We start from the raw sequence: 72,089 nt of genomic DNA, 5'->3' as shown, positions 1-72,089 counted from the left end.
CAACTTCAAAATCACATGTTCTATCCAAATTTCAAAGACAGATATCTTAGCTTACTTGGAACTATAAAATGTCTCAATAGGAGTGAGGGTATGTGAGTTGCCCTGTCATAGGCAGATGACACATCCAGGGTTGGTTTCAGCAGCTGAAATACACTCTGGTTCCCAGTGACCCTGGAATGCATTAATGTAGTTCTATAATAGATAGATGAATGTTTGAGAAAGGTAAAGCATCGGCACTGTGTTATGTAAAGCATATGAGATGAAAGGCCAAAGGTTTCTATGCATTGTGGTATGACGACAATGGCATTTAGAATGTCCAGTTTTCCCAGTATCTTTCCACAGATTTAAATCATATGTTCCAGCGCAAATACCCCTTTAAAATAGCATTTATCCCTGTCAAAGGCAATAACTAAAGCAAGGCACCTCTCCCTAATAGTGAACTGTGTTACATTAGGGGTTATCAGGATGTTATATTGCAGTCTTTCACTTCCCAAGCACAAATCATTCCAGGCTAGAGGTAGAAAACGTATACCAGCCTGTCAATGATAACCTCTTGTATGGCTTGAATTGTCAAGTGCACTATTGTTTATTGGTACCTTCTCAGTAAATACTGGAAGCAAGACCAAATCTTCTTCCTACCAAGTATATCACCGGCTATGAGACATGAGAGGCCAACAGTAAACTAGAGAAGGGCCTTTTGCTGGCTCACCAAAAGTGAATAAAACAGATCAGGTACCAGTCTTCTAGCTGTTGTAAATTATGCTTTTTAGTCATTAAAATAACATATTTTGTTTGAGAGGAAATGCCATGTAACCTTTTATCAAAATCTGAAGTTGAGGTGTTTGGTGAAAAGGGAGAAAAGTTAAAGATATATTTGCTTTACAAATTATTTGGTATGAACTTAAGATGGCTGTGGTTCTGTTCCATGTTTCCTCTCTGAGACTTGAAGCTTGGAAAGATTCTTACTTTAAAGAAGATCCCATTACATTTCAGGTACCTGAAAGACCACCCAACCAGCAGCTGCCTTTCATTTGTAACACCTAAAGACCAAATTCCTGCGCACACAACTGAAAAGCTGGCATACTTCCAGTAGTGCTTCTCCAAGCACACTCTGGCCCCAGGAGTACAACATTATAGGCTGCAGCTGATACTATGGAAAATCCTGCTTGAATATCAAAAGTAGGAAAATGCACCAGGCAGGAATCTAACTTCTTCAGATTCTCAGCAGACAGCCATCCCTGCCATTGTCTTCTGCTTTCATTTGGATTCTATTTTTAAGGAGTTAAGTTGCTGAGAGCAGCAAAACTGAAGGCTGAGCCATTACATCCAATCATTGATGAACTTGGGGGTCATCACCCCAAAACTGTGTCATCTGCTCACTTCCATTTGCCACTTCATTGGAAACTGGGGATGTGAAAACCTAAAAGGAAAAAAAAAAGGTCAGTGAAAAAAAGGTGATTGTGCAGGGGTATACCAGTCTTTTATATTTCAAAACAGGACTTGACTTTCATAAATAATTTGTTTGACTAGAAATGGGTATGTCTGAACTCTGTTAAAACCATTACACAATGAAATGTGTATAAAGTGATACTTAATCTAAGGTTTTGTATTGGTATATTTTCCGGAGTTCATGCTTTAATACTGTAAGGGCAGACACACACTGAACAATTTTCTTGTGTGTTACAACATTAGCAGACTGGGTGCCTTCTCAGTCTTATGAATTATTTGTAAAAAAAGCTGGCATACACTAAGCAGTTTTTCAGACTCACAAAGGATGCTTCTTCAACAATCTTATACGATTGTGTAGGTATGAACATCAAGTGTGTTCAGTACTAGATTAATAGGATACTGTGAAGAAAGGAAGCAGAGGAGGTAGTGTTTTTATTATGACAATTCAATTTAAATTTGCTGCAAAAAAGAAACTAATTACTGTGCTTTTACCAGTCAATTTGTAACTGCTGGACAAAGTTCCTCAGTATGTCTTCTTTAAAGGCACCATTACATCATACAGAGAAAGGTTCTCCTGCCACTGAACCAGTCTATCCACTAACATTTCACAGCCACATTTGCAAAAGTATAAACACAGAGTCTCTTCTTGACTGGTCAGTGGGCAATGAAATGCAGAATTAGTTCAAAAGATCTCTCACACCTGATGAACTTAAGTCAGCTGGATCTGAGATTTGTTTTTGAAATGTTAAACAATTGGAGCCCATTTGCCATTTGGCTAGTGTCACAATGTATCTCGTATCTTGTGATTAGCAACTTTATACCCTTTATTAACTTTCCTGTGATTTTGAGCTGATTTCAAAAAGTCTGGCTAAAATCACTCAGTAATCACTCAGTCATATGAAAAAGTTTGGGAACGCTCTCAGGCTGCATAATAATGCAGTGGTATGTCTTTCATTTCCTAGGAACATCTGAGTACTGGGGTGTTTTCCGAACAAAGATTTTTAGTGAAGCAGTATTTAGATGTATAAAATTAAATCAAATGTAAAAAACTGGCTGTGCAAAAATGTGGGTCCCCTTGTAATTTTGCTGATTTGAATGCATGTAACTGCTCAATACTGATTACTGGCAGCACCAAATTGGTTGGATTAGCTCGTTAAGCCTTGAACTTCATAGACAGGTGTGTCCAATCATGAGAAAAGGTATTTAAGGTGGTCAATCGCAAGTTGTGCTTCCCTTTGACTCCCATCTGAAGAGTGACAGCATGGGATCCTCAAAGCAACTCTCAAAAGATCTGAAAACAAAGATTGATCAGTCTCATGGTTTAGGAGAAGGCTACAAAAAGCTATCTCAGAGGTTTAAACTGTCAGTTTCACCTGTAAGAAATGTAATCAGGAAATGGAAGGCCACAGAGACAGTTTCTGTTAAACCCAGGTCTGGCAGCCTAAGAAAAATACAGGAGCCGCATATGCGCAGGATTGTGAGAATGGTTACATACAACCCACAGATTACCTCCAAAGACCTGCAAGAACATCTTGCTGCAGATGGTGTATCTGTACATCGTTCTACAATTCGGCACAATTTGCACAAAGACCATTTGTATGGCAGGGTGATGAGAAAGAAGCCCTTTCTGCACTCACGCCACAAACAGAGTCGCTTGTTGTATGCAAATGCTCATTTAGACAAGCCAGATTCATTTTGGAACAAAGTGCTTTGGACTGATGAGACAAAAATTGAGTTATATGGTCATAACAAAAAGCGCTTTGCATGGTAGAAGAAAAATACTGCACTCCAAGATAAACACCTGCTACCTACTGTCAAATTTGGTGGAGGTTCCATCATGCTGTGGGGTTGTGTGGCTAGTTCAGGGACTGGGGCCCTTGTTAAAGTCGAGGGTTGGATGAATTCAACCCAATATCAACAAATTCTTCAGGATAATGTTCAAGCATCAGTCACAAAGTTGAAGTTACGCAGGGTTTGGATATTCCAACAAGACAATGACCCAAACACAGTTCAAAATCTACAAAGGCATTCATGCACAGGGAGAAGTACAATGTTCTGCAATGGCCGCCACAGTCCCCTGACTTTAATATCATTGAAAATCTATGGGATGATTTGAAGCAGGCTGTCCATGCTCAGCAGCCATCAAATTGAACTAAACTGGAGAGATTTTGTATGGAAGAATGGTCAAAAATACCTCCATCCATAATCCAGACACTCATCAAAGGCTATAGGAGGCGTCTAGAGGCTGTTAGATTTGCAAAAGGAGGCTCAACTGAGTATTGATGTAATACAGTCATATGAAAAAGTTTAATATCCAAAGAATCCCTCTTAATTGTTTGGATTTTTGTTTATCATTGGCTGTTGGAAGTACCAACTTCCTTTTAATATATGACATGCCTTATGGAAACAGTAGTATTTCAGCAGTGACATTAAATTTATTGGATTAACAGAAAATATGAAATATGCATCATAACAAAATTAGATAGGTGCGTAAATTTGGGCACCCCAACAGAGATATTACAACTTCAGGGTTGTGCAGTGCCACAGCCTACAGGCAACACTAGGTGCAAGGCAAGAAATAGCCATAAATAGGGCCCAGTGATGCAAACACCCACTTTTACTGAGCTGACCAATAATCTAACCTGCACATTTTTGCAGGGAAACTGGGAAACCAAGAGGAAAAACCTCATAGAGGCACAAGGTGAATGTGCAGACGCCACATGGACAATGGGGAAGAATGGTAGTTGAAAACAGGACATTTGTTCTAAGAGGCAGCAGGACTTAGTGCTCAGGAGTGTGACAAAACTGACTGAGGAGGTACCCATACTTTTGAAAATGTTACATTCACCCACACTTATGTATATGTATATTGTGTAAAATCAGAGACATTTGACTTGTATACTGTAATATAAAATGAAGCCAAATGTTATATTTGCAGTAGCTAACGTATATTAAATGCTTGCTAGGAGAAAATGTGTTGAATGTGACATAAGCAGCATAAGTAGCATAAATAGGATGGATGAGGGTAATGAAACAATAAGCCAGTAGCTCCCACTACTGCATTCAACACAAGCGCTTTGCTTTCACATGGTCACAGGCTGGTTTGATTAGCTAATAGCTACATTGTCCCAACAAATCATTCAGTTACCTTTTAAACGTTGTCCAGGTTTATCCTTCATGTATGAAACTTGCTTGTTTCAAATTCCAACAATTCCCTGTGTGAGGAAATGCTTCCTAACTTCAGACTTGTATGCATTTCTGACTTAGATGCAGGTCTGTATCTCTAAATTGTTCTGCTCTGTTTAATTAAACTGAAATGCAGAGGCATCCAGCCCAGGGTTGCTTCTTGTTTTGCACCCAGTGCTGTAGGGATAACATCCTTCTCCACATGACTATGTACAAGAATTACAGTAGATCAGCAAATTCAGATAATGGATGAATTGACAGAGTTTGAGGGCTATACCAAACAGAAAGAACATATTCATTTTGTGATATGAATACAGAATTAACATGTGTCAATTACGTCTGTCAGTTTTCAGTTTTCTAAAAAATTCTAACTCCACTCAATGCATTTTGTGCATTGTTCTAGAAGTCTGAGGAAACCTGCTATAAAATTGTTCCACTTGTGCGTGAACAGCTGGACCTTTATAGAGCTCTACTTCTTTGTTTTTGTTGTGATTAAATCTTTTATTGAAACAAGACATGTACCCAAGAAACATAAAGACAACCTGATAAAGAACTATGTAACTTAAAGGTGCTTCCTCCCATTAATACCCCAATTATAGCCTTGGAACAAAATTAACAAAAACAGACTGGTGTATGGATAAAAAGTGCCCCCCCAAAAAAACCAAAACAAACAACAATCGGGGAAATAGCAAATTTATTACACTGCCCAAACAGGAGAAGAATAAAAAGAACAACCTAAGTAGTAATTGACTGAATCAAGGCAAACCAAATACTCCTGATGGATTTAAATGAAGCATGGCTGATTTGGCATAAGGATGGTTCAGAGTAATGGTCAAAGAAAGAAATGAAGAAACACAGTGCCAGATTTTCCTCCAAATTTCACAGACTAATTATCTCTAATTATTTTGTTGATTTTATTTCATTGCTGCTTTCAACTAAGGTAGTTTGCTACTAAAATGCTGATCTGCAATGTCTGTATTTTGATTATTACAACATGAATTCATGCTTGAATGTTAGCTGTAGAGATTTCCTCCTTCGAAACAAATTCAATGTTCTTAGAAAGACATGTACTTGTCAATCATTTTCTTGCACTCGGCTGTAAACTATAACCGAGGCAGGTAATTTCATGTGTCATTTAGGTATGGAACAGTCGATGGAACGAATAGTTACAGTGACACACATTACAGTACTGTCAGGCACTTCTTTGTAATTCCAATATAATCATAAGAAGAATGATGACATTTTGTACGTTGTTTGGACTTGCAATCAAGAATTGCACTGTATTCTCTAACACTACTACTACTTTTGGTACAATGCACCTCAAAATGTGCATTTAAAAAAAACCAAACTGAACTTCTAAATATAATGAAATAACTGGCTGCATGTTATACACATTGTATTTTCTACCTGCACAATTTAGGAAATGAAAGAGATACTGTATTCTCACTATCAGAGGTGGCCATTGGACCACACACAGACTAGACACCCACAAAATACTTGTCTGAAACAAAGTAGCAGGAAGGCCTCCAGCATACATACTTGTACCCATGTAGGCTCTGGAAATTTGCATTCTACATGCATCTGCAAAGTATCTGTTGGCTGGGTAATAATTAAGGAAAATTAAGGCTTATTGGCCAATTACTCAGCACTGCTGCCTTGTAGCACTACAAATTCAAGTTCTGCTCCATCAGTCTGTGTGACCTTTGCTATTGTTTCACGTAGGATTTTACAAATGTTTCTGGTTTATAAGGACTTTAGCTTGACTGCTGTTAACTTTAGGGAGAACTCTTGAGCATTCCTCAAATTCAAGTAATATTAAAGATGCCAAAATGTTTTTGGAAAAATGTTGTATTTATTACAAAATAAATCACACCGCAAAGGGTGAAACACAAGGAGCAGACAGTATAAATAAACAAAGAGAAAAATAAATGGCCTGCTACTCTGGTACGCTTTACTATGCTGTGTTTGTAGGAGTAGTCAGCCATAAAATCTGGCATAATCCATTTGTATATACTTTATTGACTGAATTTTATTTATTTAACAAATCACCTTTTATCAGTCAAAATGCTGGTTAATGTCCTGCTGCTCAAATGGATTTGATAGCATGTATTCATTTCTAAAAAGATAATGGCGCAGCTGCTTTTTCACTCATGCTTCACACTACCAAATTTAAACATACATATGTACATTGTTAAGCCTGCTTAATCCAATGCAGAGTCATGGACCCAGCATTGACTGATCAACCAGGTTGCACTGCACATCTCTCTGAGCAATGTTCTTACAGGAGTTTGTTAATGTATTATAAACAGTTCACCCAGAAGCCAATACAAACATTACCTTCATGAATACAACATAAAGTCACATATCCTTTTACACATACAGATTTGCATGTTTTGTTATATGATGTGTTTTATGTTTAAATGTGTTCACAACTTTTCCGCCAGTTTCTGGCTTACCAGTAAAATGTTTTTTTTTTTCAAAATCCTTAAAAAACGCAGGATAAAACGGTTTATTGTCCACTCCTAAGTTCCTTCATTCTTGTCAACAGTCTTCTGCACTCTTTTACCAAAGTATACTAAAAGCTGTTCCTTTAACACAACTTTCTTACATTTCTTCATCTTCGCCTGCCTTCCTTCCTCTTGCCAGTTGAGCTCTTAATAAATGTCTTCTTCCTAACTCCAAGCTTAAAGGCCTTCTTGACAGAAGGGGTTTTTAAGCCCTGGACAGGAACTACTTCCAGGAACATCCTAAGGATATTTTCCAGAGTCAGAGCTAGCCAGTAGCGAGCTTGAGCTTCGTTCACAGTTTGTTCCTGCCTCGCGCTGTTTTCATGCTGTGGTTGGCGCGACACTGGAAGGATAGATGGATAGAATAATTAAACATTACGAAGATATTTAGATGTTCCTTAAACGTTTTGAAGAATCGGCGTTCTAAGCTTACAGATGGATTAACGTCTATTACAGAGCTGATTGTGTGGCGATTGGGTATTTGGAGAAAGAAAAGTAAGGACAGGAATTGGGGGTTAGTACGTTTGAAAAAGACAGTACTTCTGTAATAAAGCATTTCATTGAAGGTCGTGCATGGCGCAACAAGCATCTTGCTCTAAGACATGAACAATCACTGCGCCACCGTGTTCCCATGTTTAATAACATGCTTTAACTCATATCATCATGAAAATTATATCACGTATACTTCTCAGTATTTTAATTACTCAGAGTGCTGTAATATTACGAATGTAATGGATTCTGTGTTCTGTCAGAGGAAGAGCACGTAGTGATTCAGGCACATAGAGCACATATAAGATCAAATACAAAACAAAGCATTTAACGTGCTACTTTAGTTACGATGGGATTTGAGAAACTAGTAAATTAAACGATTTTAAGATGAAGTTTATGATGTTCTACTTTAATGACAAAATAAAGTATGTGATTAAAGTGGAAATTTCAAGATTAAAGTTGACATTTTGTGCTTTTTTCACACTGTGTGCCTTTTTTTTCACTGTACCCTAATAAGCTTTCATATGACACTCAGACGGTGGGCTACGACTCGCCTTTTCACGCCGACTTAGATATGTTACAACTTTTGTGAACTTGAGCTTTCGAGTTTCTCCGACACGTTATGTCACTCGATCAACTTCCTTTTGTTGCTTATATAACTGTTTAAACCAACAAATAGTATGTTTTTCTTTGCCTCCATTTGGTATTCGATGAAATTCTTCTATTTTTCCTCGTACTTTTGCCATTGCCTTTTCACAGAACACTGGGCTTAAGGGCTATTTATATTGATTTGCATATTCAAAGAGGTGTAATTCTGGGAGGAGTTGGGGCGGGACAGCAAGCGCGTGCACGTGCGTTTATTTCCATGCTGAGCGGGATTTATGTAATGGAAGAACGCGAAAGTTGGTGACTGCACAGATTCCTGCATCTGGATTTTTCTGTGCGTAAGCACATTTCGGCTTTTGTGCTTACGTCATGTTGTAGTGCGAATTCTACGCACAGCATTATGCATGAGGCCCAAGGTCACCTGTCCATTATAATGTGTAATTGAGTCATCTTTTATATAATAGTACTCCCCACTGCCACCTATTGGCCAAACTCACAGACTACTGTCCTTTGGGGTAACTAACTCTTAAACATTTTTCCAAGCTAGAAGCATGCTGCCTTCTATCTACGATATCTCAGTACTGCTTACATTATTGTGAAATGCCAGTTATTCTGAACCAAGGTACTTTATGACCCAACTCCCATCCCACACTGCACATAATTATCTCCCTCTGAGAAAGTGTTTACACCATCCGAGGTTGACTTCTGCCATGAATGCAGTGGTTCAGTGATGCATTCCAGGCCCTGTGAACCTGTAGTTCAAAAATTAGTTTTAGTAATAGATTACAGAATAGAATACAACAAACGAAAAAACACTACAAATAAACTGAAAACTGTTCAATATTTTACAGCAATGCCTCAGCAGCATTTTGCATATTTCTAACACAACATGGTTCAGTGTTGCTGTGAATCATAATATCCATCCATAGCTGAATATACACAACTGACTGTAGTGCAAGGTGTCAATCTACTAAACACTGACCATGAATGAGGTGATTCAACACAGAGAACACATACACAGGTACAAGTAGATCATAGTACAACAATGGAAAAATGAGCCAAGTGCACCCAAGAGGTTTTCCAGTCTAAAATGTAACTTGACATCAAAGCAATAGAAGATGCCAGGAAAGATCTAGTGACATGCAGAAATGCCAACAATGGCTTTCTGTTGCTGAGCTCTGGGCAAGCTTTGCACTCCACTTTGAAAGGTTATGAATTTTGCAATGCTCACAGTAGCACACAAAGGTCTGTGAGACAACAAAAGCTAGGAGTCAAAAACATGCATACGCGTCAAGCATTTGTTTCACTCAAGTCTTTATGAACAAACAACACGTTAACACAACAGTTTAGTCTGTGTTTTTCTTATTCGTTTTAATTAAATCCATTCACTCCAAAGTCATGCACAGAACCAACATTAAACACAAAATGTGCTGACACTTAACTTTAGTTTAAAAGAAAATAATAAATAATCAAGCCACCCATTTTTAAACTTGCCTCCTCCAAATTAGAATTGCCAAGGGAGGAAAGGGGCACTATTTCAGCAGCATTTGAGGAAAGACTGGAAGAAACACTACTAGACCTCTGGGCCTCCCCACGCAAAACAATGCTTACATGGGGGCATTTCAGACTTGTGAGTAAACCCAATCTGTCAGTCTTTATGATATGAGGTTCAGTGGAGCACCTGGAAAGAATCCCTTCTACATTTTGAGTTCATACTCAATATATTCTTAATTTATAAGTGGTTACAATCATAAAATTATTAAAAGGCATATTGTAGACTGATTAAAAATTGTTTTGTTTGTCTTTATTAGATTTTCATGTCCAATGACTTTACGCAAATACAGGCTTGCACACTCTCACTTTTGTGTGAAAAAGTAGCTTTTGTAATTTAAATGTCTGTATACTAAAAACCTTATGCTTTACAACTTTTGGAAAGCATTTTTCAACTTATTAAAGGAAAGTACACTGGTTTCCTCCAACATATCCTAACATGTATTGGCTAGGCTGATTAGCAACTGTAAAGTGGCCTAATGTTCGTCACTATCGACTGTGTGAGTGTGGATGTGCCGTACTTTGAACTGGCAGCCCATCCAGGTTTGGGTGTTTTGATACTTGTTCTCTCAAAAACTCTGTATTGAAATAAAAGGATTACAAAACGTAGTGGATGGAAATTGTTAATATTTAGGATGAATTTAACACATTTTAGAAAATATTTGCTGAGTGTGTCCACAGATCATAATTTAACACAATCAACATATGTTCGTCCTGAAAAATGAAGAGATGACTAATTAAAATAAGAGGTTTTGCATTTACATTTTGCTGTATTGTGCAAAACGTTGCACTGCAGACAGCACTAAGACAACATAGATCAAAAGACACCACATGCAGCCAATTCTTTTACATAAAATTTAACTGAGATGTTATTGATCAAAACGATTACATAAAACACCTCACCTCATCCACAAAGGGAGAAACTGAATCATGCATCTTAAAATAGTTTTTTATTTCTAAGCTTTCAACTCCTATTAGGAATCATCATTAGAAGAAAATGATTAGACGTACAGGAATCCATCCATCCAGAGAACTGGCTGAAACATGGCTATCCAATGAAAACGTCGTTAACAGACATTTGGACATGAATCCAGCATATGCAGACTTGAAACGAAAAATACGTACATAATGAATATGACTTTATGAGCTACACCCTCCAAACCCCACATCATCAATTCCCCACACATTCACCTACCCTCCTCTTCTTATTTGCTATACTGTATACAATATTGCCATGGATTCCTATGCGTCTAATCATTTTCCTCTGATGTCGATTCCTGATAGGAGTCAAAAGCTCAGGAACAAAGCTGTTTTAAGATACGTGATCCATTTTCTCCCTTTGTGGATTTCCAGCTACATACAAAAGTAGGAAAACAATAGTGTAGGAAAACACCAGCTACTACAGGCCACAAAGGCTTTACTTTTATCACATACTTGCAGCAGCACTGCCAATCATAAAATGATGCACACTGAATTGAAGCAGTAGGAACAGCGCTGGTGGAGCTGCAGAGGTAGCAGTCTCTTGGCAGTTTGCCATCCTGTACTGATGCTGCAACCAACAAAGGGCCACAAACTAGCAGTAAGAAATAAAAAAATATGTCGTACTCACAAGGTGCTGCTACTCTGTAGTGGGGGTTAAAGTACACACAGTAGACACACAGAGCATCCACTATAATGACCTGGGCATTTTTCTGACAGACATACGACCAAATGGCTGGCACCAAATGGAGCCATAAATCAATATGATACAAATATAATGTGTGTGAATTTATATATTGTGTGTTGTCACAATACCAAAATTTCAAACTTCAACATGATACTAAAATGTATTGAGATTCAATACCATTTTCAATACACAACAGAGTACATAATGTAACTCAATTAGGAATTTATTTAAATAAAGTGAAATTCTGTATGTATGTATCGATGAAAGCAAATACTTCAAGTATCGCAAGTTTCAAACTGGTTTGTAGTTTTTTTACATTGATGAAAACAAGCAATTGTTACTGACGTAGTACTGTACAATGAAGTATTACAAATGTCATAAAGTGTGATTTGAATAAGTATTCCAATGTTTTGTAAATAGTATCTATAAAAATATTAACACAAACAATAAATAAACATTCATGTAAAAAGCACATTAATGTGATCTTGTTCAAAAGAGAAATACACAGACAGTAACACACTTAAAGGCTTTATATAAATGCAAACAGTGCACTTTGCATTTTTGTGTTAAAAAAATAAAAACTACAATGTCTTTTTAACGTCATACTTTTTGCAAGATAGACTAGCATGCCAATGTGCTCTTGTTTAGCTGCAGATGAGCCCTGACTTACTAAACACATGCTCTGAAGCACAGCTTGAGTAATGACACTTTACACAGTTAAGCAAGAAAAATTATTGTGACCTACATTTTATAGCAAATTTGTAATTTTAAAATTGCAAGTAATAAAATAAAAAAAAAGTAACGCGCTGACAAGACACTTCATGACGAGGAAACTCTAGTGATAAAGAGTGTTGCCCATGAATGAACATCGCAGAATAAAAGTGACATGCAAGGAAAAATAATTGCAGACCCTTGCATTAAACATTTAACTCGCAAAAAAAATGTTTTAACCAGTAGAAAAAAAGAAATGTCACATGTCTATTCTTCAAATGCAACAGTTTACAGGTTTATACTTATTAAGGTTTCTGTAATTTAGAAGTAAGATTGTTTGTATTAACTCGTCTGCAGATCTTGCACACAGGCTAGCATGTATCTAAAGGTTTGCTGTCCCTATTTGGCAGAAAGCCAAAGTATTTCCAGATACCACTCTGACTGCCCTCTTTATCAGTTAAGCATTCTGGTGAAGGGTCCACTGCTGAAATTGCCATCTTACGAACTCCTGTGAGTGGATGGAAGCAGGGCTGTAACTCAAGCTATGGCAAACTGGAAGTGCATTCATAATGTAGGCTGCAGATTGGATACCAGGAAAAATTAGAACTGAAGTAATTTTAAAACGTTAAAATTGACACTTAGTGATATTTCAATACTTTTGATAACCGTGTGTGTACAATTTGTTGTTGTTCTTAGAAAATATTAAATTAACCTAACCAGCACAACTTTGGGAATTTAGGAGGGAAAACTATGCAGACACAGGAAGAATATGCAAACTCTACACTGTACTACTATTATGTCCGATAATGAGCACTGAAAAATATTTAAGGTTCATCATATTTCAAGAATGAACTACTAAAAACACAGCAAGACTAAAGAATTCTGAGCAGACATGTGTAAAGATCAAAGGGCCTTAGTGGGCTCTAGCAAATAAAACATAAAATCTCAGTCACTTGGAAAAGCTGAATCTGTGGCTTTCCTTGACAGTTCCAAGGGAAGTTACTTGTTTCATTTTCCACGTTAGAGAAGCTTGTTGGAAGCCCAGTGTTGTTTTCCTCCATATATGATTTTTATGCTTCATTAATTCCATATGATTATGGGACAGCAGAGGCAAAATGGAGTACACACCTGTATTTGAACTGAGTGGAAGAATGTGCATAAGACTTCTGGAAAACTGTATTTCCACAGCCAAACATATGAAAGCAATCAGAAAAGGGCGGCATTAGGCACTGCAAAGCCCTTTTGTTGGAATTTATATTTCATCCTAAAAAGTCTGCCAGGCAACCCCTGAAAATACAAACCACATGTTTCTTTAGCAGAGAGTAATAAAAAAGTGAAAACTCTGCTTTTCTACGGTATTTATTTCCATTTTTTTTCTAGTTGATTTTACAACTGCCCTTCTGGTTTCTAAAGAAAATAAATACAAGTTAAAATATTGAACAGCATAATATTTAAGACAAGAATATCCTGTCCAGGGACTCCTCCCTTACTCCCTGCGCTTCTAGGGTTAACTCTGGCCCTGAATTGTATAAACTGGCAGGAAACTCTCCTGGACAGAGAGCCAGTCCATAGTTGGATAGTTTGCAAACCCTCCCATCCATCCACTTATTTTCTAATTTATATTCTATCCCAGCAGCATTAGTTGTAAGGCAACAGCTAACTCTGTATAGGGCACTGGTACACTACAGGGCACATTCACACAAATGCCTATTCTCACTCACACCAAATAATTCAAAGTTGCCAGTTAACCTTGATATTTCTTGATGGAAACCATAACACAATGGAGGGAAAAAAACACATGGCCACTGAGGATGTGCAAACTGTGCACACACAGTTACTAGGCCAGGATTCTTATCTAGCCTCCAACTATGGGACTGCAGCACTAACTGAACTAAAAGACAATGTGTCCATGTTTTTTTTAAATTTTTTTACTTTTACTGACTAGCTATGTAAAAGTAGACAATTCTTATAATTTCATTTATTTCATACTAGAAGTTTAACTAGCTTTGAAATTGTGCCCCAAAACCAAAAGGGCATCAGTCATACCTGTGATCACATTGCCCATAAAGCCAAGGTCTAAGAATGTTTAACTTCCACATACAGCGTGATGCTTCTGTATAAATTTTATACAGTGGCATGTTGTGGAAGTAGCATTAGAACAGGAAATGCCATCAGACTTAAATTAATCAGGAAGGTCAGTTCTGTTGTGGTTATTAGCCTGAACTCTGAAGGCAATATTCAGAAGAAAGAAACTGTACAAGCTGCTGGCTATCAAGAACAATTTCTGATACTCACTGTGTGACAATTATTCTGGTCAACATCCTATACACCATCAGCACAAAGCCTATTCTGCTTTCTTTCATCTTCTTTTTTTCACCAGGTTTTACAACATATTACTGTATGTGCTTAGACTGTGCTTTTCAGTCATTTTAAAATGTTAATTTTAAATAGGATGTCAGCCTGTGAATAGCTCCTTAATATTTATCAATCTATCACTCCATCTAAAGATCATTTTCTTGCAGTATCTTTTATTGTTTTATTTTTATGTTATTTTATGTTTTATTTAAGAAGCCTACATTGTATCTCTGTGCTTGCATTTCTTTTTTAGGCTATATTTGTGTTACCAACATGGATATTCCATTCTTTATACAAAAACAGCGAAACTGAAAGACATGACCAAAAATGTGGCTGAAAAAAAACCAAGAGTGAAGTGCCAAAGTAAAAAGAGCCTAAATTATTTGGACTTCTTTATTAATCTTTACCACCAAGATGACCATATGCCATTTTCCATTAGTCTCGCATATCTTTATTTCTATGACTCTACCTTTTGGGTTTTCTTTCTATCAGGTCTAGCTTTTTGCCCCAATCAACAACACTGATCTCAGTTGCTTGGCAGTCTTTCTGGAGCTTCTGATCTCATAACCTGGACCGACTTTTGTCAGTCTTCAGATGGCTTAAAAGTCATAGGTATCTGACTGTTTCTTTTGGGATTCATTGCCATTTCAATAAGTCTTTACCACCCTCCACAATTTACTCAACGATCTTTGCTACTTGGCTCTCTCAGATGGTTTCCTTGTAACATAGATGGACCTTTGCTATGCTTCCAACAGGCTGAATGTCCTTAGGTCATAAACTATGCCCTCTGAGGTTCTTTCACTATTAAGTAGTCTCAAGGTTCATACTCACTTTTTAGTCCCACTGGACTCCCTTGCTCACTTAATGGCCTTTTGCTGATCATGCTCCATAGTCACTAGACTAGTGCCCCAGATCAGCGACCCACTGCCACCTTCCACTTTCTGCCACCTGGTTGAGCCATCTGATTTTTTTTTTCTTTGTCATTCCCAGTGTACACATTGCAACATAAAGGTGTCAGAGAGGTTCTTCAGAGTAGTGCCTTCAGCATAAAGGTTTCAGAATGGTCCTTTATTTATTTAGATCAGTAACAGGCTCCATAAATAACCATGAAGAGATTATTACAGATTTGTAAAATACCAGTGGATTCCTGATTTTAAAAGGATTCTTGCTGCGTATAATAACATGCAAGTTTAGGTTTTCATAATCTGTCAGTACCCATTGGTAGGCTACTATACATTAAAGATTTCTTACTTGTCTTTGTATTATGAACCTTTACAAATCTCAAAGAGCCAATTTCATATATAAAGAACCCTTCATAGCATGAAATGGTTCTTTATCAAGCAGTAGTTCTATAATGGGGTGTCCAATTCCAACCCTGGAGGGCCTCAAATTTTCCTTCCTGCCACTTTCTTAATCAGCAACCAATTTCTGCTGTTAATTGACATCTTTTCTCTTCATTTTAACTGCCTCTTTTTAAAATCCTCTGAATTGCTGCTTTTTTCCGTAAATGGCATCCAAACAATAACGAGATGTGAAATGAGCCAACAGAAGACCAGATAAGTTTGGTGCCTCAAACTCCAATTCTACTCCAACCAGTTTCTTAATTAGAAGCTGGAGATTGCTGTTAATTTAACTCGTTATATAATTGGTTTGTTGTTTCTTTCATTCGACCATAGCATTAAAATGTTTAGTGAACATTTGCAGATCAGCTTTACTGAGACCTTCAGTTTTCTTTATTTTCAGATATTGTATGATGGGCACAGGTCATCTGGTCATGTGTTGGCTTGTTTTGCATCTCATTATTGTTTGGCTTGTAACTAATGAATAAAAGAAACAGTTAAGGGATTTGTCTTAAATAGCAAGTCAATTAAAATGAAGGGAAAAGTCATTAATTAGCAGCAAAAACTGGTCATTAACTAAGAAAATGGTCAGAATGAAAACCTGCAACCCGCTAGAATTGGAGCTGGACACCCCTGTTCTGTAAGAACCACACAAGCCAGCAGAGTTAGAACCTTTATTTTTAAGTGTGTGGTTCTGATTACCTGGCTGCCCTTTTGAGGTGAAATGCCCGGATAACTCTGGCTAAATATCAAACACACCAGAGGATTTCGTTACCTTTACATTGTATGAGGCTGGAATGGCGTTTTATCAGCACCCCAATTTTGGGGATTTTTTTGACGTGCTTGGGTGTTGGATATCACTTAGCCAATTTTAAATTCACCCAGTCGCTCCCTAGGTATTACTAATTCAAAAAAGGTCACTAACTATCCCGTACCTTTATAAAGCTGCCGCACATCACAAGTCGGGAGCCTCTTCCTCGCCAGTGCTGCCCAGGTGTGCCAGGTGGCGGGTCCGCCCGGACTGCACAGCCAGCAGATTTTTAAAGCGGACCAAGCTCAAAGCTATCTCGGCGTTCCAAGGGGTGCCTTCCTGCTGGCACCTAAAGTCGATTTCCTGCCCTCCGGCCATGACTACGGTGAAGTAGACGAGCCCACGTTTGTACTCAACGCAGTCGACAGTGGCCATGCGCTCGAAGCGCAACTCCTTAGCTTTGGCAGACGAATCGGACCCACTCCGTTTCCAGTCGTAGAGTCTCAGGCCGTCATCGGTGAGCAGACAGCGCTTCTTCTTCCAGAGCTGCAGAAGTCCGTTACTCCGCTTCTCCAAAAAGCCTTCTTTCAGAACTCTGTTCTGTGAGCTCATAGTGTCCTGCCAGGATCCGTTACAAAGTTTCCATCTAGAACCTCAGAAAACCCTAGCGACGTAGCGCATCGACATCGACGTGATCACAGTTACCAGATTCTCAGCTGTACTGTGTGCCCCGCAAACTCTTATGAATAAAGAGGACAGTTCGGATATTAGAATTGAGCAGAGGCAGCAGGGATCCCCCGGTCACTCCGGCTACAGGGACTGAACTTGTTTCTACTTGTCCCGCTCTCGCCCCACCCCTTTGGATGACGTTACGACTCCCGGAGAGCTAAATACACATTAAAGGAGAGAGACCACATTGAGACGACTTTACACCCCTCTCGAGTTGAATTCTGTCAGGCAGTTTATCGAATGTCAACGTGCTGCACTGCCCCAGCAAGTGACCAGTTGGAATGACCGTTCTTCATCAGACAGTCTTTGCGACTGCAAAAGCGTTAAAGTCTGATTTGATTCTAATTTTAAACTCATGAGCACCCAGTTCAACAATGAGCTCGAGATCAGTCCTGCATTGGACAGGTGGGCAGTCTGTCCATCAACAGCCACACTCGTTTATAACGTCCAATTATCAGCGTCTTTAGTAAGTCAGGAAAGATCTCAGGTGGACAGGGTGGGATGTCGGGACATCAAACAAAATGTCATCGGGATTCGAATATTGTCTTCAGTGCTTGTGACACCGACACATCGCTTTGCTCCTGACAAATTCATATCATCGAAATTCTGTGAAAAAAAAAATCCTTAAAGAACTCGTACTCTGAACGTCAAAGTGTTTATTGATTTTTGTGAATGTGTTATGATTTGCATGTCTTACATACAGCATGGTTATAAGATCAGACGGAAAAAAACACACGATGCAGATTCATATCAAATGTCCTCTAGTGCCACCCTGAGCATTTGAACTAAACTGCAGCTCGATTTGTAGAAATATACATATATAAATATATTTTCAAAAAAAAGTTTTTTTATTCTCAAATTTAGAACAGGAGTACAAAATATAGTGTGAATTTACTAATTCATGAGACAAATTCGTTTGAAGGTTAAGGCCCCAAACCTTGAGCTTTGGATTGAACACAAAATCTGAAAGTCTTCTTTTCAAGATCTCAAATGTTTCACAAATGATGTGATGTTTTGAGCAGTGCTTTGACTGTTTTAATCTCCTTTAACACCTTTCAAAACCTCAAGGTTGTACAATTGGGATTCACTTGAATCCTACTCAACTACTAAGACTAATGAGTGCAAGTTGTCTGCAAAATTTTATAAGAATTGGTCCAATTGTTTTCTAGACAAATTTTGTACCACTAACACACAGATGTATCTTTCCAAAAATGCATGTTCTGGGGATTTAAAAGCAGGTTTTTCCACTGAAAACCCAAAGTATTTTTTTCATGGAAAACCATACTTGAAATATGGAGAAAATAAAAAGCATAGGTTTACTTGTACCTACTAAAATACTTTCTGCCTTCAAAGACAATGCATACAATTAAAGGAGAACAGTTTTTATAGGTTGTACTAAAAATACAACTTCATTTTGCCACTTTGAAAAAAAAATCATGGTGTGAAACCATTGTCATATGAATCACGAGAGAAGAACAGACTGGAGATAGTATTGCTCTAGTACTGAGCTGGTGGAAGAACAGAAAATCCCGGTGTGAGCTATATCATGCATGGACAGCCTGTCTCCTAACTGCTGTGTTGATTCTTGGGATTTCTTTGAAAAAATCTTTTCAAAGTGAGGAAAATCCTCATGGAAAAGTACCCTTTGCTAATAAAATATAGAATAATGTGACTGTACCCCTTTAAGTTTTTTTTTTTGTTGTTGTTGTTTTTGGCTTTGCTCTCTGACCGTGATGTTAGTTATGCAGTTTTCATAAATGATGAATCCCATTCTACTTTTTCAGTGGAGTAGCACTCTGTCTGATGTCGGTTTCTGTTTCTTACCTGATGGCTCCTTTGATAGGCTTTGATGACATCTGTTCTAGAAATAGTGTGTTCAGAAAATGGATGAATGTATGTTTGTAAGAGGCTTCCAATTAATCTTTTTATATAAGTTCTTTGAAATAATGCACCATAACACACCGTTTTGCAAAGTTAACAAAAGGGCAATTCTAAGTAACATAAATTAATATAGAGCATATTATGGCAGGATCAGGCACAAAGCAAGCACCAATTCAGGGGAACAGTCAACCACAATGCTTATAAAAGATATTCACATTTTGTTGTTATACGGTATTGAATGTATTTTCTGGTACTGACTGACAGAAAAAGACTCTTTAATGTCAAAGTTAAAGCAGATCTCCACAAACTCATTTAAATAATTGCATATCCATCTATCCATCCATTATCCAACCCGCTATAACCCAACTACATGGTCACGGGGGTCTGCTGGAGCCAATCCCAGCCAACACAGGGCACAAGGCAGGAAAGAAACCCTGGGTAGGGCGTCAGCGGGCACACACATACACACACCCACACCACAGCACACACTAGGGACAATTTAGAATCGCCAATGCACCTAACCTGCATGTCTTTGGACTGTGGGAGGAAACCAGAGCAGCCAGAGGAAACCCATGAAGAGACGGGGAGAACATGCAAACTCCACGCAGGGAGGACCCGGGAAGCGAACCTAGGTCTCCTAACTGTGAGGCAGCAACACTACCGCTGCGCCACATATAAAATATTAAATCACTGATCATATAAGCATTCACTACCATTAATATGATACATCTAAATGCTCACTACTGCCACTAGAAGTCACCTAACTGGTTAAATGGAGATCACCTGTCTGTAGCCAAGGAGTTTCAATCAATTGTAGTATGCAGTAAATGCTCCTTTCCTGGAAGGTCCAAGTTATAGTGAGTCAGAATTGTGGCATAACCTACACCAGCATTTCTAAACCTTTGAGTATTTGCGACCCGTGTTTTCATAACAGTTTTAATTGCGCCCCCCTAATGTTTTTTTGAAACCGTAATAAAATTTATTCCTATAGTTTTTGCTGCCGATACACCACTTACAAGTTTAAAATTTCCCTACGAATAGCGAAATGACACCACATAAGGCAACATTCGCACCCCCTTTTTTGTTACTTCGGGGGCGCGCCCCACAGTTTGAGAACCGCTGACCTACACAATGAATACAAAGGATCACTCCAAGCAATTCTGTAAAAAGGTAATTGAAAAGCAAAAGTCAGAGAATGGATACAAGAAAATATCTAAGCCACTGAATATTTCATGGAGTCAAGCATTAAGAAATGGAACAAATATGTCAAAGCTGTAAATCTGCCTAGAGAAAGCTGTCCACAAAAACAGTGATCTTTCAAAAAAGGACTAGTAAGGAAAGCCACCAAGTGCCCTATGATAACTCCAGACGTGTCACAAGATACTCGACATTGGCTAAGATTGGAAAAGCTGTGCATACAGCAAATGCTGCCCTGATGCTTTACCAGTGTCAACTACTTGTATATGGAAGAGTGGCAAAGAGAAAGACATTTTAAAATGCACCGAAAGCTTGCTATAAGAGATCAGGAGACGCTACATTCAGCTGAGCTTTTGACCATTAGGATAAACACCATGTTTGATGTAAACCAAACACAACATGTTATCAAAAACCCATCATCCCCACCATTAAGCATGACTGTAGCAGCATTACACTGTGGGGATGTTTCTCAGATGGAAAAACCTGAAGCAGTCTGTAAGAAACCTGTACCAAAGGAGATTTGCTTTCCAGCAAGACAATGACTCCAAGCATAAAACCAAAACTACATGAGAATGACTTAAAAACAATTATGTCAATGTCCAGGAGTGGACAAGTCATTGTCCAGATCTCAATCTAACTGAGAATTTGTGACTAGACCTGAAAGACAAAGAACGGGGAAAGTGTGCAGTGTCCAGATGTGCAAGGTTGACAGAGACCTGTGAAGACAGACTTAGGGCTGTAATTACTCTCAAAAGGGTATTGTTTTTTTAATTGCAGAAGCCACATAGACTAGGATGCTCGTAACTAATTTTGTGGTTAGAAGGCAGGGGTTGTCCTCAGATTTGGCGTGAAGATCAGTACCAGTTGTGTAATCAGTAAAAGATTTTGGGCAGAGAGAAAGAATTTGTCTTTGGTTTCTTTAATCTTATCCACACTCCCACAGTTTTTCCTCAGGTCACTTTGTAGCTCATGCCAGCCTCTGTGCTGTTTATTTTCAATACTCTCCATCAGTAAAGAACATAAAAAATTACAAAAGTCTTGTTTAAAAATAGCAGTGACAGTTTTTATGTGTCCTGATATGCACAGGAGATTTTGTGAATTTGCTATATCCCAATCAAAGACACTGAGGGGCCATAGGTCTTAATCAATAAAACATCTGGCGACCTTTGCCAGTATCTAGTGCTATACACTTTGGGCTTCTTTTACTCTTGCTTTCTGTCAAACACTGGGCCAAAGTGATGGCAGTGTGTCTTTGGGTTCAATGATTATCCAACATGAAAATGTGGAATGTAGACCTGTGTAAGTTTGTTTTGTCATCTCGGTTCATTAGTTAGATGCTATGCAGCTTCCCTGTTGCTGTTCTTCTTGTTATTAGCAAACCTTATATTGAAGGTGAAAGTATGTTAATTAGTGGTGTAGGGGTTTTCAGTTTTTGAATTTGTTTTTTGCTACTCAGCAGTGTGCTGGTGCTGCCTCACTGCTTCAGAAAACTGACGGTTAATCCTGACCTGATCATTGTATACTGTATGTCGAGACTGTACATATTCTTTGTATCTGTATGCACGTTCCCTCAGTTTTTTCCCACATCCTCAAGATGTCCTTGTTAGATTGATTGGACACTGAAAATTGGCTGGTATGAGAGAGTATAGACGTGTGCATCTGTGTAAATCTATAAATTATTATTCTGAACCTGGTACTTCAGCACAAAGAGGACACAGCCTGATGTTATGATTTTGCCAGCTGTCCATCTCTGGTCTCAGTTGCTTGGTTTCTTCTTTTTCTTCTTGTTCTTTTCTTCTTTTACCTCTTATCCTACTTCCATATGGTCGATGTTTTATACGTTTTGGCATGATTTTTTGTAAATATTCTTGTAAGTTTCCAATTTAAATATTTGTTTTTCATTGAGAGTTTTCTCTGAAAACTATCTTGAATGATTTTGTTTTCTTTTAGTTATTTTAACTTAGTTGTTTTCTCCTTCATTCTTTATGTTGAACCAGAGGTGTGACAGGAGAGATTTGTCCCAGTGCTGCAGCTGCACAGCTAACAGGGCTGCCATCAGAACTCAAATATAAAGACTACACAGGCCCCAAGGGCATTGAGTTGTTTTCTATGTCTGTGGCTCCCCTTTCCTATCTCATCGACATTTTAGATTTATTGAAAATGAATTTGGTTTTGTTTCTTGAAATTTTGCCTTTTGCTTTGCTAGACCTTTTGTGTTTCTTGGCCTTAATGGGATTTAAAGTATTTTTCTGGCCTGTTTTGTATTTTTGGCCTTTGGATATTCCTTGATATTTAAGAATTGCTTGACTTATTTTGAGTGTTGGCATGTTTTGTTTCTTGACCTTTATTTTAGGGATTTTCACCTTTATTTTGTCCTGATTCTGTACAGACAGGTGAGCTTTTTCAGAGGTTAGCTAGGAGATATGCATAAAAACCAAAATAAAACAAAATAAAAATAGAAGCCAAAACCAGACAAAAGGCAAGAGTCGAAGTCAAAACCAAAAAAGACATGAAGAACAGAGTAGTGATTAGAACTTTTGTTTTTAAGGTATTGTATCTGGAGATCTGATAAGGAATTGAGCTCCTAGTCGACCTTTAATCCTGATGAGCTTGCAACCTCATAGGTCACTTCCTAAAAATGCAGGTTGTGACCCTAATGACGGAGCCAACATTTTCAGCGATAGGAAAACCTCAAAGTCGCACCAAAGACGGTAAAATATATCACAAAAATTAAACCTGATCATGACAGTAATTGTACTGTATTTTGGTATCTTGAACTCTGTATTGAATGGCATTTTTTATTAATTAGTATTTGCCTTTTAAACTCTTTGACTGATTTTAAATTGATTTGAGTAAATATTAATTCAACACATTTCGGTAATCTCATTTTTTGGGATATGTAGTTCTTCTTTCTAATCTATAGACCGTAATTAAAAACTTTTTGGATGAAAGTCCTGCATCACAAGGCACATTTATACACTGATCCAGACTGGGCCAGTTTAGAGGTGCCAAGTACCTTAATGCACATCCATAGACAGAGAAAAGCAGGGCTAGCAAACAAATTAAGAATGCAGGAGAAATAATTGGTCTTTGAAGATACTCATCGTTGCTATATACCTTAAATCAGCAGTCATTACTGATAGTAGAATAAAGGCAGAAAACTAGCCATGCATCACGAAACTTGTAGAAACTAAGAGGTTTTGAATTCTGGTGTAGTCTCTTTCTTTGTGGATTTTGAAAACTCTCCTGTTGTGACATCACACAGGCATACAAAATATTAATCAAAGGACTAGGAAATGAAACATAGTCAAAACAAAGCATGGGTCAAATCTTAATCAATCAATTCAATCTTATCAAAAAAATGTAATTAAAAAAAATCTAAGTCAAAGATCACCACTAGAAGTTGTTAGCAAGAACAAACAGGAAATTGACTTGCAAAGAGTAGCCACAGTATCCACAAACTTAGACAAACCAGGAATTGTCCAATCACATCCATCCATCCATTCATCCTCTTCCGCTTATCCGAAGTCGGGTCGCGGGGGGCAGCAGCTTGAGCAGAGATACCCAGACTTCCCTGTCCCCGGCCACTTCTAGCTCTTCTGGGAGAATCCCAAGGCGTTCCCAGGCCAGCCGGGAGACATAGTCACTCCAACATGTCCTGGGTCTTCCCCGGGGCCTCCTCCCGGTTGGACGTGCCCGGAACACCTCACCAGGGAGGCGTCCAGGAGGCATCCTGATCAGATGCCTGAGCCACCTCATCTGACTCCTCTCGATGAGCCCCTCTTGGATGACTGAGCTTCTCACCCTATCTTTAAGGGAGAGCCCAGACACCCTGCGGAGGAAACTCATTTCAGCCGCTTGTATTCACAATCTCGTTCTTTCGGTCACTACCCATAGCTCATAACCATAGGTGAGGGTAGGAACATAGATCGACTGGTAAATTGAGAGCTTTGCCTTACAGTTCAGCTCCTTTTTCACCACAACAGACCGATGCAGAGCCCGCATCACTACGGAAGCCGCACTGATCCGCCTGTCGATCTCACGCTCCATTCTTCCCTCACTCGTGAACAAGACCCCGAGATACTTGAACTCCTCCACTTGAGGCAGGATCTCGCTCCCAACCCTGAGAGGGCACTCCACCCTTTTCCGGCTGAGGACCATGGTCTCGGATTTGGAGGTGCTGATTCCCATCCCAGCCGCTTCACACTTGGCTGTGAACCGATCCAGAGAGAGCTGAAGATCACGGCCTGATGAAGCAAACGGGACAACATCATCTGCAAAAAGCAGTGACCCAATCCTGAGTCCACCAAACCGGACCCCCTCAACACCCTGGCTGTGCCTAGAAATTCTGTCCATAAAAGTTATGAACAGAATCAGTGACAAAGGGCAGCCCTGGTGGAGTCCAACTCTCACTGGAAATGGGTTCGACTTACTGCCGGCAATGCGGACCAAGCTCTGACACCGGTTGTACAGGGACCGAACAGCCCTTATCAGGGGGTCTGGTACCCCATACTCCCGGAGCACCCCCCACAGGATTCCCCGAGGGACATGGTCGAACACCTTTTCCAAGTCCACAAAACACATGTAGACTGGTTGGGCGAACTCCCGTGCACCCTCCAGGACTCTGCTAAGGGTGTAGAGCTGGTCCACTGTTCCGCGACCAGGACGAAAACCACACTGTTCCTCCTGAATCTGAGGTTCGACTATCCGACGGACCCTCCTCTCCAGAACCCCCGAATAGATTTTTCCAGGGAGGCTGAGAAGTGTGATCCCTCTGTAGTTGGAACACACCCTCCAGTCCCCCTTCTTAAAGAGGGGGACCACCACCCCGGTCTGCCAATCCAGAGGCACTGTCCCTGATGTCCATGCGATGTTGCAGAGACGTGTCAACCAAGACAGCCCTACAACATCCAGAGCCTTGAAGAACTCCGGGCGTATCTCATCCACCCCCGGGGCACTGCCACCAAGGAGTATTTTGAACACCTCTGTGACCTCAGTCCCAGAGATGGGGGAGCCATCGGACTCAATGTCCCCCACCTCCCTCGGGACAACACAACACATTTGGGCCTACCAGGCCTGACCGGCATCCTCTCCCACCATTGAAGCCAACTCACCACCAGGTGGTGATCAGTTGACAGCTCCGCCCCTCTCTTCACCCGAGTGTCCAAGACATGTAGCCACAAGTCCGACGACATGACCACAAAGTCGATCATCGAACTGAGTCCTAGGGTGTCCTGGTGCCAAGTGCACATATGAACACCCCTATGCTTGAACATGGTGTTTGTTATGGACAATCCGTGACGAGCACAGAAGTCCAATAACAAAACACCACTCGGGTTCAGATCGGGGGGGCATTCCTCCCAATCACGCCCTTACAGGTTTCACTGTCATTGCTCACGTGAGCATTGAAGTCTTCCAGCAGTACGAGGGAGTCCCCAGAAGGTATGCCCTCTAGCACCCCCTCCAGGGACTCCAAAAAGGGTGGGTATTCCGAACTGCTGTTCGGTACATACGCACAAACAACAGTTAGGACCCGTCCCCTCACCCGAAGGTGGAGGGAGGCTACCCTCTCGTCCACCGGGGTAAACCCCAATGTACAGGCTCCAAGTCGGGGGGCAATAAGTATGCCCACACCCGCTCGGCGCCTCTCACCGGGGGCAACTCCAGAGTGGTACAGAGTCCAGCCCCTCTCAAGGAGATTGGTTCCAGAGTCCAAGCTGTGCGTCGAGGTGAGCCCGACTATATATAGCCGGAACCTCTCAACCTCGCGCACAAGCTCAGGCTCCTTCCCCTTCAGAGAGGTGACATTCCACATCCCAAGAGCCAGCTTCTGTAGCCGAGGATCGGACTGCCAAGGTCCCCGCCTTCGGCCACCACCCAACTCACACTGCACCCGACCTCCTTGGCCCCTCCCATAGGTGGTGAGCCCATGGGAAGTATCCAATCACAGTCCAATGTAATCCTTTTAAGCTACAACTCTGTGATGTTACACATCACACACTTCCAGCTGACTTTAACTAACAACTGCATATCAACAAAGATAACAAATAGCACAAAATAGCGCTACGGCAAAAGGCATTTGTTTTTAGCATGGTGAAAACACTTCAAATCCAAAAAGTAATGAAAATACTGTATTCTTTGACCTCTAAAACATACGTTTACACTAAAAGAATCATACAGAAAAATATATAAAGCAAAAAAAAATCCTAATGAAATCATAACATCATTTTGTGGGATGGGATTGTCTCTGTGTACTTTGTTGCATATCCTGAGTACATCCAATTGAAGAGGATTAGTGACATTATGTTGACCTGAGTATGAGGTGGTGCATGTGTTAGTGAGATTAGTCACAATGATGCTATGACAGTCTGAAGCCTTGTTCAATTTTGTTGATTTTTTTTAGAAAATAATAAAGAAATGGAACTGTAGAGATATGGGTGTACCCAGCCTGCAAGAATGAAAGTCAATGTTCCCAAGCTCACCATGGAGGGTGCAACACTTCCATTCACTGATCAAAGAATGAAAGCAGACAAAGGCAGCTTAGCTGAGGAAACCCCAAAATATTAACACACTGTGAAAGCAAATGCTAGTAGGCAGTAGGCTTTTGTCTGCTTTCTCTGCTAGCTAACCTTTATATTTTGGCAGAATAGTGAAGTAGGCATCTATATTGCCATTGTTGTTCACATATTGGAATATTTAAATACTTGCTTTATTTGAATAGGCACCCAGCTGAGAGAACCTGGCATTTCCCACTGGTGGATGATTCATGCTTTGTTTTTCCAGCAGAAGTTAACTTAGGGTGCTGTTCAGACTCTGTTGGTACTATTCTTTTACTTGTCATATGGATGGTTAAAAAAAAAAAAAAACAGAAATTCATGTTAAGTTTGTTTCATTGAAAGCACTTCTTCCAAGATTCTAAAAAACACAAAGAAACTATAAGCAGAAGGACAGAATGCCTACTTGCTGACTTTTATTCATTTTGAAAATGAAAATAAAACTCCTGCCTTTGAGTTTTTTTGAAAAATCTAAAACAATTAGCAGTAGAGTCATATGTTGAGCACAGCATTTTATCAATCCATTTTATGAGCTTTTTTTCTAATCAAATGGTACGGGGAATTGGAGTTTATCCCAGACGCTTTGATGTTAGCCTATTACAGTACACAATTTTAAACACTCATTCACTCACTCACTCCAGCCAATTTAGAGTTGACAGTTAACAGAGAATATGTACCTTCTGAGTTAAAGAGAAAAGAGCAGCCCCCCCACAATGACTGGATTTTAAATAGACCTCTAGAATGCAAATAACTGTGCCCCATCTTTCCCCAAGGAGCTTTCAGACTTTAGCCCATCAGACATCATGGTCATCTGTTTCACACACACCTTTACTGATGTGGTTATCAGCTTGTCTATCTGTTGACATGCAATGTTTTAAAAATGACCCATGTGAACTCACTCATATCTTCCCTCATTCCTCTTGTAGCTATCCAACACTTAAAACGCTAAGTAGTCTGTTTGTGTCTGAGCAGGTTGATTCTGAACTTCCCTGTTCTCTGTAGCATTTCTATTGGTGCAGCTAAACTCAGGATATCTGTGTTTGTTTCACTTGTTTCGCCATTGTGTCTGACACTGATGACCACAATGACATCGCTGACTACACCCTGTGGAGATCAAAGATGCTGGTGCTTGGATGTTGCTCATCTGTCTACAGCTAATCACTTGAAAAATGGAGTGTGTTCTTGTAGGGATCTCGCACAATTGTGGACAATTTCTTCATTTTGATCTTCATATTTCTGGTGTGTTTATGGCTTTTACTATAATTTCAATGTATAATCATATGCAGTAGGTTTATAGGACCATTTTGTTATGTACGGAGTACAATGAAATTCTTACTTGCTTGTGCTAGTCAATTCTTACATGAAATAACTATGTTGACTTGAAATGTTACTTCAACAGCCCATGCAGCTCAGTGATATATTTTATGTATGCTTTTTTTAACTGTATCTGACTGTGTTATGACAATATAATGACCAGCACAGCAAGTTTCACTATTATTAAAATTATTGCTGGACGTACTCACAAGTAAGGAGAGTGTGTTGAGCAGATTGACAGAGTACTTTGAGAGGTTGATGAATGAAGAAAATGAGAGAGAGAGAGAAGGTTAGATGATGTGGATTTCCTGAACCAGGAAATGCAATAGATTAGCAAGGAGGAAGTAAGGACAGCTATGAAGAGGATGTAGGATGGAAAGGCAGTTGGTCCAGATGACATACCTGTGGAAGCATGGAGGTGTTTAGGAGAGATGGCAGTGGAGTTTTTAACCAGATTGTTTAATGCAATCTTGGAAAGTGAGAGGATGCCTAAGGAATGGAGAAGGAATATACTGTTTTTGATTTTTAAGTATAAGGGGGATGTGCAGAACTGTAGTAACAACAGAGGGATAAAATTGATGAGCCACAGCATGAAGTTACAGGAAAGAGTAGTGGAAGATAGGTGAAGAAGGGAGGTGATGATTAATAAGCAGCAATATGGTTTCATGCCAGAAAAGAACACTACAGATGTAATATTTGCTCTCTGAGGATGTTAATGGAGAAGTATAGAGTAGACCAGAAGGAGATGCATTGTGTCTTTGTGGACTTAGAGAAAGCATACTGTATGACAGGGTGCCTACAGAGGAGTTGTGGTATTGTATGATGACGTCAGGAGTGGCAGAGAAGTATGTAAGAGTGGTATAGGATATGTATGAGGGAAATGTGACAGTGGTGAGGTCTGCGGTGGAGTGACAGATGCATTCAAGGTATAGGTGGGATTACATCAGGGATCAGCTCTGAGCCCATTGTTATTTGCAATGGTGAAGGCCAGGTTGACAAACAAAATTAGATGGGAGTCCCCGTGGACTATGATGTTTGCAGATGACATTGTCATCAGTAGCAAGAGTAAGGAGCAGATCGAGGAGACCCTGGAGAGATGGAGATGTGCTCTAGAGAGGAGAGGAATTAAGGTCAATAGGAACAAGACAGAATATATATGTGTGAATGAAAGGGAGGTCAGAGGAATGGTGAGGATGCAGGGAGAAGAATTGGTGAAGATGGGTGAGTGTAAATAATTGGGATCAACAGTACAGAGTAACAGTGAGTGTGGAAGAGAGGTGAAGAAGAGAGTTCAGGCAGGGTGGAGTGGGTGGAGAAGAGTATCAGGAGTGATTTGTGGTGACAGATGGATAACAGCAAGAGTGAAAGGTAAGGTTTACAAGGTGTTAGTGAGACCAGCTATGTTATATGCGTTGGAGAATGTGGCACAGACCAATAAATAGGAAACAGAGCTGGAGGTGTCAGAGTTAAAGATGTTAAGATTTGCATTGGGTGTAACAAGGATGGGCAGGATTAGAAATGAGTACATTAGAGGGTCAGCTCAGGTTGGATGCTTGGGAGACAACCAGAGGAGAGATGCTGGGTATATTGCGAGAAGGATGATAAGCATGGAGTTGGCAAGGAAGAGGAAAAGAGGAAGGCCTAAGAGAAGGTTTATGGATGTGGTGAGAAAGGACATGAAGGTGTTGGGGGTAATGGAGAAAGATGCAGAAGACAGTTAGATATGGAAAAAGATGATCCGCTGTGTTAACCCCTAATGGGAGCAGCCTTAAGAAGGAGAAGAATTTATAACCTCTCCAGTGTATTGCTGTGGTATTATGGTACCCAAATAACTGTGCATGTAGACTGTTTCTGGCTGTTCTTCTATCCTGGACAAGCTCAATTTACTGTCTTTATAATGTTTATGTTTAGATATTGTCAGTCTGTCTGCAGCTAAACACCATTAAAATGAATTGCCCATTGTCAGGTCCTTAGTCTGACTCAACTGAAATGTTTCTTTTTTGTTCACCAATCTTGCTGACTATGCCATTTTTTTGTGTGGTAGGTCTTCAAGTCACTATGGACAATAGCCTCATTTTGAGACTCATATTTCAAATATAATTATAACTTTTCCTTTTATCTATGTCATATTCAGAGTGATTATCAGTTCATGAAAGGGACTAGTTTACTTAACTGGACATTTTTAAGGCTGCATGTTATATGTTTTGTTATTAAGTTTAATGTCACTGTTCTCTGTGCAAATGTTATGGACTCATTCATACAGGCAGACCAAGTATGGTACACAAGGGCTCAGCATCAGCATTTAGAATTGCCGAGCCAAGCACAGGACTATAGAGCTAAAGACAACTGGAGAATTGAATAGTCAGCCTAAAGACAGACTAGTATATTTCTGTCTTCTGTCAGCACACTATCCTCTTTCCTTGTTGGGAGAATGAGAACTGTATGTAGGCATTGTGCTATTCCTGTATTTTTGCAGGTGGGGGTTGAGTCCTTTCCTGTCCTTGTTTGGATCTAAAGAAGAAGCCTGCACATGGAGCAATCAGAATATAAGGATGGACCTATGGCCAACACATTTTGAAGCTGCCGGGCGGAAGATTATGTCTTCCGTCCGGTGAAAATACTTTCAGCGTGGCGACGAAAGATGGCAGACTGCGTAGGTCAAGACCCCCACATTGCTTGATAGAGTCTGTCATAAGCTTCCCGTCTGTAATACCGCGTGAACCCATCAGTAAAGTGAGCTAAATTATCCTTTATACTTCTCGTGTAATCTTGTAACCATCATATTGCATGCTGGGGGGGGGGGGGGGGGGGGGGGGGGATAATACCTTTTTTATTTATAATTATTTAAATTCAGGTTAATTAAAAACGCCGCAATTGAAAAGAACACATTTCCAGAGAGCTAATGCCTCTTAAGGAAACGCTGCAAAACATATATTTGGCCATGTTTGAGGGAGAAAGAAAAGCATTACAACATGGTATCAGAGTACACAATACAGCATTTGAAGAACAAAACGTAACTAGAACTTAGTAAATGAATAATTTTGTGCAGTTTTAAAAAAAATTGCATTATTAGTTAGTCTTGCAAGCATGTTTACAGCCCAATTACAGTCAAAATCCCACTCAGTCCTATAAAATCTTGTCCACTATTGTTTAGTCCATTTCAAAGCAGCAAATTCCACCCAAATACCCTCCATAAATGATGAATTAGTACTTAATTTGGATTAATAAATGGGTCTGGGTAGTTAAATTTCAAGAAACTAAATGCCTGATGTCCAATAGACCCCTGAATGATGTCAGAGGGTCCTGTAGCTGGAGCAACCACAGAGGGATCTGCCACTAGAAGTCTGTAGCTATATCCCTCTCCTGAGGTCTGCTGGAGGCTACCACACAGAGACTGATGCCTTGAAACAAATAACAAAAAGTTAGTGATGGGGTTGTCAGCGTGCATCTGCAAAAGGAAAAGTAGTTAAAGATTAATTTCATGCTGAAGAAGAAAGAAGATAAGAGATACAACAGTTTGGCTGTAGAGGCTTAATCAGATGTGTCACCGTAGTGTTGTGTCTCTTGTTTTCTCTCTTCTTTAGCATGGAAATAACCTTTAACTTTTTTTTTCCTTTTTCCCTTTTTTAATTGTTCCTTCTTAGTAATATTTTTGTGTCCATGTGGTCTGTGCTGTGAATTTTTGCTGCTGTGTATTTGCAGCAGTCACGTGCATGCATGTGCTCTGACATACAAATGCCCAGATCTTCAAAAAATCTGGATTCTCTTGTGGTCCAGATTTCTGGTGTAAGGATTTTTGTACTTTTACTTCTTTACTGCCAATTTTATGACGTTTATGGTTCACCGATTCTCCACAAGCATTTTGAGAACTTATGCCCTCTGGGATTTGCTGTGTTTTTTAGTGGATGACAGCTTTTGAAGCCTACAATTGCATTTTTGACACTTAATTAATGAGAATAATATAGCTTGTTTGTAATATATAATGATAATTTTCTTTAGAATAAGAGTGAAACTAAAAAAAAAACTTTTTTATGGCGGGGTGATTTAACATTAGTCAATTAAAGACAACAAAGCATGCAGGCTGAGGTAGTGTCAACAGTGCTGAACCTTAAAACAAAGGGTTCAGTCTCTACCTCTGACTGTATATTCGATAGCAAAACACTTAACCTGCCTATGCAGCAACAGCAAAATTATACATGGAAACATTGATCCTGGTCTTATTTAATACATTGAACATAGGATAGGAGCTTTATAAATACAATATATTTGTATTTCTTTATCATTAACTTACCATACAAAGTGTAAATGTACCTTAGCTGGCATATTCTGTTAAACCAAATGGTCTGGGAACCTGTTGTAGTGAAGTAAGCTGTAGTAAGCTGAAAGAACCATTCCTGACAGACTTGAGTCCACATCTTGGTGCCAATTGGGCAGATGGCCGTTTCTTTATAAAAGAAAAATGCTGTTCACATATAGAAAAATAACTAGCTATATTAAGCAGCCATTAATTCTTCCTGGTATTGTGGCTTGGACAGATGTAAAAAAAAAGTGAAACTGAAAGAAAATATGTATACCCTGCAATGGACTGACATACTGACAGCTTTAAGCCTACGCACACATGAACTGCCAAGAATCTCCAGTAATTGTAGAAACACGATTAATGCCATTTCAGGATGAATCTTGCTTCAGGCATGAATTCTAAATACACACACAAAGTTCTCAAATGTTTTTGAGTTGAATCCACAATCTCAGAAAATTAGGACATACATTGCATCAGTGATGTCATGCACCACAAAATCCTGGTCATTCCAGCATAGCAACATTATAGCAACTGTAACAAAAATTCCAGAAAATGGTGACACCTATGAAAAATAATGCTGTCATAAAAAAAGTAAAATCTAGAAAAATACTTTAGTAATGAAAGTAAACCATCGAATTTAATACTCAACCTTAAAAAATGAAATAAATCCAAACCTGTCACCAGGAGTGCAGGAAATGGCAGATTTAAAAAAAAAAAAAAAAAAGACTTAGATCATAACAGTTGCAATGTCCTCATATGCCTATCAAACTGGTGCTTTTGGCAGTTGTCACTTTCTAGTATAAACTATAACTTTTATATTCCTATCACTTCTCACAGGCTGAGTTTTGTCAGTATATGTGATGCATCTTGTACTTCATCTTTTACTTAAATTAGTGTTTGTTCTTCAGTTCAGTGGTATATTCACACACATTCCCACAAAACCGGACTTATTGTCTTGACCTTGAAGCCACACTGAAAAAGGAGCTCCCTTAGGACGTCCATTGGTTTTAAGTTATTCATGTGCTCTGAACCTGAGATTTCTGACCCAATGGGGGCTTTCTCATAATTTCTTACTGCTATTGAAGACAACATGGCTATGAATTCAACTGAGTCAAATATTGAAGTAATTCAATTTTAGTATCGTAAGGTACAAGCTCCATAAAGTTAAGACGAGAAAAGAAGAACATACTGATCACTACCTGAGATACACCAAGAATTCCTGCCAACACACTGAGCACCTATTTAATGTAAAAGCTACAAAATACCTGGTTTGATAAGGGTACCTTATACAGACTCCATTTTCACACAGATAGATACAAATGCATTTCAAACAAGAAGAGTATTTCTGTGGAACTCATCAGAAGATGCAATATTAATGTTGACAGTGAAAAAACCCACCACCAATATGGACCACTATGACCAGTTTGATGAACAGAGTCTCATGGGTTGATACTGCTAAGTCACTAATGCAAAGCAGAACAATAAAAGAATTGGTCTCAGTGTCTCTCAGGAACCATGAGGATTAGGGTTAGCAATGTTATGACTGGCAAGGAGAAAATAATAAGAAATGAACAGGAGAAATGCATTTTGGCTTAGGGAATCCGCTCGTAAGCACCTGTAAAGGTCAAACCGTATTTGACAAGGACTCCTTTGACCATTAAGAGTTATATAAACTGCTCAAAACAATTAAAGGAACACTTTGAAAACATCAGATTTCAATGGGGAAAAAAATCATGCAGGATATCTATATTGATATGGACTGGGTAATGTGTTAGGAACGAAAGGATGCCACATCACTTCAAGGAAATGAAAATTATCGACTTATAGAGGTCTGAATTCAAGAACACCCTGAAAATCAAAGTGAAAAAATTATGCGGCAGGCTAGTCCATTTTGCCAAAATTTCATTGCAGCAACTCAAAATCGTACTCAGAAGTTTGTATGGCCACCACGTGCTTGTATGCATGCTTGACAACGTCCAGTCATGCTCCTAATGAGACGACGGATGGTGTCCTGGGGGATCTCCTCCCAGATCTGGACCAGGGCATTACTGAGCTCCTGGACAGTCTGAGGTGCAACCTGGCAACGTTGGATGGACCGAAACATAATGTACTTGGTTGTATATTCGTTCATACCAACAACACTATAAATGGGGCCCATGGTCCTAGAAAATTTGCCAGGTGAAACTAGGTAACAGGTAGTCTTTCCATTAAATGAATTAACAAAAGTCAAAGCAGATGCTGTCTACATTGATTTTCTTAAGAAATAGGGCTTTCTTGAAAGAAACATATGTTTTTTCAATGCCAGTAAAGGAAAAAATGACAGGCCACAAGTACAAGCCTACAAATGATTGCATTTTAGTAATAAAAAACTGAAGCGACAATTGAACTGACATCATCAAAAACTGTTAACTGACAAGAAAACTGTGAACAAAACAATGTGAAATAGAATACATTCTTTCTTTAGAGATTAAGGATCCCAAAACAAAACACAAAAATGTAAATTAAGCATGCCATGGACCTAACAATGACCTTCACACCCTAGCCACATAAATGGTAATGCTCACTTCACAATAAAACCAGCTAAAGTATATAAGGGAGAGTTTGACTTTGTACAGAAACAAGACTTTGTTTATGTTTCACAAATAGCATTTACTTACAGTATGTAATAAAAACTATCAACTTTTAAAAGCAATACTAAAAATCAGGTGTCCAAATAATGTCAAGTTTTGGAAAGAAGGTAACAGTAAAGGATCCTAGTCCATTCCAGGCCATTGAATTTCATGTGAATGCCCTTGAAATACTGTATTACCTCACAGATATGCACTCTCTGAGTAGTATGACAGGTACAGATTCAAGCACACATATAAATAGTTCTCAAGGCAAGTGTTTATTGCTGATTGGGTCTGGTAAATACACATTGGTCTTGTGAATAAATAGGCACTTGCAAAGCAATGTCTGCCTTTCTGCATCTTCAGTCTTTATGGATGATATCAGCAATGCTTCAATCTCACATATGTAAATGGAGCCACATGCAACTACAATATAGAAGCAGGCAGCTAGAGCCGGAGCAAGCAAAAAGACACAAATAAGTGAATAAAGTGGCCTCTGCCCAAATAATTTGCAGAAGACACACTAGACACAATAACTGCTTCAAACAAATAAATGATTGTGAATGAAGGCAAGAGTCTCCGCATGAGAAGGCCAGCAGAACAGGATCTGCAAATGAGCTCGCGCAAAGAAAGAAGCTTGAACATGAAATTTTTCAACACGGGAATTATTCTTTTTTTCAGCGCAGTCTTTAGATGGTTTCATGCTTTACTGGGAATAAGCCAATGCTCCAGCACCTTGGCCAAATCCAAATCCTTTAGGTCCAAAGTTTTTGGCATAACATCCTGTCAACAAACAAATGATTAAGAGTAGCATTAATTTTCAGTGATAATATTTATACGGTAATCATGTTTAGGAACTAACTTATCCATTGTTCATCACAGAAAATAGAGAAAAAAGATTTCTACTTAATCAGCACACGGACTGTTTGAGGTCTCCTGTTCTACGACAAAACCTGTCAATTCCTATGCATGTGATGGTAAATAAGAAGGAGCCACTGATTTTCATCAGTGCCTGGTCACTTGGCTTTGTTGCCGAGTGATTCATTTGCAATACTTCTTAAACAATGTGGAGGCACTGTAATGTTGAAAAGTGAGTATAGCTGCCTACAGCAACAAGGTGACTTTTATGTCACACAGCCTTCTCTAATGGACACAAAGAGATTAGGAATCTCGACTGACAGCACAGACTCAGTGGGTTTCTTCAGAAAACCTCCCTGGCACTTTCCCATTGATGTAGAAGAGGCTAAGATGATCTGCTCATGGTAACATGTGAGACACCAGCTGAGCCCAGATGCAAATCTGAAGGTACCTCACATCCTCCTCTGAAACAACAGGAGACTTGCTCAAGGAGAAAAGGAGGACTTACAGCGTGTCACAGCTTGTTCCAATGGACACTAGGAATTGGCTCAATGAAATAGCATGATTTCTTCATGTTTTATGCAAAAGTTTTTAAATAAAAAAAATCTATTAAAAAACTGAGCAAGAAAGACATTTATAAGGACATGCAGGTGTCCTTTGGACTACATGACATGGTTTCCCATTCTTTGCACCATCCTAAGTGTGCTCAGAATCATTTCTCCCTAACCAGTCTGGTAAGATGCTTACCCTTGCAGAAAATCTCGCCATCCTTGTCTGCCAAGGTAGTGGACTCCAGGCCCTTGCCACACTTTGCACAGCGGAAGCAGGACTTGTGCCAGGCCTGTAAATGAGTCGGGAGAACACAATGCACATGTGATCAATGCCAGGGAAAACTGGAAACACTTGTAACCAGAGGTGAGTAGAGTAGCAAAAAATTGTACTCAAGTAAGAGTAGCGTTACTTCAAAATAATATTACTCAAGTAGAAGTAAAAAGTAGTCATCCAAAAAATTACTCAAGTAAGAGTAAAAAAGTACTGAGTAACTGTTTGATCATAATAAATTATTTATTTTTTAGAAATGTTGTAATAAGACAGACAAAAATATAAAATAATGTGCAAATTCTGCTATTTCTAAATAATAAAATAAAAAATGAGTAAAAATAAATAACATCTTTACAAAATAAAGATGCACAAATAACAAAAAGTTCCAAATCTCAGTTTTTCACAACAAAGCTTTTGAAGCCATTACCTACAGTAGGTAACATGTATAGTATGTTTGAACAGTGCGAACTACTTACAGTGACAAGATATACTGTACACTGACAGTATAATACCGCATATTCACTTGCCTTCCAAATAGCACAGCTGATAGAAAATAACATTAGAACAAGGCAGCTTGTGCACGTACAAGTCTCACTTTACCTTGACTGTGTGTCTGTGCATGTTTGGTTAAAACGTGCTTGTTCTTCACTCAGTGAAGTGATGGTTAAGCTTCAGCAGGAGTTGGTTCTCATTTTTCATGTATTCTTTCTTTCCCTGTCCGCTGTCTGTGAGGAGTTTGTGCCACTATGCCGCCACAGTTTGTGTGTGGTCATGTGACTGCAAGGCTACGTCTGATTGGTGAAACGGAGTCTTGTGATTATTGTTGCTGCATCTGATTGGTGAAACGGAGTCTTGTGATTATTGTTGCTATGTCTGATTGGTGAAACAGTCATGCAATAGATCCACTGGCGGCTTCTCTCTGGCAAAAATATAGCATACAGTATATAATGGAAAAAAAGTAACAATTCGAGTGTTGCCTAATGTATCGGAGTAAGAGTAGCGTTACTTCTTCATAAATGTACTCAAGTAAAAAGTAAAAAGTATGGTGCAGTAAAACTACTCTTAGAAGTACAATTTTTTTAAAGTTACTCAAGTAAATGTAACGGAGTAAATGTAACTCGTTACTACCCACCTCTGCTTGCAACTATGTGTGTGGATTACTGTTGCCCTCAGCTAGCGTTTTCTGTGTGTGTCAAAACCTGAATCAATGAGGAGTCCCAACACACCCCGGAAAATTCAAGGCAGCTTTTTGTGCTTTCTTGACTGATTTCATTTGTTGCAAAGTTTCAAATGAGAAATACAAGGAAAATAGGATTCTTTGAGGGGAATGGAGTTTGAGCACTGTTTACAAGAGTGTTAATTTAATAATCCTGTTCCATTGCTGGACCACATCTCAGCAGCAACAGGAAAAAGGCAGGAACCAACTAAGTTAAATGCTGATTGTTTCCCTCTTGAGGGAAAACAGAACGCGGTATTGAAACAACATCCCAGTGATACTACATGATTTCTTGTAAAGTGATGTAATTTCTGCTGCTCTCTGGAGCTTCATCTTCAAATTTCATCCCTTAAAATATAAAGAAAAATAGACAGAAAGGCAACTCACCTTGCCTGCTCCAACAACCTTTTCAGCAGCATAAACAGCTTGGCTGCAGCGAGGGCAAACCTCAGAGCCTCCAAATTTCTGGGCAAATTTTGAAGTGTTAGGGTTGTTGGTTGGTCGATGAGATCCCTGTCTGTTCAAAACCAAAAAAAAAAAGAATAAATGATGGTAAGCATAAAATAATTTGGACATTTTTTACAATAATAATTGTAAATTATTCATTCTTCTATTTTTCTAGCCCCCAATCCAGTTCAAGTCAATCCTAGCAGCACAGAGCACAAAGCAGGTACCAATGCAAATGTATCATAGAGCCCACTGCTGCACAATCCCACCCTCACTTACACTGGCTCAATTTATTTAACTACCTGTACTTGTATGGTTTAGACATATGGGTGGAATACCAGAGTAATCTCTCTATATAAAAGACAATGTATGTGTGTATGTATGTACTGTATATTGCAGTATCACTTCCGAACGGCTTGATTGATTTTCATGTTTCTCATTTGTCGTCTAAAAATACTGTAGGGTGAAATCAACCCTAACCCACCCCCTTCTGGGTAGGGTGGGGTGGGTGATCATGCGGTGTTGTATGCATGTTATCATCCAGTTGACACTCAGAACGACCACCAGAGGGCGAACTGGAGGTGATTGCCAGCATTCTTTATATTTGAGCACCACAGCGCCCCTGGTGCTTTTGAAATTAAATAAGAGTTGTCCGGTTCCGAGCGTCAACTGGATGATAACAAACATACAAGACCACAAGACAAGCACATTAGTGAGTCTTCATTGTTTGTTAATTTTTTATTTTTAAAGTTGTTTTTTTTTTAATTATATTTTTCTCAAACAATTAAAAAAAAACACTTTATTTTTCTCCAGGGCAATGCTGGGTATTTCAGCTAGTTAAAAGAAAAAAAAAAAACACACAGTTGTGGTAAGAACATACAAACTCCACACTCCCAGATCAATATCTGAACTCAGCCTCTGATATCCCATAACACATCTTTTGAGTTCAAATTCCACACTGTCATTGTGAAGTTTTTATGTTCTCTCTGTGTCTGTGCGGGTTTTCTTTCTGCATCCACAAAGACTTCCTGGTTAAGTTAACTAAATTGACCTGAGCGTCAGTACAGGTGTTGGTCCAGGGTTTTTGCTGACCTTGCAGCAGCCCTCCATGAATCTGAATTGGATTAGGTGGGCATAAGAATTTATGTATCTGTGTATGCACAATAATCACTGATTCTTGGAAAAGTCCACATTCTTATTGATAAAAGAAACATTCATTAAATAATATGAGCAGGGGATGCTCCTAATTCGGAATGTCACATGGCACATAACTATGAAAGTTAGAGGAAACAGTGAGAGGAAATAATAGATAATATTATATAGCACGTGTAAACAACAATCTCATCACAATAATAAACAACACAAAATTCAAGTACCATAAATGTGTGAAAAAATATAATAATACAAAGGGAACAGGGCTGATGATCGAGTGAATTTCCAAATTATCAGTTTCAAATGAATCCACTAAAACTAGACAAGGCTGCAGAAGCCCAAAAGAGATTGTCTCCTACAGAGACAGAGTCCAAAAGAGATAAAGGCATGGTTTTCTACTATAGGCAATTTAGTCTGAAAGGCAGTCAGAAAGTTGTGGAATCAAGATCTAAGTAGGCTTACAGATGTGAAAGTAATGAGATGATCCTGGAGATGCTCATAAGAATACGTAGTAGCACTAATACATTTCTTAACAAGAAGCTAATTCACATACTGGCAGCCAATGTACTCACAGCACTCTACAGATGTTCTCAAATTGTGCCCTCTGCTGCCAGAATAAGATCAAACACCTATGAGGCTAAATTGGATTAATTAGATGACAAAAGAAACAGGATAGACAGATGGATGGTACCCAATGCAGGAATGATATGTCTCGAGTGATGCCAGTGTGTTTCATTTGTTTTACAAGAAAGCATGCAGTTCTTTTAAATGTACTGTGAAAAGATGTGCACATCTTTGAAAAGTGTTACAACACAGTAAACATAATGGGAATGATAACATTCATTTCAGTGCTATCTGAAAATGAACATGCTCTAACAAATAAACCTGAAAGACTTCCATGTATACTTAAATTCATTCAAATTATTCATTCAACAAAAATCACATTTTTCTAATTTAATGATCCATCCATTTATTTTCAAATATGCTTAATACAATGGAGGGGTGGTAGAACCTGGCCGGTGAGATGTAGCAACAAAAACAGCAGGACACAACCCTGAATGAGGCAGCAGTCTGTCTTTGGGGACATTTACACACACACACACACACACACACACGCACTCACCCACACAAGACCACCGGAGAGTGTCCTGTTAAGTGGATATGTGAAACTTTGAGATGTGGCAGGAGAAATACATGCAGACATGGGCAGAACATGTCAACAACAAACAAGTGCTGACTGGAAAGGGATTGTAATTGAATCACTCAGAGCTGTGAGGCAGGAGAACAAAGTTTAACTATTCCTTAAACAAATTATAATCTGTATTAGGTGCACCAGACCAGGAGTACATGGTTGGCAAATTATTGGAGAGTATTTCAAAATGTGAATAAAAGTAAGAAACTCGTTCTGGTTCGCTCATAACCGTTGTTTCCCGTGCCTAGTCCTGCAGTATCATTGTACCATCTAAGTTTTGTTCCAACATACAGTATTAATCACTGTCCAGCATCTGTACAGATGGAACTATATATTATTTTGTGACCTGATAGCTAACCCCTTGTCCAGTGTCTTGCCTTATGCCAGATGCAGCCAAGGTAGGCTCTGACCCATCTCAACCCTGAATTGGAATAAGCAGGTTTAGATAATGGGTGGACTTAATGGTGGTTTTCATTTTGTTGCTTCTATGTTAATATTGAAATTTCCTACCTGACTTGGTTTATCTTTTCTATGTAGTTTAACAAAGATGTTTATGTATTATTCACTTGAACTTGATTAGTTATTGCTTAAGAATGTATGGTAGTACTTTTTTCACACTGCTGATTACAGGAACCCCTGAATGATAAGCACACACACGAGTAGATGTAAATTTACGTGTCCTCATTGGGACACATTGGTATTTCTACTGCTGTGTACTGTCTGTTAATTCCGATTTGTAAAAAGAATTACTTTAAAAGAAACTAAAGGAAAAATCTGATAACAAATGAAACTAATAAGAAAACTAAGAACTGTGACCCTAAACAGGATCAGACAGATTCAAAAACAGAACACAAAAGCTGTTCCCAAACCAGAGATGTATGCTGCTTATATTGTGGCCCAGTGGGGCAAACACATTCAAAAGAAAACAGTCACCACTGCAATGTCAGGTTTTAGAACAGAACAGGAAATAAAAACATAAATCAATGAAATTGTTAAGCACTGGCTGAAATGGTGAATTGGAAGGCGCTCTGCTGTTGGAATTTAAATCTGTTTTATATTTCAAATGGAATTTGTGTATTTCAAAAGGATGAAGGTTGTGGCTATCCCCTGTTCATGTTGACAACATATGTGAGTTGAGACTGAATACAAGTGATAGCCGAAGCAGACAGATGGGGTGTAGGGAGGCCACGACTGAATATTCTTGGTGACTAAATATATTTGTAAATGCTAAATTCATTACTCACGTCACAGGCCACTTCGGTCATCTGTGAAGCTTGTGTAAGATAACAAATTAAACAAAATATGAAAATGACAAAACATATCAAATAGTGTTAAACTGCCACTTCACTGTTGTAGAGAAAGAGTAAATGCAGCCCAATCTAAAATGCAGATTATTCAATTAGTTTCTCCTGCAGTTCCCCACTTAGCCAGGGAGAAGAGAGAAGCACAACTAACTGACACACAGGAACAGTCCACAGACTAACATATATAAGGATAAATACCCATAACCATCTCTGATCCAGCCCCTCCCCTTCTCAACAGCTGTGCACTCTTTGGATGTGTGGCAATAATCCATGGATGGGCTGATATTGAAGTAAAGCAGAAACAAGGATTAGCAATGCACAGACATCCCTTAAAATGGATTTTATCAGATGGCTGGATAGATTTAGCCAAATATGTAAGCATAGTGTTGCATGAAATTCAACTAGCTTTCATTAATTAAGGTGCAAAATACAGGGGTTTTGGGTGTCCAGGGTCCCTGATTAACACTTTGGACCCCTTAAATGCCTGAAAATCAAAACTGTGGAGAGTAACCAAATAAAAAAATTAAAAAGCTGGTGTGTAAAATTCTTTTGTGTCTGTTACTGGGCTTGTGAGAAAATATTGTAGCAGTCGGCAGACAGTTCATCACGGGCAGGAAGAGGAGAGAGGTTAGAGGCATAAATGGCTGCAGCCCTCCAGCAAGGAATGGAAGTATATCTTTTACTAAGTCTTATTTGGATTCAAGAAAGAAGGTACATTTTAGATTTGCATCAGGTGAAAATTTTCGCTGGGTTTAAATTTATAGGTAAAAATCAAAAATTTTTTGTTTGGAGAATTTATATTTCTAAAACTGCAATTGTGTTACTGTATTAGTTTTCTAATTACTCTTTTACTTTAATAATTTTTTGAAAAAATTTTTGATACCGTTCTGTTTCATTAATGTATGACACCACGATTGAGTGTTTAGCATTCTCCATTGCCGTAACAATTTCCACGATCTATTGCATGAGCGATGACGTCATGTTCAGTAACAGTACAAAGAATCACCTTGGGACTTTATTCATTATACGAGATTGGACAAAAACATAGCAATTTACGAGACTTTCTTTATGACTTTCTGCTTACTGACCCCTCAAAACTCTCTTTTGACAACTATTCTTTCAGTTTGCATTTTGATTCTCTCAATGTGTTTTCTATGGCCTTCCTTTATCGAGCTTGCTTTGTTTTCCTGACTATGGTTATCTCCAGGATCTTGGATTGAAAATTATGCTAAACCCTGAGATAAGGTGTACCTCTTCCGAGATTGATCTGATAGCGTCAAAACAGCAGGCACAAAGGAAACAAATGTAAGAACAAGCTACTGGCATTTATTTCAGTCTGTTTAATGAAATGGTACCTATGGCTAAAGAAGTTCAAATTCTGCCATTGCACAGTCTAACAAATGTTCATTAAGAAAAGCAAGTGGAAATAAAATTGTTAGTAGTGGAAAATTGGGAAATGGCTGCCATTCACTTTTTAACAGCTTAAAAAATGTACCTGCAATAGTTAATGGTACAGAAATTTTAGTCATAATTGATAGTGGAGCAGATGATGATTTTGTTAGTGTCTCACTGCTCCAAGTATTAGGTATTAAACCTGAACCTCTGAAATTAAAGCCACCAATTTTTTCTGCGGATGGTAAGCCCATTGTTAATGGTCCTTTAGAAGTTATCACATGTCTTGTTCATTTACAAATTGGACTATTTATCATGAATCCATTTCCTTCTTTGTAACTCAGTCAATTAATACAATAACTAATTTTAGGCTTAGCTTGACTACAAAAATATAATCTAGTACTGACTGGAAAAAGAAGGATATACTAGCATGGAATCATATGTGTATCCAGAACTGTTTGATTATTGTTCATCCTTCAGTCTGTTATTCTGACATTAATATCCTACCAAATGAATACAGCACATTTTTAGATGCATTTAATTAAGGCTACTCACATGAACTACCAGCTTATATGATTTGCCTAAGGCTCCTTTTCCTATAGGGAAACTATTCTCTTAGTCATCCTGAGACAATGGCTATGGAAAAGTATATTAAAGGCAATCTGCAAAATGGTTTTATCTTCTAATAGTCCTGTAGGAATTGGCTTTTTGTATGTAGAGAAGAAAGATGAAGGTCTACAATCTTGTATAGGTTATAAATCAGTAAACTGATTAAAGGTGAAAAATAATTATCCTCATCCTCTCTTCTCTTCTAAATCAAGTCAGGGGGTCTTTAATTTTTACCAAGCTCAACTTGCAAATCGCTTATAATCTGATTACAACATATGGCCATGACGAGTGGAAGACTGCATTCAATGCCACCACAAGGCATTGCGAATACTGAGTAATGCCCTATAGATTGGCTAATGCACCCACCATAGTTCAGGTATTTGTTAATGACATTTTTTATGATATATTAGGGAGTTTTGTACTGATTTATATAGATGATGTTCAATCCTTTCTAAAGAATATCAAAACTAACATATTACATGTTAAGGAAGTACTACAATGTCTTAGAATGAACCTTATTTTTGTGAAGCTTGAAAAATGTTAATTTCATACTGAGAAGGTGTTATTTTTGGTCTATGAGATCACACAAAAAGAACTGGCAATGGACCAATTCAAAGCCACAGCTATTTTAAACTGAACAGCGCCTGAGAATGCTGAGCAAGTACAGTGATTCATGAGATTCACTAATTAATATAAAAGGTTCATAAAGTATTTTAGCACCAATAACTTAACTTAAAAAATATATAATAACTTCTGTTGGACTCAAGAAGCACAGAATGCCTTTGAAAAAATTAAAAGTGCTATATACTAATAGCTCCTACCTTGAGACATCCTGACCCATTTTAACAATTTATTTCAGAAGTGATATGTCTAGTATTGATGTAGGGACCTTCTTATTACAGGAATATTCAAACAATGACCTATACACATCTACTGTATATGCTTCGTTTTCAAAAACTTTCTCCTGCTGAAAGAAATTATGATGTAAGTGACTTGTAAACTCTTGGCCATAAAACTAGCATTAGACAAATGGATGCTTTAGTTTAAATGGGCAAAATACCTTTTTGTAATGTTTTTACGGACCATAAAAAATTTGCTTTCTTAAAATCTACTACATGACTAAACGCTTGACATGTTATTTGTTCCCTTTTCTTTAGCAAATTTTATTTTGAAATTTCTTATTGTTCCAGGAGGAACAATGGTAAGGCAGGTGCATTGTCACATATTCACAAACCTGATAATATTCAGAAAAATACTGAAACCATTAACCCTACAAAATAAATTTGTAGGTGCTACAATTTCAACTCCTCCTTCTTCTTTGAAAGATAGCATCTGGTCAGCTCAATCTTTTAAACCTGTCATCCTTAATTTACTATGTTCTTCATAATCGGAAAGGTCCAATGTTGAATTGGTCTAATGGGTCTACAATGTTTTGCCACCCTTGAAGATCTCAGACATTAGTGAATCTAAAATAATACTTTAAGTAGGAAAATATGCAGAAAAAAACAAGAGATCACAATTCTGTATGCAGAATCTATTGCAGGTCTGAACCATTTCTTGGATTATCCATCATTTTGATGCAGTCTATCTCATGCCCATTTCAACTGTGGAAATCAGTTTTAATTAATTTTATCAGCGATTAAGGTTATAATACAATTTTTGTTTTTGTTGAATATCTTACTATTACAATTTTATTCTGCTGAAGAAGTTCTCTTCTGCCAAGGAGTAAGTTTAAATGGATTCCTATCTTCAGTTCTTTCTGACCAAGGATCACAATTTATGGAAAGTGTTTTGTAGGTTTATGGGTTATACTGTAAATATATCATCCAGTTACCACCCTGAAACTAATGGCCAAACTGAGAGAGTAAATTAGGATTTTGAAAAATTCCTTCAGTGTATTATTCATTTTTGTCAAAAAGAATAGAGTGATCACTTACTTGCTTAATTGTGAGAAATGTTCTTTATCATTCAGTACTATGATTGTCACAGTTTGAATGTTTGTATGGAATTCATCCTCATCTTTTGGTTTTTTTCTAAGTTTCTTCATCAGCACTTAGTTTATCCGATTATCTGAGGAATCTACATTTCATGTGGCAGCTGGATCGGAAGAAACTAAAAATGGCAGATGAGTCAGCTAAGCGATTTGTGGATGGTAGAAGGAGAACTCCTCCTATATTTAAAATTGGACAAAAATTGTGGCTTGCCACCCATGATATTCGTCTACGGGTTCCATTCTATAAGCCAGCACCTAGTTAAATTGGCCCCCATGTCATTAGAAGATTAGCTGGATGAGTATCCTGTAGTTTAGAACTTCATGCTCCATTTAAAATTCACTCATCCTTCCATGGTTCTAGGTTAAAACCCGTTGGTAATTACCTATATTATTTCCTCAAAACTTCCTCAACAACTGTTTCTGTTGATGGGTCTGATGAATATTAAGTTCAGTACATTGTGGATGCAAAGAATATGTTTCATGTGGTTTCAGCAGTCACTAATAGCATCTGTGGCTAGTTGAAGGTGACTAAATTGATCCGCAGTCAGCTTTGTGCTCTGGTAGATGATTGCTATACCAGTTTGTACCCTTGTTCAGGCGGCATTCTTACTCATCCTGCTTTATCCCAAGTGCCTCTCCCTTGTCCATGCTCAGCGTTCCTGCTCCTTGTCCATAACCATAGCCTTTCGGACCATACTTCTTGGCATAGCATGCTTTGCAGTAGATCTCCTCTCCATGAACAGCTACTGTGGTGCTGTCCAGGTTCTTCTTGCACACCACTGTAAAGCAAAAAGATGACCACACACAAAGAAAGAAAGAAGAATTGGTGAGACTTTCCTGATTAGACAAAGAGAGAATGTTATCACCAATGTTGTCCTTGATTGTATCACATCTACAACATGCATCTTCTATACTTCATCCAAAAGGGAAGCTTTTGGTGTTTGCTTCCGACACTTTGTAGTTATTCACAGACAGCCAAGATGGTACCATATACTGCATGTTATTTTCTAATCATCATCATCATCCATCCATTATTAACCCACTTGATTAGGGAGAATGCAATCATGGATAGAAGTTCATTATAATGCACACCCCCATACTCACTCATACTGTTGAAATTCAGAGCCATCTTAACATATGGGTACAACGGGCACTGGCCAGGGGCCCATAATGTTTCTTATTCCTATGTATGTTTCTGTTATACTATGAAAAGAGGGTCCCCAGCAGAGGCCTATGATGCTGTTAAGACACCACTGTTATCACCAGTTGAACTAACCCACATGTCTTTGGGATATATGAGGAAATCATATTACCTGCATAAATCTGAATGAATATGAGGAGAATTTGCTAACTCCACCTATAGACAGTGAATTGGCTGTAATTTAAATGCAGGTTTATAGAGCTGAGAAGAGGACTGTGCCGCCTTTCTTATGGGTGGATTTTGGTGCAAGTGGGAAAGGTGTAATGTTCTTCTAAACAGGACAAGTGTTTGAATATCATATTAGGCAGTCATTATATATATATATTATATTGGCAGTCCAGTCCAATTATATATATATATATATATAATCTATACTAATAAAAGGCAAAACCCTCACTGACTCACTGACTGACTGACTGACTGACTCATCACTAATTCTCCAACTTCCCGTGTAGGTGGAAGGCTGAAATTTGGCAGGCTCATTCCTTACAGCCTATTTACAAAAGTTAGGCAGGTTTCATTTCGAAATTCAAAGCGTAACGGTCATAACTGGAACCTCTTTTTTGTCCATATACTGTAATGGACTGCAGCTCGCTGGCCGTGGGAGGCGGAGTTGCGTCATCACGCCTCCCACGTAATCACGTGAACTGACTGTGAACCCTGTACGTACAAAACAAGGAAGAGCCCCAAAGAGAGCTGAAGAAAACATTCATTACACAATTGAGAAGGCAGCGAAACAATAAGAAGCGAAGCACGGTGTAAACCGTAAGTTTAAATTAAGTTAAAATTAAAAGTCCAAAAATTTTCTTTCGCGGTGCACCTGAGGGACCGCCCATAAATAAAGTTGTGACAACACAATCTATGGACAATCGCCAATAAAAACAGTTAATTTTACAAGTTTGAAAGACATTTTATTAATAAAGGAATCAAAAGATAAATCTTAAATTTAATTAATGTGAACGTTGAGATTGTTTTTCAGCACATATGAGAGTGATGCGAGGATCAATTTTCGAAAGACAGACACGCATTTCCTTGTCGATCATCTGAAGTCTCTCGCGTTTCTTAGACTTCATTTCCGTAAGTGTTGAAAAACCTTGCTCACAGAGAGATAAGAGCTTCCAAATGGTAAACTGGAAAAGGTCACTGAATTTACAAAGTTTACTGTGTTGATTAGCGGTGTCAGAGCGAAAATAAGGTTAATTTTTCCATAGTAATACTCAGACGATTAAGTGGTGAGAGCTGCAGCTACAGCGATACTCTCTCGTGGACAAAAGACGAAATGTAGCGTTCGTATCTTCTCGTTCTATATTTGCTCCGCCTTCTTCTATCCGTACAGTAAGCTTCTAACAACGAGACTTTTTAAGTCTTACGAGATGTGTTTTTGACACCGCTGGTGTTGATATTATGATGAATGGTGAACAGCGAAAATTTTAACTTGCATTCAAAATAAATACATTTGTTTATTCAACAATCTGATTAACCGTTATCTGTTTTTCCAACATAAAATATTTTTTTTAAACATTACCTTTTTAATCAACCAAAAGTTCAAAAACACTAGCAACTTTAAATATTTTACAAAAGTTTTCATGCCGCCCCTAGAAAATTCCACGGCACACTGTGCACCGGTTGCCCGACAGTGGCCTATGTAGGCAAGTTAGGCATGACATCAAGATAAACCCTACTCTTTTTGAAAGATGTCCAGGGATCTTTAACGGCCACAGAGAGTGAGGGCCTTGGTTTTGCATTTACTCTGAACGATGGCGTCATTTATACAGCAGTGTCCCCGTCACTGCACTTGGGTATTAGAATCCACACAGACTGCAGGGTATGTACCCCCTGTTTGTCTCACTAACACCTCTTCCAGCAGCAACCCAAGTTTTTCCTAGATGGTCTCTCATCAAAGTACTGGCCGGGCCCAAATATGCTTAGCTTTGGGTGGATGACCTGTTCTAAAGTTCAGGTGGTATGGCTGAAGACTTAAGTGAATCTCACCTGTATGTCTCTGAAATGCTGAAAAACATTAGATGACTGTGACTGTCAAACAAAATCCAAACAGACAGTGATTGGAAGCTGTTAACAAGCAGCATTAATCATTACAACATCAAATGCATTGATAAACAATTTTATTTTACGTAGCATCTTTAGGGTGTGAACACAATTCCACAGCACTTTACAAGTACTGTATTTAATTAAAAAAAATATGCATCCATACATGTTTTTTACAGGTTGAGAACTTGCTCAGAGTCACACAGTGAGGTACGTGAAGAGTCAGTTAGTAACCTGGTTTAAAGATTTGATAAAACCAAATAGTTTTAATGGTCAAACACTAAAGCAAAGCTGTGACAATGATTTGGGTGATATAAAGATCAAGTGAATTATCCAAAATTAGCAGACATTAGACTGATCCAATGCAATCACCAAGTTATAGTTCCAGACATAATCTGACCTGACATTTTTTAAAATGTCTGAAACACAGTAAGTCCTTGAGGAAGACAATCAGTCAGCAATGTGTCAGTCCCTATCATCTTTATCTATTCTTGTTTTTTTAAATAGGCAATATGATAAAGAAACCTGATGAAAGGTCAACAAAACTTATTTTGCTCTTCAAGATATAGTGACAGCTTTTACAACATGGTAAAATTGTTTACTACTGTGTTGTCACTGGTCAAGTGAGTAATAAAAGGACAGCAACCTTCATTTTTGTATAGTACCTTTCTTATCGTAACTTACATTCCGAAGTGCTTTAAATGTAAAGAACTACAGAAACACTGCAAAGTTTAATGACTCACTATGGGACACAAAATAATTAATGAAGGAATACAAAATAGTAACCTTCTGATTTAAGGTTTGAAGCCTTAAAAACTAGGCTAGGGAGAAGTGACTACATTCTATACTGTGCACCACTTTGGGGTGAAAAAAGTAGGGAAAGCGAAACACTAACATTGGAATAATGCATTTTTGGTGTTGGTACAATGAAATGTGCAATATCCTGTTTTCCATTCTCAACATGTCCCCTCAGGGATTTTATCCTATAGTTACAAACAAAAGACAACCCATGAACAATGTTTAGGTTCCAGATGTTAAATTCTTGTAACAGAGGAGGTTTCATTTACTTACTCTTATAAAGGATGAGTGTCTGCAGCTGTGTGCTGTTAGTCAAACAAAAGCAATAAAAAGGAGCAAATATGTAAGTGTTGTGTGCTTCTGTTTTCATCTTATTTCTTCATTACAATTAGTTAGAACTAATACATACTTCCAGGAATTCTTTTACGTGGTGAGCTTCACATGCTTTTACCAAATAAGGCCTCGGTTTGACCTTTATAGCTGCATGCTTTGGATGCTTTTGGAGCTCCTGGACAAAGCACACATTTGATATCAAATACAAGTTCTCGGTGAAGTAATAACCGCAACGCCAAGGCATCATGCTGTCAAGGCAGTTTTCTTATTGCTAGTATATGTATTTCTGGGCAGTGCTTTTTGATAACAAATATACATACAGTACATATGTAGTTATCCCACTGTATCAGTTGGGGACTGGTTCCAGGACCTTCCATGCATAGCAAAATCCATTGATTCTCACTTCCCTTACATAAATGGCATATTATTTTTACAGTACATAACCTATACACACCCTCTTGTATACTTGAAATCATCTCAACAATCTAGATGAGAACAGGCCACTCAGCCCAACAAAGCTCACCAGTCCTATCCACTTAATTCTTCCAAAGTTAACATGAAGTCTAGTTTTGAAAGTCCCTGAAGTACTGCTGTCTACCACACTACTTGGTAACTTATTCCAAGTGTCTATGGTTCTCTATGTAAACAAAAACTACCTAATGATTGTGCAAAATTTCCCCTTAACAATTTTGACTGTGTCCCCATGTTCTTGATGTACATTTTAAAATAACAGTCATGATCCACTGTACTAATTCTTTTCATAACTTTAATAATAATACATTTCATTTATATAGCACCTTTCCCATGTTCAAAGGCCTTAAACACTTAAATCATGTCTCCTCTTAATCTTTTTTTGGTTATACTAAAAAGGCTCAGCTCTGTTAATCTTTACTCATAATTCATCCCCTGTAGCCCTGGAGCCTCTTCTCTGTATTTCTTTTCAGTACTGCTATGTCCTTTTTATAGCCTGGAGACCAAAACTGTGCACAGTACTCCAGGTGAGGTCTAACCAGTGCATTATAAAGCTTGAGCATAACCTCCTTGAAATTGTACTTTACACATCGTGCTATATAACCTAACATTCTGTTAGCCTTTTTAAAGGCTTCTGAACTCTGAACAAGCCAACTACCATGTCTAAATACTTCTCATAAGGTGAACCTTCAATTTTTTGGCAATTTTCCATTGTGTTTTCAAATCATTTTACTTGCTACATGTAATACTTTATATTTACTTACATTAAATCTCATCTGCCACAAATCTGCCCAAGCCTGCATGCTGTCTAAGTCCATCTGAAATGATTCAATGGATTCCAGATCATCTGTCAATCCACCTGGCTTGGTATCGTCTGCAAACTTAACCAGCATACTATTTATATTCCTATCCAAGTCATTTATATATATTAAAAATGGAAGCGGCCCTCGCACTGAACCCTATGGGACAGGAATGTTAACTTCAACCAATTCTAACAGGGTTCCTCACACCATAACTCTTGCTGTGTCTGTGCCAATTCGACACACAAAACCTTGAACTCCCCCCACCCACCCCTTTTAGTCTGATGCCCAACCTCTCATGTGGCACCTTATGAAATGTTTTTTGAAAGTCAAGATAAATAATATGATATACAATACTCTGATCATATCCTTTTGTTGGTTTCTCATAGAATTCCAGCATGTTAGTAAAATGCACCCTCCCTCATCTGAATCCATCCTGACTATTCAGTAAAACTCCTGTTTTTGCCATGTGCTGCTCAATCCTTTCCTTAATAATTCATTCCATTAATTTACATGTGCTGCACATTAAGCTTACTGGCCTATAGTAGTTTGGATCTGCCTGGTCACCCTTTTTATATAACGGGTTAATATTTGCTATTTTCCAGTCCTTCAGAATTTCCCTAGTGCACAGTGACTTGCTAAACATATGCGTCAAGGGTTAATATATGTACTCTCCAACTTCCTAGAGAACTCGAGGGTAAATATTATCTGGTCCTGGTGATGTGTTTGATTTCAGTCTATTTAATCTAAGCAGTACTTCTCCCTCTACAATTTCTAAATCACTCACTTCCTCCTTAGTAGTCCCCTTTTATCACTAGGAGGTTATCTACTTCCTCAAATGTGAAGACCTCAGAAAAATGTGAGGTTAAAGTATCTGCTATTTCACTGTCTGTATTTTTGAATTCCCCTTTACTACCCCTGGTGCCCTTCACATCCTCCTTGACTGTTATTTTACTACTAAAACAATGAAGGAATCTCTTTGGGTCATCTGTCACCTTATCTGCTATAATCCTCTTTAACTGCCTTTTAGCCTCCCTCATGCCCTTCTTAATGGTTGTCCTCATGTTCTCATATGCCCTATGATTCCCTTTGGAATTATTAGTCTTATACGCTTTATACAGCTGTTTTATCCTTTGCAACTTTTTTCTCAACTCTTTACTAACCCATTGCAGGTTTTTTTTTAATGTCCTACTAATTCTAAATTTAAGTTTGCACCTGTCCTGCATTATATGTAAAACGTTTTTAAACCCTGTTCCACTACTCCTCGACTGTCTCCACACCTAAAAGCTTATCCCAATCCATTCCTTAGATTTTTCCGCATCTGCTCAAAATTTGCCCTACTAAAGTTAAACTTAGCAGTTTTAGTCTTTGCATTCGCACTCTTCCAAAACACCAAGAATTATACAGGTATTATATTATGGTCGATGGACCCTAGTGGTAGGGCGGCACGGTGGAGCGCTGCTGTCTCGCAGTTGGGAGACCTGGGGACCTGGGTTCGCCTCCCGGGTCCTCCCTGCGTGGAGTTTGCATGTTCTCCCAGTGTCTGCGTGGGTTTCCTCCGGTTTCCTCCCACAGTCCAAAGACATGCAGGTTAGGTGCATTGGTGATTCTAAATTGTCCCGTTTGTGTGTGCACGTGTGCCCTGTGGTGGGCTGGCGCCTTGCCCGGGGTTAGTTTCCTGCCTTGCGCCCTGTGTTGGCTGGGATTGGCTCCAGCAGACCCCCGTGACCCTGTAGTTAGGATATAGCGGGTTGGATAATGGATGGATGGACCCTAGTGGTTCAATCACCTCTACACCCTCAATTCTATCCCTGATAAAAACAATCATTGATTACGTCTAAAAGTTTCTGCTTTTATGCTCTACTGTTTGCAAGGTTAGCCCAGTTAATATTCGAGTAGTTAAAGTCCTCCATGACTATAATATCCCCCTGTAAACTTCCATCCATCCATTTTCCAACCCGCTGAATCCGAACACTGGGTCACGGGGGTCTGCTGGAGCCAATCCCAGCCAACACGGGGCACAAGGCAGGGAACCAATCCTGGGCAGGGTGCCAACCCACCGCAGGACACACACAAACATACCCACACACCAAGCACACACTAGGGCCAATTTAGGATCGCCAATCCACCTAACCTGCATGTCTTTGGACTGTGGGAGGAAACCGGAGCGCCCAGAGGAAACCCACGCAGACATGGGGAGAACATGCAAACTCCACGCAGGGAGGACCCGGGAAGCGAACCCAGGTCTCCTAACTGCGAGGCAGCAGCGCTACCACTGCGCCACCATGCCGCCCCCTGTAAACTTGACCTTTTAATATTACTAAAAAGATTTGTGTTGAAATTGCTCTCTGCATTGGGCAGTCTGTAACACACTCCTAAAATAAGGCCTCTTTCCCTAATGTTTTCCAGAGAAAGTCAGATGTCCTCACTAAGATGGGGCTCATCGTCCAAATTCAGTTTGACATAAAACAGCCACCCTGCCTCATTTTCTGTTCTGTCTATACTTCCTAAAAATGTATATCCCTCTCTGTTATACTCGTGTCCATCTTTGTTATTTAGCCAGGGTTCTGTTATTGCTATAATATTATAATTATGTTCCACTACATACAACTCCAACTTGTTTGTTTTATTTTTATACTTCTAGCATTAAAGCAAGCTATTTTAATGTGTTACTCATTTTACTTTTGTATTTAAACATTGGGTTATAAATTACATTATGCATTTTAATTTTTTACACTGTTGTTTGTTTCTTCATGTATAGTTCTACACTTGGCCTTTCCTAAACTCCCTACCCCCATCCTCTAGAGTAAACAATCCTCCATTAACCTACTCAAATGCCTCCATAACATATTGGGGAGAGAAAGCACTTTACACTCCTCCTCCTTAGCATCTGAGGGAGTGCATGTGCCCAAGCCATTTTGACCCTGCAAAGCATTTTGCATGCTTGTGTTTTAATACCTATGTTTAATGTATCTGCAAGCTAATGAACGGACTCACTTTGATTGGCTTGAGCGTGAGCAATGACTAAGAAAATCCAAATATAATTTATTTTAACTTTTTGGTTAAAAATCATTTAGTGTTCTTTGTTTGAGTGTTTTTACTTTTCAGAATACGCAGTGTGTATGTATTTTATGTTTTGTTTTAAGAGCTGCAGTACTGTGGAAATTGTAAAATGGAAACCTATTCCCACCTTGGAGATTAATAGATCTCTGAAGCCAAGGTAGGATGGGAGGAGAGAAAGAGTTTTCCTTTTCTAAACGCAGTGATCGCTGAAGAATGGGGTTGATCCATCTACAGAGTACAGCAAGGGTGCTTTGTGTGAGCAGAGTTAGCCAACTGAAGAGCATTCAGGTGGCTCAGCAATTGGCTGCCATATAGGAGCTGTATGTTTACTGCTGTGGTGGGAGAGCGCAGCAGGGCATGACTACAGATCACTTCACTGTTTGGTGCATGGCAAATTCAAGCTTTGTCTTGGCAATTTCGGACTTTTTTTAATATTTTCGATCCGCAGTTGGCTAACTGTAATTATATACTGATGGAAAAAAGTAATTTTCTATGTGTGTGACTTAAAAAGTTATAGCTTGTGTACTTTCACAAAAAATTGAGAATTTGTTTTAACTATTTGACCAGCAAAGCAGTATATGGCAGTTTGTAGTGAGACATGCTGTACTACAGCAACTGTGAGCCTAAATTTGTCACAGTTGGGTCTAATCTTAAAGTAAAGTCCAGTCATACTAATGTAAAGTGTTTTTTTGTTTTTTTTTCACATCTAGTTTGAATGGTTATTGTTAACACTACTTTAAATACGCTTATAAATTATGAAGATAAACTGAGTGCCTGCCATTTGTTGATATGTAAGATATACTGGCCCATCACAACGCATAAACGGCCAAATAATATATGCTATATTTTTGACGAATATGGCATTATATAACAGCAAACTGTTCAATTACCGTTTTGCCTTTCCTTGCAATTTGGGTATGCATATCTGATACTTGTGTTTCCAGTGAATCTGTTCTCTACTACTATTCTCAACTTGAGAATTACAAAAATGCTAAAATCACATCTTTCAATATTCAGCATTCCCCCACGCACTATCATCTGTTGTATCAATGAGCCGCAGAGCTGAGCACCTTTCAGGCCATAACAGAAGTTGGAAACTTTAATACCGATCAAGTTGGTGGCTTGTGGATATCAGACAAATCTGAGACCTGGCTAATGCTTTGGCTTTTGGCAGCTAGGTGGTTATAGATTTTCAGCACACTCAGTAATCTTTAATAACATACCCATTGCTAAAGTGAAGAAAGCGCTAGTGGCGTGGATTACACTGGCTAATGGGGCATCACCGAAACTTTCAATGCTGACATCAGATGTTTTGCACTTCTGCATGTTTCCTTTCAATAATAAAACATAAAATGACTGATTGTTGAGACATCATTCACATTTTCCTCCAATAAGACATAGCTCAACAGTAGTGATTTGCAAATGATTAGATATTTTTGAACAACTATTTTCAGTGAGTGGTATGTCAATTCAGTGGAGCGCAACGGGAGTGTTACAGTAACTTCAGTAAATTACTAGTTGATAGCCTACTCTTAACGTCATGTGTGATTAGCAAAATTTTAAGTCAGTCTTATTTTCTAAACCTTGTTATGTAAATGTATGCTGTTTAATCAGCATCCATATATGCACTTTCTAAAAAAAAAATTTAAGAGTTGAACTAACTTTTCTAGTGATACAGTTAACACTGGTGATTTTTTCTGTGTAAATTTTTAATCAACTGATATTTTAATGCTGCGGTGGGTTGGCACCCTGCCCGGGATTGGTTCCTGCCTTGTGCCCTGTGTTGGCTGGGATTGGCTCCAGCAGACCCCCGTGACCCTGTGTTCGGATTCAGCGGGTTGGAAAATGGATGGATGGATGGATATTTTAATGAAGGGAAATATGTGTTAAAATGTTTGTATGCAGTATACACTCATTTTCATTTGAAGAAAAAGAAAATTAAAACCTAAGCTGCAGGGTGGGCCAATAAGAAAAGTGAATGGGCTTAGGTCCACCTGAGCCCAATACTGGTGTTGCTCCTGCCAGCAAGGCTGGTGACTGTTCAAGATCTGTGTTACCACACCAGAGCTACAATGGCACAATAAACTTCTTTCACATCTACCATCCGGATTGCTGCTTAAAACTGCCAGCAGACAGAATGCTTACAGTACATCAGTGATAAGACAGTGAGGGAGTGGCACAATGCTGTCAGTCCTAGAGCAAGGTCATCTGTCAGAGATCCTCTGTTCGCTCCTCGTACACAATCTGACTCTAAAATTGGACAATGCAAACAATACTACTGTGGACACAACTTTTATGAGAAACGGACGCTGGAGTGCAGATGCTGCCTTGGCCTGCTGTATTAGTCTAGGAATTTGTTCTATGTTATCGCCAGCAGTGAACCACCAACTTTCAGGATAAACATGTACATGGTGAACAGCAATTACATTCACATGATGCCCAAACGGTATCGTTAGGCTTAATGTGTAACAAAAAAAACATTCCCCCCACAATTACACCATTAATAGTAGCCCATACTGTTAATGCAAGTCAGGGTGGATTCATAATGTTCCTGCCAAATTTTCACCTCCTATCTGGATACTATGTAGCATGAACCTAGATTTGTCAGACCACATAACAATTTTTCAATCTTCATTTATCCATTTTGGGCGGCACGGTGGCACAGTGGGTAGCGCTGCTGCCTCGCAGTTGGGAGATCTGGGGACCTGGGTTCGCTTCCCGGGTCCTCCCTGCGTGGAGTTTGCATGTTCTCCCCGTGTCTGCATGGGTTTCCTCCGGGCGCTCCGGTTTCCTCCCACAGTCCACAGACATGCAGGTTAGGTGGATTGGCGATTCTAAATTGGCCCTAGTGTGTGCTTGGTGTGTGGGTGTGTTTGTGTGTGTCCTGCAGTGGGTTGGCACCCTGCCCGGGATTGTTTCCTGCCTTGTGCCCTGTGTTGACTGGGATTGGCTCCAGCAGACCCCCGTGACCCTGTGTTCGGATTCAGCGGGTTGGAAAATGGATGGATGGATGGATGGATTTATCCATTTTTGATTATCACATTCTTACTCTAGCCTCATTTTCCTGCTTTTGAAAAGCAGTGGACCCCAGTTTTTCCTGGACATTCTGAAGTTTAGTCAAACAAAAGCTAAACCTTTTGACCATGGCTGCATGTTGTGTATGACATTTTAATTTGCAGCCACATGATTGGCTGTTTCGAGGAATGGGATTTACATTAATTAACAGCTGCACTTAATAAAGTAGCCAGTAAGTTTATATATGGGGCAGCCCAATTCTGTGCCTCAATCCTGGCCACACTACTATGTGTGTGGAGTTTCCATGTTCTTCTTTTAGCATACTCAGTGACTCTTATACTCGCCCTGTTGAGTAATATTAGTAGTATTATATTGTATGAGTGCAAATGCATGTCTGAGTGTGTCTTGTGATGGACTGCTTCGCTATCAAGGGCTGGTTCTTGCATTGTGCCCATTGCTTTCAAGATAGGCTCCAGCATTTCAATTGACCTTGAAGCTGGATATAAAAATACCCATCTGACAAAGTATTACCCAGAAGAGAAATGGCAGTGAGAAAAATAAGTCCGTGAAGGCAGACAGGAGACACGAGGGGAACAGTAATCTTCATCTATGCTAATTTTAAGGGATTCTTCCAGCTTCAACAGAGAATGTGTTGAGAACTGATAGGGAATAGGCCATTTTACTCCAGAATGCTTAATAGAAGGCAGCAAATAAGACCAGTAAGGGGTAGGGAGTTTATGCTGACGTCACTTAAGGACAACACACTTCAGTTACTGCCTCTTTAAACAGGGATACAGTATTACCAGAAGGTATGAGTGCTTTGAGTAGTGAGAAAAGCACTATATAAATGCAAAGAATTATTATTATTATCTTGACTTTGTTTTGAAGGTGTGTTCTAACTATGAGAGTGATTTAAAGGAATTACAGCAGATGTAAACCCAAAGCTGAATGAGGTCTAACAGCCACTCCTTGTCATTGCCTTGCTAATCCTGAAATAGGGATGTGATCTGGACTAAAATAAAAAGAGTGAAAGAGATAAACAGAACAGGAGGTGAAATGGGGACATGGATAGGTACCTCCAAGATTTATACATGATAATGCCAGCCCTTATATTGCCTGGCTCAAATGATGCATTTATTAAATGGTTAGTTACATAATGCTTTGTGTTCTCCCTGTTTTAACCCCTATCGTGTTTTGTTTAATAAAACATTTTTTGTATTTTTTAGAAATCTTGGAGTCTGGAACAAGCACTACATAAAACAATGTAGAACTGATTTTAATGAATATAGTAAAATACTAAAAATATATACAAGCATTATTAATTATAAACAAAAATATGGATAGATTGCACTTGTTTTCACCTAGCTAATTTAACTTCCCAATCGGGAAGATGGTAAGCACCATCCTAGTATAAGCTGCTGTCAAATCAGGCTGGCAGTTCCATACTTTTCTGTCTGGAGTATTACTGTAAATGGGGCTTTCAAGAAGAGCAGCTGTCATTTTGTGCCTGTGGTTGTGCGTTCATCAGGAAGAGAATGTTTGAAAATACACTAAAACAGCACCCTATTCATAGCAACATGCTGGTAATTCATACAGTATATTGCTGCATGTTTGATTTAAGAAAACAACACAGTGCTGAGTGTGAATGTGAATACCAGCTATAGCATGATGAATTACTTGTACACATTTTTATTAAATATTAAAAATTTGGGCATCAAGGTAGCACAGAGGTCAGTGCTGCTACTTCACTACTCCAGAATCCTGGACTTAAATCACAGGTCTGAGCACCATCTGTGCTGAGTCTGCATGTTCTTACAATATCTAGATGCATTTTCTTCTGCATATTTCATATTTCCTTTCAAATCCCAATGGCATGTGTGGCAGATTAAATGACATCTATAAACAGACCCTATATAGTTTAAGTATGGCTACATGCATTAAGTGTGCCCCAAGATTAACTAGCACACATAAGATTTGGTTCCCACCTTGCACACAGTGGTGTCAAGATAGGCCCTAGGTCACAAAACATAACATTATAAAAATAGGTGAATAAATAGTTTAAGGTTCACTGCTCAAACACTAATATGTCACACTCTTGAATATCTCAGTGAAGCAACTCTCAAAGCTGCAGACATGAGGAAACAAGTTACAGTCAGTCTGGTTGATTTCTGGCCGACACTTGCTGGCTCCACAGAGAAAATCTAATGGTTCAGCCTCACCAGATGAAAGGAATAAAAGTTTTAAGGTAAAAGTCAAAACAAACTGCGCTTCACATATTTCCCTGAGAGGGCGATAAAGTACTGTTCTTATTGTCAAAGCTGGGACTCACTGCACAAGAAGCATGACTTGTGAAAGCTTTTTCCATCACACTGCACTTCCTCGGCGAAGTAGACAGTCTTCTGGCATACACCACATTTGTTTCCTCCTCCGAAAGGCATCCTGTCACAGAAGAAAAGGAACCAAAATGCTTCATTTCAGACACATAACAGACCAGAAGTGTGCCAGTCATATCAATAGCTCCAAACATTAACTTTTATCTGAAAGGGTGCCTATCTACACACTAGGAACAGGAAAAGTGAGGGATCATGGAGCGAGCACTTAAACAGTTCCTATAGTAGTTCTGAACATAAGCTGCTACCACAGATTGTTAATAACAGAGTCATTAAAAACAAGCACAGGGTTTCTCAGTCATGCCATTTTAGACTAACTAGACTTGGTTGCCCTTAACATTGAATAGTGTAATATCTGAATGAATCCTTCTTCTACCCTGTCAGTATTTAACAAACTCCAGTGAGTGTTTATTCCTGAAAGGTCATATTAGATTATAAGTGGTTATGAGTGCAGGGAGTAAATAAGGCCAAATGATTCAATCAGCTGGACTTATGTGTGTTTACTTATAACTCATTGTATTGTAGGCATCTACAAGGGTGCCGTGGAGTCAATGAGAACAGCCTGACTTATGATTCTAGCTTCTTTTCACAAAGTGTCAGCAGGCCTTTCTTTGCCTTTTGACCCTGAATGGCTGAGCCCTGGTCTGGGAAGCCCCTATTAGAAAATGTCTTGTGCTTTTCCTTCCTCAGCTAATGGGTTGGGAGCATATGAGGTTGCGCAGCAGTGTGTATTACAGTCACGGGTCCTCCCTTTTCCTGTCAGTCTGCTGGGATAGAAGAAGATAACACATTCATTATAAAATAAAGATAGAGCATAAATGGAGACTAAGAAGTGCAACCACAATATGGAGTGTGGACAAGTACTTCCATCACCAACATCAAATGACTAAGTGACTCTGAGCTACTCACTTAAAGAAACGTAGAGGCAAAAAGTGTACTGTACCTGTATGTTTTTGGCTATATGAATTAAACTTTGCATGGTAAATGAAACATGACCTAGTGTCAAACACTGGACTACTGAGCAAAAAAAAAAGCATATGGCCCTTAACAAATTTTAGTCTATTTGTAAGGAATTCAGTGTAGTACTCTGGAATTGTGTCTTCTATGGAAAGGCACTATATAAAATAAGGTCTGCTTGTGATTTGCAGTGCGGCCTAATAGTTGTAGTTAGTCTAAACATTCTTTGGAGTCAGTTTGGGAATGTGCAAACTCCACATATTCAACAGTCAGCCATGGAATTCAAGGCCAGGACACTGGACTTGTAATGCCACAGTGCTAAACATTTATTTCATATTTGTCTCGCTATGCATGAACTAAGCGCCTTAAGCATGGGAAAGGCACTATATAAATATAATTTAATATTATTATTATTATTATTAAGTGTCACTCAGGTAATACTCTCTTTTCATGACCACTGCAAATGTGACCAGTTTGAGTGGGCTTCCTCTAGAGCATGAAGAAGAGAATCTCTTACATTACAGTTGTAGGACTTACTGTATCTGTTTTCTATCAGTTGCCTCCTAAAATGTTCACAGCGAAAGAAGACAGACAACAAAAAAAAAAGATTCACGTAATCAAAGCTGCTGCCCTGCTCATCACTGGCTTAATCATTTCAACAGTCAAGGGAGAGAGAGAACAGACAAAAGGAGGGCTCATTTCTGGCATATTTAAGAAGGTTTTAATTGCATCTTAAAAATCAGCAAGAAACATATTGCCGGGGCTCTCTGTAGGAGATCTCATTAGCAGGGGTGCAGGGATTATGGGATGCCTTATTTGTTCAAAAAACATTGGACCACCTATTGTTAGCAAATAGTTAAGAGCCTGTAGAATCCCTAAACAATATGCTGCTTCGATAAAAGTCTGCAGCCTAAAATATCAGATGCTGTTTATTTGGAACTTAAAGCACAAAGAATCAATGACGGACTACATGTATAAGGAAATCAGCTGGTCTTTCACTTTTCCACATTTTAATAACATGGTTAGGACATTTAAAAATCATTAGGAGACACATCCCCTCCTAACTAAAAGCAAACATTTTCATCCCTGAGGCATCTATTTTTCTATTAACATTAGAGTGTGGTGCTTTTTAACTTATCTTATCGTGAGTTCAAACTGTATTTTTGCCGTGATGAATCAGGCCAAGCACAACATGTACTACAATAAAGCCATGCCCAGACATTCTTCTGTATTGAAACCAGCTGCACAACTCAACAATTAGGCAATCACTCAGATCCGTGAACAAATTCATATGCTGAATATCACACTGGTGCCAAAACTTTGAATTTTTCTTTTTTTTATTTTAAAGCTGAGGCACATTCATGCACCTTAAACAATCTGGCTTACAATGGCACTGTTTCCAGCACACTGACCTGATTCTAGTCCACTGCACTCATTCCAAAAGTTATCACTCAAACCCACTACAGCCTTGGCTGAATGACAGTAATTTGTAATCGATTTCAAGACTCACATCCACTAAACCACTCCCTGCATATGACACAACTTGAAACTTCTCAACTGGCTTCATGACACTAGCATGTGCTCAGATTAATTTGCCTAATCACTCTCTGAGCTCTTTACTTATGGGACATAGCACTAGATTTTAATCATGTCAGGACCTTTTCTATCAGACAAATCCAATCAGTCATTAAGTCCAGTCTTATTCATAAACATTGATCTGTTTCAGGGCTTGTCGTGTCACACAAGACAAATCCATTGCTCCTTCAGTCCAGTTAGTCTGTACACTGATGGCTTTATGTCACTGACTCTTCAGTGCTGGCTATGGCATATATAAAGTCAATGTTGCTTTCACTCCCTTACAGAGAGTTCCGTTATTGCCTGCATTGAATTTCACTTCTGAAGTTGTTCTTGAATACTTGAAGGATTACTTTGTGATTGGATACTCTGGACATGAATCGCAAAACACCCTTTCGTAACAATACTTGAATGAATTATTTGTCAAATTTAGCGACGTGGGCTTGTACTGAGCAGGCATTTCCTATCTGTCTTTAAGCAAGCATGTATTTGGCCAGTATTATCTAGGAAGTGATTCAGCCTTCTGTTAGCACAGGAACAAAGGCAAACGTGGACGCCCTGTTCAGCCAGATAGGTCAGGAAGTCACTCCACTTCTGGCAAACTTTCCACTTGCAGCAAATGCAGCTCCAGGCGCCTGGATGGAATGTAAACATGACGCAGTTTTCCTAGCAGGCCTCCCAGGAAACTTTTGCAGGGATGAGCAGCTCTTCACAACTGGATAGTTAACATCAGCCAGTGAAGAAAAAGGCTTGAAACCACATGTAAGCGATCTTCAAAGAAGAATTTCAGAAATAAAATCGTGTGTATCCAGACAAGCAAATATAATAGGTGCAATGTCAGGACAGCAATGTTTCTAATCTTCAATGATATACCCGTTAATCTTCCAGTTACTGCCTCTTTGTAATATAACACTCTAATAATTCTCTTTCAGCTCCAGAACACACCTCCTTTTTCTTCAGACTCTTAAGATGGTCAGAGTAATAGCTGATAATAGTAGTCACTTGAAATGCAGCTAACATTATTAGACGTAAAGTTGCACTTTTGTGTTGCTGCTTCTATGTCCCTATTTTCAGCTCTAGCCGCAAGTTAAGCCTTTAATAAAAAATATGGACAGTTGAAAAACATTTTCTGAATTTGTTTAACTCTTGAGTTACTAACTGGGAAGATGGAAAAGATTTTGCCACCTAGAAATATATGGTCCCTTATTCAAAGGTCTCACATACACTGCAAAAAGCTACTGTGGTCAATGTGACAGCCAGACAGGAGTCCCAGAAGGCTCATATATATAACACATAAAATGCATTTGGTGCCCCCATACAAATAGGATGCTACTCCCAAATCACACCTACTGCACTTGAAAAGCATTTACTGCATGAATATCAGTTCTGATATCTTAAAGAACTCCCCGCAACAAATAAATGCCTAATACAAGTAAAGACATGCACAAGTAATGAGAAGTTGTTAAAAAAAAAAAGGTAACCTGTAGTGCTATGCTGCAAAACTTTACATCGAACCTTTCAACAGAATCACCGCGAGAAGGTGTCACAGGCACGTCTCAAGTGAACCACTGATGGGGGAATTTAAAATCCAGGATCTTGGACGCCAGCCCACTGTCCCATCTGTGAACAACATGCTGTGGAAAACGCAATGAAACCGTTCGCTCCAGACCGTTAAAGATCTCCAGCAGAGCTGAACTGCGCCAAAGTGACGACCATAGCTAACCGGAGGACAAGGATCTGTTACTCCCAAATGCACAACGTCTCAGTGCAGGTCGAATTTTTTCAACAGTCCCGTGTATGCAATGTAAGTCGAACCGCAACTTCACTTTGGATTGCTGCGCTGTGGTCTAAGTTGCACAAGAGGAGAGTCTGCACTTACCTGGACAATCGGCAAACTCCTGGCGACACCTTACCAAAGTGGCTCCGACTTGCGCACGTCCCAATTTAATAGGGCGTTTGCACACTGCCGCTTGGGAAGGAGGTGCCAAAGCGGGGATGGGAGGGAACTGGGGGTAAAGTGAAAAACAGAGATCACAGCCCAGCCGATCCGCCTCTTTCTCGGCGCCTCTGACTTTTCAAGTGCTGCTGCCCATCCCATGTCTCAATAGGTGAAGCCGAGGCAAACCAGATCATCCATTGCTTGTTTTTATTGCGTTTTTGGTACCGTCCTACTTAAGGTAATGATGAATTAATTGATTTCGGCGCAGAGGTTCATAATTGTACAGTACATACAGTACCTGTGTCTGCCAATCTGCCACTACACTTCCTGACATGCCTTATGTTTGACATTAGACTTAAGTTACAAATTTATACATGTATCAAGACACCATCAAAAGGCATAAACGACAAGGACTATTTAAATGCTGCATGAAAATATTTAATGGATTTAATCGAAATATTAAAAGCATTTGACAAAAAAGCAAGCCCATATTAAGTGCATAAAGATGACGTGTAGTATTGCGGTTAGTTTCTGTCCTTCTGTTTATCAGTTCTCTCCAGTTTGACCTTTTACTTATTAAAGCAACATTAAGAAGTCTCGCATTAACACCTAACACCCAATTTTCCATCCGACTACTGCACACACATTTGTGGTCATAAGCGCGCTTTGTAAAATGATAAACTAAAAGTGATTTCATTATTAGAGTATAAGACGATCGGTGAGACCATGGCCGATTCTAGTGTTAATGCTGCGATGGCCCAAACTGTAATGTGCGCCCCAAACACATGGTCAGTCGAATGTCCCTTTTATGAAACTCGCCTGTCATAGAATGGAGGATGATTGCTGTTTTACCCTTTGGCAGAGTTTACCTCTATAACATTTTATTTGTATTCTGGTAGTATAAACGGAGTATAAACTGGTTTACAGTATATATTCACATCCATGTGTGCATTAAATTCACAATTCTTGATAAATGATGCCAAGGAAAACTTGCAGTGTACTACTGGAATTAGATAAATAAATTAATGTAAAACTGACTTCGCATTTAAGAAGTGCGTATATACATTTACAAAACATGTAAACTCAAATTAAGTAATATATAAACATAACAGGGCGGCACGGTGGCGCAGTGGGTAGCGCTGCTGCCTCGCAGTTGGGAGACCTGGGGACCCGGGTTCGCTTCCCGGGTCCTCCCTGCGTGGAGTTTGCATGTTCTCCCCGTGTCTGCGTGGGTTTCCTCCGGGCGCTCCGGTTTCCTCCCACAGTCCAAAGACATGCAGGTTAGGTGGATTGGCGATACTAAATTGGCCCTAGTGTGTGTTTGTGTGTGTCCTGCGGTGGGTTGGCACCCTGCCCAGGATTGTTTCCTGCCTTGTGCCCTGTGTTGGCTGGGATTGGCTCCAGCAGACCCCCGTGACCCTGTGTTCGGATTCAGCGGGTTGGAAAATGGATGGATGGATAAACATAACAATACAGCACAATAATGCTAACCAAATTAGCGATTATGCAGAAATCCAGGCTTGGAGTAAATTTGTTTCTCATCTAGTGCAGTTAAATATACAAGAATTCATAACAGGAGACAGAAATGATCCTTCTAAAACCACTCATCAGGGCAGTGCACTGTGCTTTCAAAATAAAGGAGAAAACAGAAAGAAAATACATTGCATTCAAAATATTATTTTTTCAAAATGTTGGAATAAAGATAAAAATATGAGAAACAAAAAATCTTCTGAAAGGGAAACAGTGCTAAAACAAAAGTTGCACCTGATGAAAATAGAAGAAACAAGGATATTCAGCATAAAGAGAGCCTCTTTGAAGCTCAGTGCATTGCATCCTGGGATTTGAAAGACCACCTGTAAAAGGCTTGTGTAGGTTGTCAGATGTTAGGACCAAGCATTGCTGGTACATGAAAATAATATAAAACAGTATAATTAGGTTAATGACAATTAGATGTATTGAGTCTTTGTGGTCATAAGTCAGGGTCTGTATTGTTTAAAAAGAACCCAACCCCCCACCACCAAAAAAAAACTTTAAAGAATGAAGTTGGCTGAAGGTGAGATTTTAGAACCCCAGACATGGACAACCTTGACATTATCTACACAATGTTAACCTGCCTGGTAAAAGGGCCTGAAAAACAGCCAGGGACAAATGAGACCTGGGTTAGAGCTGAGGATCGGAATAGGAATTACATGGCTTTATGTGACAAAAAATTGCCTCTGCCATGGGATTAGTGAAAAGAAATAGTTCATTTTGAAAGTATCTGTGATATAAACTGCAAATTTCAATACTGTAAATGATTAGTTTAAAAACTATTTTGACTGATGCCTCAATTTCACATGTAGATTGGTTAATCCAATTACCTGTAGTTGTGAAACAGGGGGGTGGGGTGTGACCAGATGTCCAACTGTTGCCATATAAGAAAGGTAGTCATATTTTTATCTTATTTGTTTGTAATAAAATTGTTTGTTTTGTTTGCTAGTAATGATATTGTTTATTTGTTCAACACTGTACTGCATAAATACTGTCACCTGCCATACTAGAATACAGGATCTCATTATACGGTATGTTAAGAGCCTGACATCTGCCCTCACCTCACCCAGCTCCGCGGTATACTAGCAGCCATGCCTACATCTGATCCCACTCCTTCCTGCGGCCCACAGACAGGGCTCCTTCGGTGTCATCTTTTTAATGCAAGTCTGTGATGCCACAGGTCGCCCGGAGCCTTGGCATCTTTTTGAACCTGGGAAACTGGTAATCATGACTAAGATGGACTAGTGAAATAAGGGCACAAAATAACAAGATTGCTGCGGTGGGTTGGCACCCTGCCCGGGATTGGTTCCTGCCTTGTGCCCTGTGTTGGCTGGGATTGGCTCCAGCAGACCCCCGTGACCCTGTGTTCGGATTCAGCGGGTTGGAAAATGGATGGATGGATAATAAGATTGGTGCAAAAAAGGTGCATAATGCAGTTCATTAACCTAAACAGGCAGTGTCCATATAAAAGTGTAGTGCAAGTACTTAATTAAATAAAGAGCCAGTCCATAAAACCAGTGTTCACTTGCGGGTTAAAATCTTCATAAATAAATCTTCCAAGTGTTAAAATATAAAATCCCAGATATAAAATCAGTTCATTCATTCAATTCTCATGTGAGCCTCAGTGCTTCTTTCTCGTAAGTATTGAGCATACAAATGGATGAAGGACATGTGCGTTTTGTGACGTGAGTTACGTGAGGTGTTTTTTTGTCTTTTTTTCATCAACATTTTTCACATCATTGCTGCTGTACACCATTGTTCGCTGTTGCCTTCTAGTGTATTATGTCATAAACTCTTTTCTCTCCATTCTGCATGAAAATTGCTAAGTACACATGATAAGTAAGATATTAAAAATATTATTTCTGGGGGGAGTATTCCTTTAATTGACCTTTGTGTGACTGCCAACACAGCATGAGATGGAAGTTGGAGTTTCTGTGAGGCACTGAATCTGCAGCTGCTGTCTGTACAGGTGTGTCATCCAGCACAAGCCACTAGTAACATACAGCTCTATCAGCATTTCACTAACCTGTACCGGGGATCTGTTTAGCCAAAAGGAGCAGCTGTCATCCATGTAAAAGAGGAAAATGTGCAGTACCAAATACATAAGTTGAAATCTTTCTCAAGCTAATTTGAAACAGTAAACTAATACATAATTAAAACCTACAGAGTGTTTCTCCTTTTAAGATAAATGAGTTTGAAAATGTGCTAATGCTTTTCCGGAGGTTTTTAACGTTTCAGTAATAGGTATAGCACGGGGTGGTGAACTCCAGGCCTCGAGTTCCGCAGTGGCTGCAGGTTTTCATTCTTATCATCTTCTTAATTAGTGACCAGTTTTTGCTGCTGATTACTTCTTTTAATTTACTTGACTCAGGCCCCATAGTTGTTTCTTTTTCTTTAATTAGCAGCCAAACAATAATGAGACACACAGCAAGTCACCACATGACCAGCTCACCTGTGCCCATTACACAATATCTGAAATTAAATAGAGGTGATGGTCTTGGTAAGGCTGATCTCTCCGGTCACCAAAACATTTTGACGGTGCTCTTAGAAAGAACAGGAAAACAACAGTTTTCCAAATGTCTGCTGTGGCAGAATGAGAGCAGCAACAAGCCATGGAATTAAATAACGGGTTTAATTAACAGCAAGAATTGGCTTCTCATTAAGAAAGCGATTGGAGTGAAATTGGTTGGAGTTTGAAGCCCCAGTTTAGGTGGTCATCTGTGAGCTCGTTTCACATCTCATTTCTGCTTGGCTGTCATTTCATGAAGAAAGGAATAAATTCAGAGGGCTGAACTCTTCTAGCAGGGCCTTTAAAGTGATGGGGAAAAAGTTAATTAGCAGTGAAAACTGGTCACTGATTAGGAAAAGGGTTAGAATGAAAACCTGTAGCCATTGTGGCACTCCAGGCCTGGAGTTTGCCACCCCTGGTATAGCATGTTCAATTTAAGATATGTCTTTGCAAATGGAATTTTCTTGACAAATTTCCTTGAAGAATAAGTTGCCATGTTTTAACAAAAAATGGTCCACTGGGTGTGATTTGTTTTATGCAGACACACAGGCAGATATGAGACCAATAGTAGGTGCTTTTTCGCATTATATGCAAACTCACTTAAAAATGGGATTCTGGTGTCTGGTCTGTCTTGATTGGCATCAGTTCATTGTAATATACCATTCAACATTTTTGTCATCTAACAAAATGCAGAGATTTAACTAGTAAGCAAAGAAAATGATACTGGACATTTCATGTCTCTTAGCTGGCTTGCACTGCATACCATTGGTTGGGAATAGCTCAAAAAGGAAGCACAACCACACAATTAAAACAAAACAAATGTGATGCTGAGAATAAGGGGTTGTAACCAAGTCCCATTGCTAAACTGGAAAGTTCAGAGCACACATGCACAATCCTATACACCCAAGGGAAAACCTACAACATTGCCCAACATCCAATGAGGCATTGACATGGTGGCCCTTAATGCAGAAACACCACTATACAATAATGAAAATGTCTGACAACTGCAAACTGCCTAGTTAGTGCTTGTTTCTATACAGTGCATCCGGAAAGTATTCACAGCGCATCACTTTTTCCACCTTTTGTTATGTTACAGCCTTATTCCAAAATGGATTAAATTCATTTTTTTCCTCAGAATTCTACACACAACACCCCATAATGACAATGTGAAAAAAGTTTACCTGAGATTTTTGGAAATTAAAAATAAAAAAACTGAGAAATCACATGTACATAAGTATTCACAGCCTTTGCTCAATACTTTGTCGATGCACCTTTGGCAGCAATTACAGCCTCAAGTCTTTTTGAATATGATGCCACAAGCTTGGCACACCTATCCTTGGCCAGTTTTGCCCATTCCTCTTTGCAGCACCTCTCAAGCTCCATCAGGTTGGATGGGAAGTGTCGGTGCACAGCCATTTTAAGATCTCTCCAGAGATGTTCAATCAGATTCAAGTCTGGGCTCTGGCTGGGCCACTCAAGGACATTCACAGAGTTGTCCTGAAGCCACTCCTTTGATATCTTGGCTGTGTGCTTAGGGTCGTTGTCCTGCTGAAAGATGAACCATCGCCCCAGTCTGAGGTCAAGAGCGCTCTGGAGCAGGTTTTCATCCAGGATGTCTCTGTACATTGCTGCAGTCATCTTTCCCTTTATCCTGACTAGTCTCCCAGTTCCTGCCGCTGAAAAACATCCCCACAGCATCATGCTGCCACCACCATGCTTCACTGTAGGGATGGTGCCAGGTTTCCCCCAAATGTGATGCCTGGCATTCACACCAAAGAGTTCAATCTTTGTCTCATCAGACCAGAGAATTTTTTTTCTCATGGTCTGAGAGTCCTTCAGGTGCCTTTTGGCAAACTCCAGGCGGGCTGCCATGTGCCTTTTACTAAGGAGTGGCTTCCGTCTGGCCACTCTACCATACAGGCCTGATTGGTGGATTGCTGCAGAGATGGTTGTCCTTCTGGAAGGTTCTCCTCTCTCCACAGAGGACCTCTGGAGCTCTGACAGAGTGCCCATCGGGTTCTTGGTCACCTCCCTGATTAAGGCCCTTCTCCCCCGATCGCTCAGTTTAGATGGCCGGCCAGCTCTAGGAAGAGTCCTGGTGGTTTCGAACTTCTTCCACTTACAGATGATGGAGGCCACTGTGCTCATTGGGATCTTCAATGCAGCAGAAATTTCTCTGTAACCTTCCCCAGATTTGTGCCTCGAGACAATCCTGTCTCGGAGGTCTACAGACAATTCTTTTGACTTCATGCCTGGTTTGTGCTCTGACATGAACTGTCAACTGTGGGACCTTATATAGACAGGTGTGCGCCTTTCCAAATCATGTCCAATCAACTGAATTTACCACAGGTGGACTCCAATGAAGCCGCAGAAACATCTCAAGGATGATCAGGGGAAACAGGATGTACCTGAGCTCAATTTCGAGCTTCATGGCAAAGGCTGTGAATACTTAAGTACATGTGCTTTCTCCATTTTTTTATTTTTAATAAATTTGCAAAAATCTCAAGTAAACTTTATTCACGTTGTCATTATGGGGTGTTGTGTGTAGAATTCTGAGGAAAAAAATGAATTTAATCCATTTTGGAATAAGGCTGTAACATAACAAAATGTGGAAAAAGTGACTGCTATGAATACTTTCCGGATGCACTGTATATGCGCACCCTATTTGATTGGCCAATCACAGGAACACTATGTGACGCAGTTATAGCAACAGGCACACGTTGATCCCAAATTGTTCAAAAGCATCACAGATTCTGCTTGATATGTGCCTCTGCATGCTGGGCTCCCTAATTCCTTTCATCTTCAAGATGTCGCCTCCACAGACAGACACTTTTTTCTGCCTCCTACTGCCAGGCCACCCTAATAGCAATCCTATTTAAATACTAAACCAGCCTTTTAGAAGGAAGTGGAAAATCTTGGTATTTTGTTGCTACGACAGTCACTGCTGTCTCAATCCGATCTGCAAGTTCTTGTCTGCCGTTAACACTAACTACAGTAATTGGTCTTCAAATGGAAAGCTGGACATGACTACATCTCAGTTCCTGGATCCCATCCATAAAAAAAAAAAACTGATTATATGACGAAAAATAAACTAATCAAATAGCTTACATTAACATAACATTCTGCCAAAAGGAGAATCACCAACTACATTGACCATGACCAATGCCACAGTCAGTGCCAGCTCCTCTCATTTGTAGTTGGAGTCATTCTAAATTTCTAATGCTGAACCTGATCATCTTCTCCATTTTGTCTCAATTTTCATACAATTCATACATTTCTTTA

General features: G+C 39.2%; 2 protein-coding genes across 2 annotated transcripts; both read right to left on the bottom strand.

Annotated features, from left to right (window-relative positions):
- Positions 1 to 16,815: 16,815 nt before the first annotated feature.
- Positions 16,816 to 17,223, bottom strand: phlda3 (pleckstrin homology-like domain, family A, member 3). Its single transcript, XM_028798803.1, has one exon. The coding sequence runs from the start codon at positions 17,221 to 17,223 to the stop codon at positions 16,816 to 16,818; it is 408 nt and encodes a 135-aa protein (XP_028654636.1).
- Positions 17,224 to 35,454: 18,231 nt separating this feature from the next.
- Positions 35,455 to 64,844, bottom strand: csrp1a (cysteine and glycine-rich protein 1a). Its single transcript, XM_028796976.2, has 6 exons — positions 64,709 to 64,844; positions 60,237 to 60,346; positions 46,791 to 46,959; positions 38,479 to 38,608; positions 36,801 to 36,894; positions 35,455 to 35,978 (listed from the first exon to the last, which is right to left on the bottom strand). Exons 2-6 carry the CDS (start codon positions 60,343 to 60,345, stop codon positions 35,902 to 35,904), a joined length of 579 nt encoding a protein of 192 aa, XP_028652809.1. The 5' UTR covers position 60,346; positions 64,709 to 64,844; the 3' UTR covers positions 35,455 to 35,901.
- Positions 64,845 to 72,089: the final 7,245 nt, after the last annotated feature.

Source organism: Erpetoichthys calabaricus, chromosome 3, assembly GCF_900747795.2.
Source record: "Erpetoichthys calabaricus chromosome 3, fErpCal1.3, whole genome shotgun sequence".
NCBI classification, from domain to species: domain Eukaryota; kingdom Metazoa; phylum Chordata; class Cladistia; order Polypteriformes; family Polypteridae; genus Erpetoichthys; species Erpetoichthys calabaricus.
Note: the sequence above shows the minus strand (reverse complement) of the source record. Positions and strands in the feature narration are given on the sequence as shown.

Excerpts from the sequence above, each read along its gene's own strand:
- phlda3 (XM_028798803.1), bottom strand. The coding sequence starts at position 17,223 with ATGAGCTCACAGAACAGAGTTCTGAAAGAAGGCTTTTTGGAGAAGCGG.
- csrp1a (XM_028796976.2), bottom strand. The coding sequence starts at position 60,345 with ATGCCTTTCGGAGGAGGAAACAAATGTGGTGTATGCCAGAAGACTGTC. Across the intron at positions 38,609-46,790 it reads CTTGGGATAAAGCAGGATGA|ACAGGGATCTCATCGACCAA; the intron begins GTAAGAATGCCG and ends GGTTTTGAACAG. Across the intron at positions 36,895-38,478 it reads AGGTTGTTGGAGCAGGCAAG|GCCTGGCACAAGTCCTGCTT; the intron begins GTGAGTTGCCTT and ends ACTCATTTACAG.